This window comes from Culex pipiens, chromosome 2 (genome assembly GCF_016801865.2).
Source record: "Culex pipiens pallens isolate TS chromosome 2, TS_CPP_V2, whole genome shotgun sequence".
NCBI classification, from domain to species: Eukaryota; Metazoa; Arthropoda; class Insecta; order Diptera; family Culicidae; genus Culex; species Culex pipiens.
In genome coordinates, this window is record NC_068938.1 from 169275524 (window position 1) to 169347612 (window position 72089).

At 36.5% G+C, this 72089-nt stretch overlaps 1 protein-coding gene and 1 pseudogene across 1 annotated transcript; one reads left to right on the forward strand and one right to left on the reverse strand.

Annotated features, from left to right (window-relative positions):
• The first annotated feature begins 14877 nt into the window (after window positions 1-14877).
• Window positions 14878-33143, forward strand: LOC128092700 (40S ribosomal protein S14b-like; annotated as a pseudogene).
• Window positions 33144-40921: 7778 nt separating this feature from the next.
• Window positions 40922-41753, reverse strand: LOC120417225 (collagenase-like). The gene has a single exon (XM_039579185.1). The coding sequence runs from the start codon at window positions 41746-41748 to the stop codon at window positions 40960-40962; it is 789 nt and encodes a 262-aa protein (XP_039435119.1). The 5' UTR covers window positions 41749-41753; the 3' UTR covers window positions 40922-40959.
• Window positions 41754-72089: the final 30336 nt, after the last annotated feature.

Consider the following 72089-nt stretch of genomic DNA (forward strand, 5'->3'; position numbering starts at 1 on the left):
CTGAACAACACAACCCAACCCAGAAGAATGGAGTTGAAAATTTGAATATTCAATTAGATCGGTTTTTGTTTACGACCACCACCCTTTTCGAACATCAAGCGACAAAAGTAACAGTTGCATTTTATGACCCCAGTTTAAACAAAACACTGTTTTGTTGCATTTAACACTTTCCTTCCGGAAAGCGTTGACAAATTTTTAGAACTGCATAATTTTGCAATTACTCTGAAGTTAATCCTCTCATCCATGCCTTAATAGCGCCACCTCAATCAGAAAGGATAACACACACAATGCAGTGTGTTGTGGGAAAGAATGGGAGATTGCAAAAAAATAGGATCGAAAGGGTATTGGCAATCGGTGCTCGATGAAGTTCGGGTGGTTCATGATTTTTGCGGATTGTCATCGGAGAGGACGCCAAGGGGTAGTCGGATTTCAGTTTTTGAATAGTTGGAAATATTATGGTTTGCACACACTTAAATTGTTTTAACCTCATTTGAAATTTTTCAACTGCTGAACAGTTCGGTAAACAGAAAACTACCGTATTTAGTAAAATCTTTCCGAACTTCGGTAATGATGTTAATTCAATTCATCGTACTACCGATTTGCGGTAGTACGATGAACAATGATTTTGTTCATTTTAACAGATTGTATATGAATCTTCTTTTTTGCAATTCCGTCGTGAAACTACTTCCTTTTCCTGTCATTCTTGAACGACGAAATAGCCTACTTTTCTGTACCAAAAATAACAGAATCGAATAGCAACACTTTTCAAAATAAATGCTGAAAAGTTCTACTTTTCAGCACTCAAATGGATGCTGAAAAGTTGAACTTTTCAGCACTTGTTTCGAAAAGTAACACTTTTCAACATTTTTTTGATTTAAACGATATATTGACAAAATACATGAAAATTTGACATAAAATTTCACTCAGTGTGTGTGTTTTTGGAATTGCAAAAAACGTTGTATGGAACTCGTTGCAAAACTTGATTTTTTCAGCACTCTTCGTATTTATCTAACTCGGTGAACCACGTTGGATAAATGTACGACTCGTGCTGAAAAAATCCTTTTTTTGCAACTTGTTGCATAAACTACTATTACATTACCGATTTTTCAACTACCGTATTCGGTATAGAAACCTAAGTGTGTAAGACGAACATTTTGAATCTGCTATCATTTCCCTTTTCCCAACTGCACAAAAAAATCTAAGACACGTCATTAAAAAAAAAAGTTACTAAATCCATCCTTAGGTGGTTGGTGCCTTTTTCTCATTCAAAGGGTAATGCTATCCAAAATAGACACGCTCGTGGGAAGGTCTTTAAATTACCTATCCAAAGATAGGTCGCATGATATATTTGGAATACGTTTTCATCTAAATATCTGAGAACTAGCCTCCAAAAAGTGTATAAATAACTCTTAAGTGCTTATAACCTTTGATAGGGTTGTCAGATCTTCAAAGTTTTGGACGCGTTGGAAAGGTCTTTTGATTACCTGTTCAACGACGGGTTGCATGATAGATCCGGACAACGTTTTCATCGTGATATCTGAGATCCGGCTTCCAAAAAGTGCATAAATAACACTTAATTGCTAATAACTTTTGATAGGGTTGTCAGATCTTCAATGTATTGGTCGCGTTGGAAAGGTCTTTTAAATACCTTTCTAAAAATGTATAACATGCTGGGGTTTCTTACAAAAACCACCCTTTTTACAATCTTCCGGACTTTAGTCAAAGTCGTTTTTTTAGCATAACTTTTGAAGTACTTTACTAAACTTCATAATTTTCAATAGGGACTTATGGGACCCCAAAACGAATCAAATGAGACCAAAACGGTCCAAATCGGTTAAGCCAGTGCTGAGATAATCGAGTGCATATTTTTTGGTGCACAGACCCACATCCCTACACACACACACACACACACACACACACACACACACACACACACACACACACACACACACACACACACACACACACACACACACACACACACAGACATTTGCTCAGGATTCGATTCTGAGTCGATAGATAAACATGAAGGTGGGTCTAGGAGGTCTAATTGAGAAGTTCAGTTTTCGAGTGATTTTATAGCCTTTCCTCAGTAAGGTGAGGAAGGCAAAATAAAATGGTTTGTAAAACAATAACTTAGCATGTCGACGTTGTCGTGCTATCTTGTCACACCCGCCATTTCGATGTTCCGAGAAAAACGCATTTTAATGTTTGACATTGAATAAACAAAAACGAAAGCACGCAAAGTAAACAATAATAAACACTTTTTTTTTGCTGAACATTATGTGCATTTTTCCGAAGTTTGGTTGAAGTTGGTTGCTGGAGTCCCAAGTTATGATAACAAATGTTTACGGTAGTCTAACTTGTACGTGCGTCAAACGCGTTCTGACCTGAAATCCCTTTGGCCAGTTGTCGCACTCACATCAATTGTCAGCGTGTGGCAAGATAGCACGACGAGATTGAAACTACGGAGATTTTTTCGGATTTCGTTGAAAATCTCAGGATGTAAATCGAATTTTGGGGATCTGTAAAGGTCAAAAGGTGAGACATTGTGAGCTGCACAAAATAACGTCCTTAACTCAAATTGGTTCAAAATGCTCGTACGACAAGTTAGCACGAAGTCTCAAATATCTTTTTTTATTTTTTGGATTTATATAACGTCATGATTCGAAATCCGGACACTTAGTAGCATATCATTTTTGTTATAGCAGGCAAAAAATCATGTAATAAGTTGAAAATGTAGAAACATCATTTGGATGTAGTATAAACAGTCAGTTTCAAGAAAATGCATGCAAAATATGTCTTTTCTAACAATTTTTCATCAGAATTTTAAAATTAAAATGACTTGTTGTGCTTCAAATCCCGGACGCTGATTAAAGCTGATTCGAAATCCGGACACTTTTGCTTCGAATTCCGGACACTTGATTTTGCTTATGATTCGCACAAATTTAGACTGAAATGTTAGTCAATGGCATTCTTTAGGTCTCAAATAAGCTGTTTACATCAAAACAATCGATAGTTTATATAAAAATTTGCTTGAATTTAAGGAAATCGAACCCATAAATTTCTGCTTTGCCTTCCCGGTACTTCAAACGCCTATGAAATATTTCAAGTGAAATGTTTCGCATTTTTGGTAAAATTATAATTTTATTGTATTTAATTGTTTTGGCATTAACTACAGCGTTCAAACAAATTTTAAATGAAAGTTGATGTTGAAATTCATCAAATCACACAGTTTTGACATTCATAATGCGAACTTATATCAAAATAATTGATAAAAAAGATGAAGTTTCCGGGTTTCGAAGCGTCCGGGAATTCGAATCATGACGTTATATAGAACTGCCACATCAATAGAAGACAATATTTTCTCTTAAATTTCTTCAAAAAAATCATCATTGAAATGTAAAAGTATTCTAACAAAAAAGTTTAAATGTCAAAATTATGCTAGCAACATCAATTGTTAAATTTATCTTTCAAAATGAGTCCAAATTACCCCATAATAGTTGTCCAAATAACCTTAAAGAGTTGTCTCAATTATCTCCATAAAGTTTTGGTCTCCTTTTGATTTTTGTGATAGAAATATATTTTTAATCAAAATCAACCAAAATTAACACATCCTAAAGAAAATCAGAAAATAAACAATTTATAGAAAAAATACAAAAAGCGATAAACTTTTGCTAAAACTCCAGTTATTTTGAAGTCATTTTATTGTTTGAAGAACTGATTATTTCACAACAATGCTTAACTTCAAGAAAATATGCTTGAAAATTATTATTATTACTTTTTTTTTATTTAGAAAAAAACTTGGAGGAAACGTTCTTCAAACGCCAGTTGCGAATTTCAATTTCGAACATTTTTGTACACAAAAAAGTATGGCACAAATTTTCAAGTTATTGCAGTGTTATTGAAAAAAGTTGTTTTTTACGTTCTCCGTTAAACGCCAGTTCCCAAAATCCCAATTTTTTTAAATTCGTATCTCTGAATCCACCATTAACCATTTTTGGATTTATTATGTCTAACATCCTGAAAAATCAAAGAAACATAATTGGAACTGTTAGCTTTTTGTTTACGAGATTACACAGAAAAAAATATTGTAAATTTGGAAGCTGTAATTTTAGAAGGTTGAATATTACCTCTTTTATGATGTAATTTTACCTCAATTTAGACTGAAAAAGTGACATTACACCAGAAAAGTGGTAAAATTACTCATTTCCAGAGGTACAATTACACCTTTTTTCTGACATAAAAGATGTACCCCTTCCCAGATGTAATATTACCATGATTTTTTTTTCTGTTTATCAAATCAGCAAACAAAGTATTAAATTGTATTCAGCTATGTTTTAAAATGGTATTGGTATTTTTTTTAATAAAAAGCCAACATATCAACTTTCTTTTAAATGTGGTGAGCCAAAATTGGTTCAGCAATTCCGGAGATATGATCCTTTAAAAATATGGTTTTTAGCAAAAATCGTTAAAAAAAACCGCAAGTTTTACACCTCATTATTTCAAATATAATCACCCTAATCACCAAACAAAAAAAAACAGTTTGGGTCTAATTATTTTGGCCAAGGAACTCTTATGAAAAAAATTGGTAGTGTGAATTCTGCTGGTTTGACGCGAAATTGCTGATCTATCGTTAGCGAACTGAAATTTTGCGTCGATTGGAGCATCCCTCTATCTTTAGCATCGTTCTCTTTTTGACGATTTTCTTCACAAACAACTTTTATCTTCTTTTACTTACAATTTCGCAACTTTTAAACCAAAAGACATTTTTCTGTCGCATTCTGTAGGCCTCAAAAAACTATTATCTAAGCATTTTTTCAAATCAGTTTAGGCAAAAATTAAATTAATCTAAAACTTAATGAAACTAAAATAAAATTAAATTTTAAATTTTAACGTATTTAAATATGTATTCAAAGTTTATAAGTGATTTTTTATACTGAATTTGGGAAAAATAATTCTAAAAAGGTTAAGCATAAAGCGTAGAGCTTGTTTTCTATATACAGTCCAGATTCGATTATCCGAAGGTTCGAACATTTTTTTTTTCTTTTTCTCATTATAAACATTAAATTCGAGTTCTGCGACCCCATTTCAGTCAAACTTGAATAGCTGATTGCTTATTAAATAATGAAATGCATTTTAAGTAAATATTTCGTCACCACAATATTGACCGCCATCTTGGATTTAAATTTTAATCACTAAAGAGTAGTTTAGGGGTCATACTTAAGTAAAACAATCAAAAATAAGACAGCAAAAAAATTGTTTCCCCGTGATTCGATTATCCGAAGTTTTGATTATCCGAAGTGAATTTTTTTATGAGGCATTTGGATAATCGAGTCTATATAATTATTTATATTTGCAATAATAAAGTTTTAAAAAGCCATTTTTTTTTTATTTTAAATAGTAACTGTTAATTCATACTATTTCTATGAAACGTTTATATAAGCAGCCTCATTGTTTTGAGGAACTATATAAAACTTTGATTTTTTTCTAAATCAGCAAAAACAAAATCGTTTCTTGAGTTTTTTGGACTCAAAATTGTAGTTTAAAATATTAACGAATCTTAATTCACACTGAGTGATTTTTCAAAAGTTTCACAAACTTGTTATTAGATTTTTGTAAAAAAAATAACTAATATATGTAGCTTTTATATAATTTCCCATTATCGGGAATTCTGCAATATGATAAACAACGACCCAAAACAACAAATTATTTTTTTTTTTTGTTATGTTTTAGTTCAACATTATCAGGAAAACCCAAATGTTCACAAAAAACTAGAATCCAGCTATGCTCAAAAGAAGATATGGAAATTGAACTTAACTTGAAAAAGCTTTTCCCTTTTACAAAAAATTAGAAAAAATAATATTTGAAAATAAATCATTCGATTTCATATCTGGGGTGTAACTGCTATATATTTTTTTAGGTAAATTTTGGGGTCCACCTTTTTTTGGCTTCTCTAAATTATAGTTATTGGAATTTTTGACAAGTTAAAATTTACACTTCCTGAATAAGAAGATTAGAGAAACATTGGTTTATTCGAACTTGTATATCGAACATTGGACATTCAATGTTCTAAACAATTTTGAATTTTTCAAATGTTTTTCTGATTAGTTTACATAATTTTGTTTCTATATTTATAAGTTTAAATTTTCTGGGAATCGAGAGGTCCAAAAATGGTCAATTTCCCGGAAATTCCCGCTCGTCACCCACCCTCTACACACAAATAGGGGAAGGTGGGGCAAGACGACCATATGGGGCAAGAAGAACAATCGCTCGTACGGCCGTAATTTTTACAATTTTGATTATTTCCAGTATGAGGAATTGTTGCTAGCAATGCAATTAGCTGATTCTACTAACACATAACCGTCAAAACGACGTAATCGCCACGGGGCATGAGATTTAATGAAGTTTTTTTTCAAAACCTTTGTTTTCTTATAATATTAGGAAAGTACAAAATAAGGCTTAGGATTCGTTTTAAGGCTCATTTTATCAAAATGCTATTTTTCCTAGAGCAGTAGTGTCCCTACCAATGACATGCACCTATTCGAAGTATGATTTAACTTTTGGTTATTTTTGTTGAGAGTTTAAAAAAAATCTTGTTCAGGTGGGGCAAGTGTACCATATAGATTTTTAGTATGGAAAAAAATACGAATTGCTGCAACAACATATTTTATTGGGAAAGAAATGCTTAAAAGTACTTAAAAACTGATAAATAATTGTTAACAAAAAATTTCCAAACAAAATATAGTGATATCGTGAAAATTTAATATTTATCATCACAGTAATAATTCTTTTTTGTAAAAACGATCAATTTTTTAGTAAAATATTATTTTTTAATCTAAAACTGAAAGAAACGTTTCAAATAATTGTTCGTCTTGCCCCACTAGTTGAGTAGAACGCACGGAAAATCAAAAATTTTAAAATCAGTTTTTTACAGTCAAAAACAGGATTTTTTTAAAAACCTATTCTATCAAAGTCTTAGTCAAGACCTGGAATAAGATGATTATAAAAAATCCGACAAATTTTTCACGTTTTTAATGGGTTATAACGAGCATTTCCTTAGCTTGGTACACTTGCCCCACTTTCCCCTAACTTTTGTTTGTTAACTTTTGAATGTTAACTTATAGAATTTCATAAAAATGCGTGTAACTTAGACAAGATTCTTTAAATACACTTTAGCTTCAGCAAACTTTAATATTGATCCTCCCAATTCCATCAAAATCGTTGCACCCCTCGTCAAACAAATTTGCATACGAGTCTGCTTGCAACTTCCCATCTCCCCTGCATCTGCCCCTATTCGGAGCCACTTTGCAAAAATGCACTCAGGATCTCTTTCACTGATTGCCAAAATATTGACGTTAATTCCCGAGAGAGTACGAGCACAAACTTCCCAATCCCTAACCAACCCTAACCTACAAAAAAGAGTATTCGCGCGCACGAAAAGGATCGATGACAGGAGCGGCATAATGCAGCAAAAACGTGCAAGTGCCTTCGCTGTGTGCGGTTGTGGCATTCTGCATGCATTATTCCGCAACGGCATTGTTGCACTAAATGAGCCGCTTTGTTGTGAAGGTTTTTTTTTTGCGCGCCGGAAGAAGAACATAATACGGTTAATGGAGGTTTAATATGCTTGTGAGCGCTTTTCTGGGGGTTAGGGTAGTGCTTGAAAAATTGGCGGGAAATGCAAATGCAAAAATGTGCAACCTTTTTCTCCCTCCGACTTTTCAGTGGGTTCAAAACTTCTACCTGCGAATGCAAATTTGCAGTATGGGAAAAGTTTCTCCCTTTTCGAATCTCGGTTTTTGTTTGCCAATTTCACCTTTCAAAATAGGGTCGGTTCACCGGTTGTGCAACGTAGAGAGGTGGCTCTTTGTTCGGCAATATGTTTTAATGCACCCGATAATGGGTCCTTCTGTTTTGTTCGATGCTTGTGTGTTTGTATGCATTTTTCGCGAGTGTTGGTGCAGGGATTTGCAACAAGGACTTGCACTCTCCTGTGTCGGGAGTCAATCAGTCGGGCGGGTGCTTTTATTGTGTGGTTTTCGGGGGAAACAAGGTCGGTTCGATTGATCCGATCGAACAGGGGGGAGGAATGCAACTTTTTATTGGATTATTTTGATTGACTTTTGACAAAAGCGATTGGCCTGCAGAGTGCAGTAGGTAAAGTGCAGATTTTCTTTTTTATTCGCAGTTGGGGTGAAGGCGGAAGGACATGAAAGGATCAAAGAGACTTGCTGTTTGAGTGATTGTGTGAATATGTGGGTTTTATGGTTTTCTTTGTTGCGGTGTGCGATTAGTGTCATCGAGGTGGTGTAAGTGGGTTCAAGTGAGGCAATTGAACTGTTACAAAATATTTGCTGCATGTTTGATGTTTGCCGTGTTCGGATAAGTATTTCTCAACAATTTTCATACAATTTTGATCATGATGTGCAAATGAACTCTAGCTCTTATATGGAATAAACCCCCAAAGAACAATTTTACAAACGACCCACAAACATATTTCCGATATGTTGTGTCATGACCACTTATATTTATAAAAATATGTTTATTCTTTGGGGAAACAATTTAATAGCTACCTGAACTATATTCAATTGATCTTGAAGAAAATTTGGTAAGCAAAACCTTACGCCTTATTTTGTGTTTTTTTTTTAAATTACTTTTGTTTTACGCTTTAGTGGTTGAGGTAAATTGAGTTCTTCAATGATCGATCAATTATACTTTAATTAAGGAATGGGCTAAAAGTATTTCAAATAAAATCACTCGATTGTAAGATTTGGATTTAGTCATATGTTTAATAACCCTGGGTAATTCTCTACCAACTCACACGAAATCGGGAAAAGTTGCCCCGACCCCTCTTCGATTTGCGTCAAAAATCGTCCTAAGGGGTAACTTTTTCCTGATCACGAATCCGAGGTCCGTTTTTTGATATCTCGTGACGGAGGGGTGGTACGACCCCTTCCATTTTTGAACATGCAAAAAAAGAGGTTTTTTTCAATAATTTGCAGCCTGAAACGGTGATGAGATAGAAATTTGGTGTCAAAGGGACTTTAATGTAAAATTAGACGCCCGATTTGATGGCGTACTCATAATTCCGAAAAAACGTATTTTTCATCGAAAAAAAACACTAAAAAAGTTTTAAAAATTCTCCCATTATCCGTTATTTGACTGTTAAAAATTTTGGTACATGTCATTTTATGGGAAATTTAATGTACTTTTCGAATCTACATTGTCCCAGTATTTCATTCAGAACAAAATTTTTCATTTTAAAATTTCGTGTTTTTTCAAACTTTGCAGGGTTTTTTTTATAGTGTAACAATGTTCTACAAAGATGTAGAACAGACAATTACAAAAATTTTGATATATCGACATTTGGGGTTTGCTCATAAACATTACGAGTTATCGCGATCTTACGAAAAAAAAGTTTTGAATAAGTTGGTCGTCATCGATCATGGCCGTTCATGGTCATCACCCGCGACAGACATGGACGACGAAACAAAGAGAAACGCAAAAAGTAACTTTTTCAAAACTTTTTTTTCGTAAAATCACGATAACTCGTGATGTTTATAAGCAAACCCCTGATGTCTATATATAAAAATCTTTGTAATTGTCTGTTCTACAACTTTGTAGAACATTAATACACTCTTAAAAATAACCCTGCAAAGTCAGAAAAAAACACGAAATTTTAAAATGAAATTTTTGGTTCTAAATGAAAAAATGACCCTTCTGGGTCAATATAGATTCGAAAAGTACATTAAATTTCCCATAAAATGACATGTTCCAAAATTTTTTACAGTCAAGTAACGGATAATGGGAGAATTTTTAAAACTTTTTTAGTGTTTTTTTCGATGAAAAATACGTTTTATCGGAATTCTGAGCACGCCATCAAATTGGGCGTCTAATTATACATAAAAGTCCCTTTGACACCAAATTTCTATCTCATCACCGTTTCAGGCTGCAAATTATGGAAAAACACCTCTTTTTTCGCCTGTTCAAAAATGGAAGGGGTCGTACCGCCCCTCCGTCACGAGATATCGAAAAACGGACCTCGGATTCGTAATCAGGGACAAAAGTTACCCCTTAGGACAAAGTTTCACGCAAATCGAAGAGGGGTCGGGGCAACTGCTGTGTGAGTTGGCGGAGAATTACCCCCTTTCAATTTTATCAGCATTATTTTAAGATTTTTGAAACCTCAGCGAAGAAGATTCAAATTTTTTTTTAAGAAATAAAAAGATGTTAAGTAAAAATAAAAAAATAAAAAAACCCGTTGCGATAAACCTTAAGGCAAAAAAAGCAAAAGTTTTGCTTTGAACAGTCTCCATGAGCTATAAAATTTCTTGTGATTCTAGGAACTTTTCAAATACAACTCTAGAAATTGAAAATAGCATTATGTGAATTCCGAAATTCAATACAACAATTATAATTCTAAACGAAATTCACAAGCACAATAAAAAATAAAATAAAATTATGGTAAAAATCGTCAGGAAATGATGACAGATTTTGTGGCTAAAAAACTGTGTAATATTACATCAGGAATTGGTTAATTTTCATCAGTTTCTGATGCATATTCATCAGGTTCACATTTTAACACATTTTTTGGATAATATTACTTAATTAAATATTACTTTTCAACACTCCACAATTTATCTTTTTTTCTGTGTATATTAAAACAAATCAACCACAACATAAAAATTTTGTACAGCTGTCCATTCTAAAAAAGTATACAAATATCAGAAAAACTGTATCTTAGAAAAAGATTTTTGAGCGATATGATATCATTGGCAAAGTCGTAGGTAGAGAGGTGAACTTTTTGTTTAAAAAAAACTAACTTAATCCACCTATGTGGTTGGAGCCTTCCTCACTTATTATCAACAATGGCTGATATGACGGAATTGTACAAAAATTTCATTTATTTCCATTTTATCACAGACAACAGACGTTTGGGCTCGATTCTTCCCTTGTGTAAATCATCGCTACAGATTTTTTAGTTGTGGCAATCCGTTTGTGGCGCTGCAGTCGCTTTGCCCTGACACATTGCCCGCTGTCAAAATATCACTTACCGCCTACTGTTCGGACGAGAATGGTAAACTGAGTTTTACAGCGGCGCTTTTTCTTGCGGCTTAAAACTAAAAGAAATGATTTATTAGTTCATTGAATATTTGCTTATCATTCTTACTCACATCATTAGTTTCATTCTTAACCTCCTCCTCAACTTATGAATCGGATTCAAGTCCTGTGGTTCCTCTGCGAGCGTTCCTGATTGATACCAAATCTTTTAAATTGCTCATAATTGGTTTATAGTTTAACTTACGATACAAATTGCGATACGATCAATTTAATTGTGTTGCAAGCAGATCTTACGGGTTCACTTCTTCACGTGCTAATTTGTTTTTAACTTCTCGCTTCTTCCAATTCTTGACAAATGTCTATCTGACAAATTGCAAAGTGCTATGGTAAAGGTGCGACTCTTTTGCGTCTCAACAGCCTACTGTCATTTTACATTTTGTTGGTTTTCAACGTTTGTAATCGTTTGTTCTGGTTCTGGTGTTTGAGGATCGCTTGCACTAGAAATCCGGTGGGGGAATCTGACATGCCGGGGAGAACATTCAAGATTCAGGCCTTTGGTATGGCGACGAGGGTTCGCCGGAAGTGGCGGCACTTGAAGGTGGGGTGGGTTTCGAGGGCGTTGAAGAGGTTGATGTCTTGAAGGTGAGCGTTGAAATGATCGTGGTAGTTGGTTTGTCGGTTCCGGAGATAATCTTCGGAATGCGGTCGTTTGGGGCCAAAACGTTTACGGGGTTGGCCGTGATCATAGCTCTTGCTGACGGCGCCGATGACATCCAGACTTTACCGTGTCATACCTTGCTGTTTTTCCTTCTTCGACAGTTCCGGATTGTTTCGTTTCTGGTTACGGATCTTTTATCCTCCAAGAAACGCTTGCCCATCCTCCCGATTTCCACCGGGTCTTCCCTCCTTTTCACTCACCTCTGTTGGTTTTGTTTATAAACACAACCAGCAAGAATTTGACAGCCTCAAGCGCGGCCTTGGGTGCTGTGTTTAAAAAAGCATCAGACTAGACTATTTATTTAATATCGATAATTAAATGAAAAAAAACTTCCATGTGCTCGTGAATCGTGTTAATTAATAATTAAAGTAGATTTACTATAGCATAAAAACATAATCTTTACCTTTTTAATTTTTATTTCGAAAAATTGAAATAATATATTTTTTAAACATTTCTGGGTGATGCATTTTCAAACACACCTTCTCAGAAAACCATCAAGGCTGCTTTAGACAACCGTCCCCTAACATGACAGTTTTCGTGAGTTGCGCGTATCCACCGACAGATGGCAAGTGGGCCTCGTCGGAGTACGCTCATCAAATACGCAACTAAAAATTTGCATAGGAAACTTTTTTTTCGTGACGGCTTTTGTGACACGCTCACTTCAACAGTTCTAGACTAACATTTGAACGTGGCGTATCTCTAAACAAGTTTTTAAAGAAAATGATTCCATAATGCTTATTTTGTCGTTTTAAACCAAAACAAGGCAAAAACTATACTTAATTAAACTATTCGCCATTCTCAAAAATTTGGCTAGATAATATCGAAGGCCGCCATCTTAGGCCCACTGGGCCCACAAAACGGGGTACGCTCAGTTTGTATGGGAGCTATCAACATGCTCCCGGGCTGGCTTTAGAGAGTGGCAATAGGCTAACAGATGGCGCTAGTAGATTAGCAGGATGCGGCAGCCATGTTTTTACACACGATTTTCAAATTATTTTGTTCTAGCCGCTACGTCTGTTGTCTGTGATTTTATTATACCAGACAGGGTTGCCAGATCTTCAATGTTTTTGACTCGTTTTTTTTTTTTTTTTTTTTTTGTATGAGAACAAAAACAGTCAACATTCAATCTACAGATAAAAATGGCTGATTTTTTTTTAGTTTCAAAAAATTAATCATTTGCTTCAAATTGTTTTTCCATGTCATTCTTAATGGAAAACAAGAGATGCATTTTTCTACATAAAGCTCAAATTTAAAATAAGTTTTAAGATAAATAAGTAAGCGTCAGGTTGAAATATTAATTTAAAGAGTTTTAGAACAATGTTAAAGTTTATGTTAGCCAATGAAACTTTATTTTTCAATGAAAAAAAAATCAACGATTCAAACTTTTGGATTTAAAAGTTGCAAAATTAGAACATCGTTAATAATTAAAATTGTGGAAAATTACTTCTTCTGAGAGTTTTCCAACTAGCCAAAATTTCGCAACTGCCAACATCTCGGCAACTGTTTTTATTATTTTCAAATGACATTTTTCATTATTTTTAAAATACATATTTTCAAAATTGAAAAAAACAGCCAAGTTCAAAAGTGAACAAATTTTGGACCACATAAAAAAGTAAATGAAATAATTTCAAGTTTTTGTAAAGATTTGCTATTCTTTTATACTTAGCGCAAAAAATGCATTCAGTATTATTCTCAGACTCTTTAAAAATTGCTCAACCCGAGCATGGATAGATAACAAGGGAAATGCGTAATAATACCTTTCTCTGGTATCAATACCAAATTTTGGTATTCCTGGGCCTTTGAAATGATGTCTCGAAGCGAATGCTTTCATTGAAAACCGGAAATTTCAAACATGATTTTAAACATTTTTGATATATCCCCTAAAGAAATGACTTGAAATTGTGGAAAAATCTTAAGTCAGGATAGCACATTTTGGTATTATTTTGGTATTGAAAGATTCCATCATATTCCTCTGAAACCATATGATTTTTTTATAAATTTTGACGAGATAATAAATTTTGCGCTAAAATGACTTGAAACCCAAAAATGTGAAAGCCGATTTAATTTTTTTTATATACTCACAAAGATTTTTTTAAAACGTTGAAATTTATCTATGTTGGGATAACCAAATGTTTTGAAAAACGAGTTAATCGACAGATTATTGAATTTTGGTGAATGATTGTGTGCTGCGAGGAGAAGATTGCCCTTTGAAAATGCAGCGTCATCAGTGCATGATTGGCAAAGGGAGCGCGTGGTCGTAAATAATATTCGGAGTGAAAAGTAATTTCTTTTGTGATTTTCAAAGCCCTTTCTATATCATCTTTGATCGGAAGGCACGGCATCGGGTGGATTGTGTTTAAATTTTTCGAATAAGGTTTTATTTTTTTGCGGTGAAGAAGCCATTTCTATATAATGAACGAAAGACGCACTGACAATTTGGATCGTTGAGTTAATAGTGGAGCAAAATAACTGTGTGATTTTGTGTGTTAACCAGAAAGACCTTCCCATAGCATCGTTGCTCGGAAGGCTCGCCGACGGGTCTGTTATGAAAGTCCTCCCCATAGCATCGTAGCTCGGTAGGCATCGAAAAGCCAATACCTTATCCTACTAACCCAAAAAAATAATAATCACGTGATGCTTAAAGGAGATGCTGTGGATTCAACGGTCTCAAGCGGTATCAACAAGTATATAGCGAAAAACTATGTGCTTGATGAGTCTGCAACTTCAACTATCGGACTAACATTCCTCCCTTTCGTTGAACTGCAGGCTTCTTGGGAGGGCGCCGGTATTGACTAATAAAGTCGGGGTCTTCGGGGGTTAAACAGTGAACGGATGGTTGGCTCCCACTGATCATTTTTGATTCATTGTTTAACTTCAACTGATCTGTCAATAACGGAGTAGCAGCTCATTGGCAGTCAACCATGCTCATGCTCATGCTCAGATTATTGAATTTTGGTGAATTTTAATCCAGTTTCATTTTAATAACACTAATTTTTCAATCTTTTTATTTTTCAGAATCTTCAAGAACTTCAAGCACAGGCCGTTCATCAATGGCAAATGCATTCGATGTGGTGAAGAATATCGCTAAGCACAACATGGAATCATCAGGTGAGTGAATTTGGCAGTTGCATAACGTCATGATTCGAAATCCGGACACTTAGTAGCATATCATTTTTGTTATAGCTGACAAAAAACATGTAATAACTTGGAATTGAAGAAATATCATCAGGATGCAGTACTAACAGTCAGATTTAAGAGAACGCATCCGAATATGTCTTTTCAAACAATTTTCATCAGAATTTGAAAATTAAAATTAATTGTTGTGCTTTGAATCTCGAACTCTGATAGAAGCTGATTCGAAATCCGGACACTTTTGCTTTGAATTCCGGGCACTCGTTTTTGCTAAAATCGTACAAATTTAGACTGAAATTTTAGTCAATGGCATTATTTAGGTCTCAAATAAGCTGTTAACATCAAAACAATCGATATTTTATATAAAAATTTGCTTGATTTTCAGGAAATCAAAACCATAAATTTTTGCTTTGTCTTCCCGGTGCTTCGGACGCCTATGAAATATTTCACGTGAAATGTTTCGCATTTTTGGTAATCTCATAATTTTATTTTATTTAACTGTTTTGACATTAACTACAGCGTTCACACAAACTTTAAATGAAAGTTGATGTTAGAATTCATCAAATAACACAGTTTTGACATTCATAATGCGAACTTATATCCAAATAATTGATAAAACAAGATGAGCGTCCGGAAATTCGAATCATGACGTTATGTATCATTTCCGTTTTTTCACTAACTGCAACTGCTGCACTTAAAAATGGTTTGAAAATACTCATTTTTGGTACACCCAAAGTTAAAGAACGAGGGGATAGTCCTCACGAAAAGAAACGTGAGGAAAGTGCTATATTGCGAGAGTATAGTCCTCTCGCGCGTTCATTCGTTCATTGGAACAATTCATCCTATGAGTGGCTTATATGGACAAACAACCGCCACTTAGTCACCGAACCATGGTGGCCCATACGGCAAAGGCACGGTTCAATATGCCGAAGGTCTTGGGTTCGAGTCTCGGTACCGGTACTTTTTTTTTTTGATAGATGAACTTTTTTGGAAAATGAACCATGAGTAAAGTACTCTCGGTAATTTCGGGATTTATCCTCTCCGTCCGCACACAGTACCATTTTACTACCGAATCGTGCTCTTTATCCTCTCGTATGCCGATGCCCAGTTCTGGGTGTATAACTTGTGCAAAAACCAGCGACCAAAATGTGGAATACCAAAACCTGATTTTCCAAGGGCGCGGGAATACCGAAAAATAAAACCATGGCAATACCAAGTTTTGGTATTCAAGCAATGTTCAAAAATCCAGAAGACCTCAACTTGGTATTGAAATGGTTTCATTTTGAGGTATCATTTTACCCTTGGAATAACATGGTTTGGTATTGTTGTGCCCTTCCACATACAAGACTTTGGTATGTTTTTATTGTATTTAAACATTTTGGTCCCTGTTATTTGCCCAAGTAATACCAAAATTTGGTATTCTCGTGTTACTTACCCCTGCTCGGGAATAACAATCCCAGCCAAGGTCACTTATGCTGACAATGTAAAGAAATTCGAGTGATATGTTGATGCAAAGGAGAGTTTATTAGGCTCTATATTCTGTGAGAAAAGCAAACAAACAAAAAACAAAGAGTTGGAATTAGATTTCAAAAAACAAGCAAAGAAATTGGCAACAGAAATCTCCTACAACTTGAAATCGTTTTAGAAATTTATTAGGAAGACTTTTCTAAGCTTAATTATCAGGTTTACCACATTTTTCAAATAAAGTTTTATCTATACAACAAACCGTGCAATATTAAATTTCTATCTCAGTTTTCTAGGAAATAAAAATAGAGGGAATAATTAAATTTTAAAATTAAAATACGAAGCGCCAATCAACAACGCCATATTAACTCATTCCTCTGAAATTGCAAAATGAACCGAGACTTTCCCTCGCCCAAAGAGCATAAATTTAACTCAAAATGAAGCCCATCAAATTGACTTTCAATTGCGCAAAAACTTTGCATCTTTATTCCCACTTGAGCCTTCTCCTCTCATGCAGAAGCAGCAACGGCAGCCTTACAATCGTTCCCTGAACTCAATCCCACACCCAAAACTCACCCTTCGCTCATCGCAGAAAAGCATCAACATCAAGCAAGCAAAGTAATTTCCTCGCCCTCACCCTTCTGAACGGATGGCAGTCTTATGTAAAGTCTCTGTGTGTGAGTACGTGGAGTGGGTGTGTTGTGTGAGAGACTTTTTAATGAAATTAATAGCGAAACATCGCCTTCGGTTTCGTTCGAGTCCGGTTGCTTCCTTCAATGAATGTCGTCGTTCAACTCACCAGACTCCCGTCAACTCATCCCGTGTACCATTTCTAAGGCATGACTTATCCCCAGGACGATGATCCTAAGCGAGTTCATGGAATGTTGGGTTGGATTTTAAAACTTACATGTTCTGATTGAGAGTAATTTCTCAACTCATGAGGTCATTTAGATCTACTTTAAAGTAGAATAGTTGCTGAACTATCATATCATATCATTGAAACAGCAGATATTTCAAATTATAACACAACTCGACATTTTTGAAGTTGATATCAGTAAACGCTTCAGTTTCATTACGTTATGGTAGATTTGGGCTTCCTGCACTCACTACATTTGACAGAAGTGAATATTAGTGGATTACCTGCCAATAAATAAAATTGTAAAATTGGGTATAAATGCTTTATACCAAAATAAAACTTTACAAACATCTTTTAAAACAAAAAAATATATTTTCTGTATTGCAAAAAAAAAACTTCTCAAGAACCTCTTTCCTTCTACAGTGCAATCCCGGAATTAACCAACAAAGCTTGGGCGCCCATCCAGCCCGGGTGTAATTTATTAGCGAGCATCTTCCCACTTCCACCGACTCATCATCCGAGGACCACGGCAGAAGAAAACTCCACGCGAGGATGAGTTTAAGCATACAGACCGTCGCGGTAAGGGTAGAAAATATAAAATAAAGGACCCCACGAAGAGGACCTCGTCTGTGCTCAACGCGAAAGATGAATGGTGTGTATGTGTGTGTGTGTGAGTATTTAATGCTCGTGGAAAACTCCGTCGGTGCAAAAAAGGAGCCAAGTGTGTACACATCCTTCTTAGAGATGCTGGCGGAAGACTCCTCAGGATCGTCCTCTTTTCTCCGTTTTGGTTGGAAAAGATATGTTCCGAACGTTGGCTTGGTGAAATAAAGCATAAAAAGCGAGGTATGTTTATGACCGTCCATGAGTATTGCCATTTAAATTATGATAATTTCCAAGTTGGGAATTTTATTTGCCAAACAGGACGAAAGGGCGCCCTCCAACACCACACACCGTATATCGTCCCTATTTTCCTTTTTTTTTTTTGGAGTTTGAGAAAGGAGTGTTGGAGAAAATTTTGGGGTGTTTTTAACGTTTCTTAAAAAAGGGAGGTACGTTCTTGTGTGTGAGCAGATGAGTTAAATAAGGCACCAACCAACGAGTGTATACGTGTGTGGGTCTTTATGGTTGAGCAAAAAGAAAAAGAACAAGAACATCTTTCCCCACAAAGGTGGGGCAAAGGCTGGGTGAGAGAAATTTTTAAATTTATGATTGTATGGAAACTCTTGGGGGGACTATTAGCTTGCGTTCCTTGGAAGGAAGCTTCTATTCTGGTGACTGCAGATGAGTGCCTTTGAACGATCGTAAGAGTTCAAGACCGGAATAAACGTCATCAGCAGATGTAAAATTTACTGTCTTCACTAACCAGTGCAATTAATTACGGTGTGTTTTATACTCAGACTACAGATGCTTTTTAAACCATTGAAAAAATAATTGTTTTGAAATTTGTAGAATCCCATAACATGAAACGATTCGTCTTGGGGTCCCATAAGACCCTAGTTAATATTATGAAGTTTTATAAAGTACCTACTTCAAAAGTTGAGCAGTTCTCACAGATTTCAGTCAATAGATTTTTGTTTGTATTTTTAATCCGACTGAAACTTTTTTGGTGCCTTCGCTATGCCCAAAGAAGCCGTTTGGCATCATTAGTTTGTTCATATAATTTTCCATACAAATTCGGCAGCTTTCCATACAAAAATGATGTGTGAACATTCAAAAATCTGTATCTTTCGAAGGATTTTTTTTATCGATATGTTGTCTTCGGCAAAGTTATAGATATGGATACGGACTACACTGGAAAAATGATACACGGTAAAAAATGGTGATTTTTGCCTTCCTCACTTTACTGAGGAAAGGCTATAAAATCACTCAAAAAACGAACTTTTTAGTTAGACCTCCTAGACCTACCTTCATTTGTACATATCGACTCAGAATCACCAGCTGAGCAAATGTCTGTGTGTTTGGCTGTATGTAGACATGTGTACCAAATCAATGTCACTGGAATATCTTGTCACAGGCTCAACCGATTTTGGCTGGAATGGTTTTAATCGATCCGTCTTAACGTCCCCTAAGTTGCTATTTAAATTCATGCAGTTTTATAATGTATTTAAAAAGTTATGTAAAAAAAATGTTTCATATTAAATTAAAATTATGGTAAAAAGGGTGGTTTTTTCATGAAACCATCACATGTTACATATTATTAGAAAGCATATGAGAAGACCTTTCTTGTGGATTAAGACTTTTCAAAATCTGACTTACCTATCTAAAATTACAAGCAGTTTAAAAAATGGTCTGAATTTACATAACCTCAAATGGTCCCGTCTGATCGCCACGTAAAAAGTCTTGTAGAGGGATGCCACACCGAAAAAAAACAATTCTCGTAATCGTGAATTAAATTCACGAATGTCAGAACCACGAAGGAATTTATTCATGAGTATGGTGCATTTGCACCATGAACGTGAATATATTCCTTCGTGGTTCTCGCATTCGTGAATTTAATTCACGATTTCGAGAATTGGTTTTTTTTCAGTGCATTTTCCTGAAAGGCGGTGTCTGTGTAATCTTGACAAAAAGTCTGTAGGAAGTCTATTTTTTTTACTCGTCACTTTTTTTATTAGGACCTCTTAGGTGCTGCGATCACGTTAGGGGAGATCCATAAACCATGTGGACACTTTAGGGGATTGTAATCACTCTATAAATGATAGGAAGGCACCAACCACCGAAAGGTGGATTAAGTAACGTTTTTATTTAACTTTTTGTCACTAAAACTTGATTTGCAAAAAAAAACACTATTTTTTTCATTTTTTGATATGTTTTAAAGGACATCAAATGCCAACTTTTCAGAAATTTCCAGGTTGTGCAAAAAATCTTTGACCGAGTTATGAATTTTTAATCAATACTGATTTTTCAATAAATCAAAATATTGGTCGCAAAAACTTTTCAACTTTATTTTTCGTTGTAAAATCAAATATGCAATCAAAATGTACCTTAGTGAAATTTTGATAAAGTGCACCATTTTCAAGTTAAATCCATTTTAGGTGACTTTTTTGAAAATAGTCGCAGTTTTTCATTTTTTAAAACAAGTGCACATGCTTGCCCACTTTTGAAAAAAATATTTTTGAAAAGCTAAGAAAATTCTCTATATTTTGTTTTGTTTTTTTTTTTTTAACTTTGATGATACGACCCTTAGTTGCTGAGATATTGCCATGCAATGGTTTAAAAACAGGAAAATTGATATTTTCTAAGTCTCACCCAAACAACCCACCATTTTCTAATGTCGATATCTCAGCAACTAGTGTGGTCCGATTTACAATGTTAAAATATGAAACATTCATGAAATATCCCGATCTCTTCGAAAAAATATAAAAAAAAATTAAATCAAGACTAACATTTTAAAAGTGCGTAATATTGAATGTTTGACCCTTTTAAAATATTAGTCCTGATTAAAAAAGTTTTAAAATATTTTTTCGAAAAGATCGGAAAATTTCACAAACGTTTCATATTTAACATTGTAAATCGGACCATTAGTTGCTGAGATATCGAGATTAGCAAATGGTGGGTTGTTTGGGTGAGACTTAGAAAATATCAATTTTCCTGTTTTTAAACCTTTGCATGGCAATATCTCAGCAACTAAGGGTCGTATCAAAAAAGTTCAAAAATGCAAAATATAGAGAATTTTCTCAGCTTTTCAAAAATATTTTTTTAAGGTAGACAAACATGTGCACTAATTTAAAAAAATGAAAAACTGCGACTATTTTCAAAAAATCACCTAAAAATGGATTTAACTTGAAAACTGTGCACTTTATCCAAATTTCACTTCAGTACTTTTTGATTGCAAATTTGATTTTACATCAAAAAATAAAGTTGAAAAATTTTTGCGACCAATATTTCGATTTATTGAAAAAAAATCAGTATTGATTCAAAAATTCATAACTCGGTCAAAGATTTTTTGCACAACCTGGAAATTTCTGGAATGTTGGCATTTGATAATCTCTAAAACATTTCAAAAAATGAAAAAAAATAAAAATAGTGTTTTTTGCAAATCAAGCTGTAACATTTTTTTTTTCAGTGTAGTCCATATCCATATCTATAACTTTGCCGAAGATACTAAATCGATCAAAAAATTCCTTCGAAAGAATCTGTATCTTTGAATTTTCAAACATCATTTTTGTATGGACAGTTGACAAATTTTTATGGAAAATTATATAGACAGAGTCATGATGCAAAATGGCTTCTTTGGGCATACCGAAGGCACTTAAAAAGTTTCAGCCGGATTAAAAACACAAAAATTAAAATTGAAGAAAATAGACCGAAAATAAACGATTTTGACTAAATTCTGGCTGGAAGTAAAACGGGTGGTTTTTGTAAGAAAACCCGTTTTGTTATATATATTTTAGAAAGGTATTTGAAGGACCTATCTAACGCGTCCAAAAATTATGTTAACCCATCAAACGGTATGACCACTGATGAGTGTTATTTAAAAACTTTTTTGAAGTTGGATCTCGAAAATTTTGATGAAAATCTGTCACCATTCTCTGATGAATATTACCATCATATTATTTTCTGTGAACCGAAAGATATACGAATGTTTAGTAACGTAAGTTTTACATTTAATGTAAAAATACATCACTTTAGTTGAAAGGTACCGTTCCTTCTGCCCGTGTGTCTGTGTTTTTAAGTCTCAATTGTATTATCTTTTTGGGTACAAAATGGTACTTTCCCAAAACAGAAAATGTCCTATCCTCGATCCATAATGCCGAGACACTAACGCTAATGACAACTCCCGGCTGGCTTTTAGCAGCTAAGAGTAAAACCGTCCCCAAGAAACCCGTCTCAGTACACAAAGGCTCGTGAGTAACCTCCCTCATGCACATTAAGCCCCCATTTCCCACGGCGGAGGAAAAGCCTTTCCCTAATGAGTTGACTCTGCCCGTACTCACAACATGAAATTACGCGAGAAAAGCTTTCTCCTTCGTCGTCATCTTCGTTGCTCGCGAAAAATTAGGTGGCAAAACAAGTGTGTGAGGCGTCGATCTCTCTCCCACATACTAGCAAACAGAGTGTGCAAGAAGACAAAAACCATTCAAGTTTTCCCGACGTGGCTGGCATGCCAAAAAGCTGGAAGGCAGAATAAAAATATGGCGCCGAGAGTGACTTTGGCATGTGGCCTTTCGCAAGAGGAACACACAGCATAGAAAAGGGGTTGGGAAAGAGCATAAAATAAGACTTTATTGCACACATTAGAGAGCAGCAGGGAAGGGTGGAAGAGGGTGGTAGAGTTTTCCTCCTCCTGTCTGTATGTGTATGTGTTTTTCCACAAAACCGATATGTGTGCGGAGAAGGAAAAACAGAAAAGGGAGAGGGAGTCTTTTGCCAATTGTGTGCATGATTTTACTGCAGCTAAGGTTTGAAAAACGGTTGCTTGCGAGAGGCACAATTTATGCGCGATGAGGGTGTCTCGAGGGTGGTGGATGCTGCCTGCCATCATGATATTATATGCTGAGGAAGAAGTGGGTGAAATGAGAAGTAGCATGTGTGCTCGCGAATTAAGTGCAGGGAAATAAAGAGAATTTATGATGCGGAACGGGATCGTGTCGGGGTTGGGAAAACAGAATAGCGGCCATGTTTTGCGGAAAGTATGACTCAAGATGGTTTCTTGATTTTTGGGAAAAATATTTTGCTGAGTCAAGATGATTATCATCCATTTTCTAAAAATTTATGTGTATACAAAAGCGTGATTAACATTCACAATATTTCATAACGTGATTAATGAATTTTAGTGCCCTCAGGACAAACATGAATTGAATGATAATTTTGATATTTCTATCGAAAATTGAAAAATCATCGGTGTGGGTGAAACAATTTTATTTCAACGCTCCATATATTTCTGAACATTAAAAGATTGACTTTTGTCGTTGATTATCATTTGAATTGAACAAATTTTAATATTTGAAGCTTCTTGCGACAAACACAGAAAGACTCTAATTGAAAACGTTGTTACATTACACATTGGTCTAGATCGTAAAATTAAGTGGAAAAAGGATTTTACAAAAACAAAAGTTGTTTAGAGCTTTGGTGTCTTAGGAAAAGTTGTTGCAAGGGAGAACTTTTGGATTGATTGAAAATTGAGGCAAGGGTGTAATGAGGGTGTTTTATAAAATGTAACTTTCAAAGAATATTTTTGGACTTAAATTTCTAAATTTCTTGTGGGAATTGTGATCAGTGAGACAAGTTGAGACATCATATTTTTGCAAAATTTCTTGATATTTTTGTTAAAGTTGATATTTAAAATATTGTAGTGCTGAGAATGCTCCAAACTTTTTCTTAATTGTAGTTTACAATGAGTAAATTAAACTGGAATTGAACATGTGAACAACTCTTCCCTATTTTCATTTGACTTAAGAGCGAGTCCACGAACAGAGCATACTCAACGGTGTAATTTTTCGAGACCTCAAAGATAAAAAAATTCGGTATGTCTGATATTTGGCACCGTGAAAGAAGGGCTTTTTCCCGACATTTTGCGTGGTCTACCGAAATATTTCGTCGAGGGGTCTAGAGCAACGTTTTTTTGAAGATTTTTTTTTTCGATTTTATGGGATATTTGTTCAAAAAAGTCACAAAAAATCGATGCATTCATGTTGATATCACTCAAACTTGTTATGAATATGCCTTGGGACTCTAACCAACTATATTTGATTAAATTTACTAGATTTCTAGCATTCTTTGAAATAACCCCAAAATCCAAGCTGGAAACCCCGATACGACCGGAAGTAAATCTTTTCTTTGTACATTTTGACATGAAATTACAGCAACACATTGTCTGGATACAAATTTGAGTATAAAACAATGCAAAACATAGATTATTTATTTAATAAGGAGCAATTCCAGCCCAAAACAGGATTTTTTTAGGTACTTTTTTCTCGACCCTCTCCGATTTCAATGAAACTTTGTAGACATGTTATCCTTGGCATATATAAACCATTTTTGTGTATATGGAGCCAGTAGCACTCGATAATGACATTTGAGAAGGGCGTACGTGTTTTCAATATTTTTGTATTTCGTAGTTTAAATATTGCTGTATCTCGAAGCCGTTGCATCGTATCAAAAATTGGTCAAAGACAAACTTGTAGGAAATTTGACGGGCTTTCCAAAAAAAGTACACTGAAAGAAAAAAACACTCTACTTTTATTAGATTTTTTGATTTTTGAGTTTATTAGTTAAATTTGAAGGTGAGCCCACGATTTTTTTTCGCTCAAAATTTTTGTGAAAATAGCCTATGATGTTACAAAAAGACTCACAAAAAATGCAGGATGAAGCAACTCACCTAAAAAAATACAAAAATCATTTACTGAAACTGTTTTTTTTTTTTTAAAAGTTCTCTAAACGTCAAAATACGGGAATCGATTCTCCAGACAATTTTACATAAAAGTCTCCATATTGACCATTGTCCTAAGTCTAATCCTTGTGAAATTACAGCGGTTTTAAAAATAAAAATGTTGAAATAATAGGTTTTTTGATGGTTTTTTGCAATTTCTATGTGATGGACTTGATTTTTCAGTTTCGAAAATATTTTTACCGAAAAGCTCGTCCAATTTCCCATAAGTTTGTCTTTGACCACATTTCAATTGGATGTATGGGCTTACAGATATAAGCTAATTTATTATCCAGGTTACTTTACTTCACTGAAAAAATGTTTTGTTTGAATTATGAGCAATGCAGTGAATTGATTTTTTAAATTGGTTTCACGTATGTTTGAAAATATTTTATTCGAATAGCTGGAAAATTGGCAACAATTTACACTTTTAGGAATTTATAATTGTTCAATTCTTTATCTCATGAATCCATGCTCAAATTTTTTTTGGAAGAAGTACATTCATAAAAAATTTGTGGTTCTTTTTGATCAAAATTTCTAAAAATCAAGAATGTAATTTGAAATTTAGTTTTTAAATTGATGGAATACTTTTAAAAAGATTTTTTCAGTAACTTTAAACACAGTAAAGGAATCTGGCATTATTCCAAATCAAGCAGAACTCTGATTTCAACTCCGTATTGGATATTGAATATTTACCCGACAAAGAATAATTCAAAATATAAAATTTAATTAACAATTGAATCCCAGAACGCCTTATTTAAACACTATAAACACTTTCAAAATTACTTTAGCAAAACATCTGTTTTCGAATATTTTGATAAAAATTGGTTTGTTTTTACTCATTCCCGCATTCAAGTCAGCCTGAGTTCAATAAAATTTCAATTTCAATAAAAGTTCATTGTAACTACATCCAGGCTAGATAATCCAAAGGGCTTGGAAAAAAATCTCTCCAAATAATCAAGTCTTGACTTTACTTTAAAATACCAACTTAAATTTTGAATTATATTCAAATAATTGAGATTGCTTATACTTGCCTATATATTTTCAACAATGTTTTCCAATTAGACCGTTGCGAATATTAAAAAAAAACGTAATTATACAATGGATTTTTTCGAAAATCAAAATATGTTTGATCGAATTAAAGACTTATCGTTCAAAAAACTGTTTTTTTTAGAGTTTGCCACGGTTGTCTACATGAAGGAAGAAGGGACGGGGTCTATTTTTAAGGAAATGGTGTCAACGTAGTTTCTGAATGGCTCCTTACCTGACTTTTTTTTAATCTTTGAAAATATATATAATTGGAAAAAATAAACGATAAAACATTTAAACCCATTCTGCCATCCAGCAAACCTCACTCTCAACTCTCATACAGAACGATTCCCGCATATTCCACTACTACTTTCACCAATCCAACCTCCTTCACCACTTCCGAGAAGTTCTAAATCGAGGCAAATATTTACCGAGCGGAATTTTAAATTATTGTTCAAAAACTTTCATTCATTACTTACATCTGCATTTTACACAACTTGATTCCTTGCTGGGGCCATTGTTCTTCTTGCTCTGCTTCTTGCCCTTCTTAATCATGGTCCAAATTCCTCCGTGGATCTACCGCATTTGCTGGCCAAGAAATCCACCCAAGCCGCCCAAAAGGGGCATCATTGTGCGCCGAGAGTTGAAGAAACTTTTTCTGCTCAGTTGTAATTTTCCACAGTGATTTTTCCGCAAAACTTGCCCCTGTCCTCCGTTGCCTTGGGTGGTGCTGCTGGCCTCACGAAACGCCAGTCCAAACGCATGTTCCACGTCAAGTCAACATCTCATCTGTCTCTCTACGGTGAAGGTGTAAGGGATGGTTGGTGGGAAATCTGGACGTTTGACGCGAAATTGATGAAATTTATAAATTTTATTTCTTTTTAACTGGTTTTAAATTATGATCAAATAAAAAAAAAGCAAAATATTAATAGATCGAAACAAATAAAAAAAATCTTCCCAAATTTTCCTCCGACCAAGCCCCCACTTCGGAGTGGCGACGAACCCAAGCCACGGAGGTCCTTCGTCGTCCTTTCGCGTGTATTCCCAATCTCATTTCGCATTACTCGTACTCCTTTCCATGGTTTCGTACCATTGCTGGATGCTGAGGCTCGGTTGATGGTCTGCGCTGGAGTTACTCCTCTCGCGTGCCTCCTCAACCATTCTCCTGGAGGGATTTAATTTCTCATTCGCCAAGGATCTTAGTTTTGCGTCGGAACAAAAAGCAAAGCAAGAAGAAAACGACGAAGAAGACACGCAAAGCCTCCACTTTTCCTCGTACATTTTCCGCACCGGAAAAGCTCCTGTCATCCACCTCTCGCAGTCTGGGTGTACACAGGAAGGAAAAATCTTAATTTCATTTCTCGAATAATTGTGTGTTCCACCTTCTTCTCCCCCCTCCCAAGATCTTCGTCTTCGTATCTGTGATTGTGTGTGAGGCACACGCGAGAGGCTTTCCTCGCGAGCGTACTATTTCGTCCTTTCATCATGCGAAATGAAAATCCTCATTTTCACATGGCAAAGCACAAACACCACCAGCAGCGTTGGGAAATGAAACTTTTGACTGCTCCGCCTCTGATGGCCGTGATCCGTGGTGGACTACACTTTTCGAAAAAATAAATGTGCATTTGGAGGAGAAAGATAAAGTTATGAGATTGCAGGGTTAACATTTCCAGATTTAGATTTTTTTAACATGAAATTCATCGTTCTGATAATTTTTGCAATTTATTCAGTTAAAACCACACCAAAAACAGATAAGAAAAGATTGGTCTATTTTCTATTAGGTATAGTGTGTTTAATTTTAAGTTTAATTTTTTAATGGAATAGTAATTTTTCTTTTTTTTCTAATTTTTTTTTTATTTTGCGGAAGCCACATAATCCGTGAAATTTTCCCCTGGCCTTTAAATATGATGAATACCGTAAAATGTAGTAAAATTTGAAATAATCGATTGATCGCTTCTCAGTGCATTTAAGCATTGATTTTTAAATTCATGCTGCATGTCACATTGAGAACTATTTTTGCCTTTCTTACTGAAAAAAGGTATAGGTTTTACTTTATGGCTGGACATCATTTTCATCTTCGTAAATAGACGATTCAGCATGAATTTTAATCGGAAAAATCGCTAAAAAATCACACTGCATCGATTTTCGACGCATCGTCGCCAAGTCGACAAGTTGTCAAGTTGAGCTTCGAATACTGGCGCGAGAATGCTGGCGCATATACTTTGTGGCTCGAGATTCACTCGTTTGTACTAACTTGTCTACCGATGTTTCCTACAATATGTAAGATATAGGCTTTTCCTCCACAGATTTAGACCAAACTTGGAAGGAACGTTAATCTGTCGAAAGTTAACAAAAATCCCAAGTTTGGTGCTGATCTGACCATCCCTCTATTTTTGGCACCACCCTCTTTTTTAACGATTTTCTAAAAAACTTTTTTTCTTTTAATCATAACTTTGAAAATACTTGAGCAAAAGTCTTTCTACAGAATGCATTTTATAGAAAATTGTCCAAGGAATTCGATAAAAATAAAATTTTAACCCTTAAATGCTCACTCATATTATATTTTAACGTTTTAAGTTTAAAAATTCAGATTTGAATTATTCCTTTCATTTTTATTTGATTTATTTTATCACCATCGTATTTGCCGGACAATTTTACATTATAATCAATGTAGACCTCAAACTAAAATGAACTATTGGCGAGATACAGCAATTTTACTGAAAAAAGTATGATGTGATCAAAAAAAAAATCAAATTATTCGCTCTACAGCATTGCCTTGGCGTTCTCGATTGCGAGATTCCTACTCGAAACTAGGTGTCCGAAGGATTGGTTGTTGAGGCAACTGCCAACCTCTTTTTACACCTTAGCTTCCATCCACCCCGGGATTCGAACTGACTGAATGTGATATATAAGCATAATATTCAATGTTTGGCCCTTTTCAAATGTTAGTCTTGATTTAAAAAAAATAAAATATTTTTTTTCGAAAAGATTGGAAAATTTCACGAATATTTCATGTTTTAACTATGAAAATCGGACCATTAGTTGCTGAGATATCGACATTAGAAAATGGTGGGTTGTTTTGGTGAGATTCAGAAAACTTCAATTTTCATGTTTCTTTTTTTTAAAGCGGCTCTATCTTAGCAACCCGAGGTCCAATCTTCAATGTCTCTCAGACAATTTTATAGCACATTTTCTGAACTTTTCAAAAACAAAATTTTTAGAAATGGTCACTCATGGTCACTATTTTTAAAAATCGAAAAACTCCAAATATTTCGTTAAAATCAAACATTCGGTGGCTATATCTTGAACACGGAGCCCTTTATCAAAAAATCTGTAAAATACTTTTCGATTGCAAATTCAATTTTGCATTAAAAAATAAAGTCAAATTTGTTTTTGCATGAAACTTCGATTTTTTCCAAAAATCACTATTTTAGGCAGCAGATTTTTTGACCATGTTTTGACTATGGCTCAAAAGTTGCGGATTTTTATCTCCAAAAAAATATCAAAAAATCTCGAAAATCAAAAAATACATAGGGGAGTTTGGGGTAATATGGACAGTGGGGGTAATTTGGACACCCCTTTAAAAATCACGTTTTCTTCGGATATAAAGTGAAAACGGCAATTTAAGTGATAAGGCTAGTACTAGTAATGGCCTAGGAGTATGGACAAACCAAAAAAGTTGGAATAGGTTAAGTAGTTTTGGTATAATGTGTAAAAGTTTCCAAAGGCCGGTTGGCACTGCCTTAAATTCTAATATTTGAAGGTTAGGAAATAAGGTTTTGCAGGGGTTATATGGCAAAAAAGTGGACATTTTTTGTTTAAGGGGGTTGCTTGGACGATGCCTGAGATATGTACGCATAAAAATTGTGCATTTTATCCATTTTTATCATCAAAAATCGCAATTTATGATAGAATATGCTATGGGGGTAATTTGGACATGGCTTGTGGGGTAATTTGGACATACCTGCAAGTCTACCTGTCAGGCAACAAAAAGTAACTTTCATGGTTGGATGAGTTTTTAAAGAGATTTAGATAAATTTAGTGGGATTTAATATGTCAAAACAATCAAAAATGAATGTGAGCAATGAGAACTTTCACAAAACCCCTATTTTTTTATTTAGATAAATTTATTCCAATATTCGAATTGATGAAAATCTGATTACTGTACATTTGGCGTTCAACAAGATTCTAATGTTGATTGCTTTTAATTAACTTCTTTGACATTTCTAATTTCTATGCTGGTTTACAATAATATTTAAATTTGAAGGGCTACAGAATTTAAAAATTAAAAACATTATATTTTCAGGCTAATAAATTCTATATAAAGATTGATTTATATAAACATAAATGATACCTTAAGAGGCAGTATTTGTAAATATTGCTCGGTTTGTTCTAGAGGTCGTATCGAGGTGCTCCGATTTGGATGAAACTTTCAGCGTTTGTTTGTCTATACATGAGATGAACTCATGCCAAATATGAGCCCTCTACGACAAAGGGAAGTGGGGTAAAACGGGCTTCGAAGTTTGAGGTCGAAAAAACACAAAAAATCTTAAAATTGCTCGCATTTCCGTAAAACTTTATCAATTCCAACTCTCTTAGATGCATTCGAATGGTCTTCTGAAGCCCTTCAAAATGTGCTATAGACATCCTGTATTGGTTTGACTTTTTCTCATAGCTTTTGCGAATTACTGTTAAAAATGGATTTTTTTAAAACCTTAATATCTTTTTGCAACAGCCTCCAACACCCATACTCCCATAGATCAAAAGATAGGTAATTACATGGACTATAAGCCTACGGTGTTAACTTTTTGGCCAATCGCAATTTTTCTCATAGTTTTTTGATTTTTCTAGAACAAACATTTTACAACGTTAGTGTTTGCCCTGCAGGCCAAGAAGACGGCACTTTTTGGTCTCAATTTTGTCATATTCGGCATCCTCGGACAATTTCACGTAAGTTAGATGTATTGGAGTTGTTATTTAGATTAAAAAAATAATTTAATAAAACATTTTTTAAAAAAGAAATAGATCTTATTTACCCTGTGATCAATACGTCAAATGCTGTATCAAGTAGGCGAAAACCTGTTTTACCCCTAATCCAACTAATTGTTAAAAAATATTTTAATTCATTCTAAATGACAATTTTTCCAATCAAATTTAAAACTCCAATACTTCTAACTTACGTGTAATTGTCCGAGGATGCCGAATATGACATAATTGAGACCAAAAAGTGCTGCTATGGCGGCCAACAGGGCAAAAACTAACGTTGTAAAATGTTTGTTCTAGAAAAATCGAAAAAATATGAGAAAAACTGCGATTGGCCAAAAAATTAACACCGTAGGCTTATAGTCCATGTAATTACCTATCCTTTGACCTATGGGAGTATGGGTGTTGGAGGCTGTTGCAAAAAGATATTAAGGTTTTAAAAAAATCCATTTTTGACAGTAATTTGCAAAAGCTAAGAGAAAAAATCGAACCAATCCTGGATGTCTATAGCACATTTTGAAGTGCTTCAAAAGACCTTTCGAATGCATCTAAGAGAGTTGGAATTGATGAAGTTTTACGGAAATGCGAGCAATTTTAATATTTTTTGTGTTTTTTCGACCTCAAACTTCGAAGCCCGTTTTACCCCACTTCCCTTTGTCGTAGAGGGCTCATATTTGACATGAGTTCATCTCATGTATAGACAAACAAACGCTGAAAGTTTCATCCAAATCGGAGCACCTCGATACGACCTGTTACACATTGGTGAAAAACTCGCTCTTAATCACTAAAAACTATACTTGTGCCTAATCCAGAATCAATGTTTAAATCATTTCAGTATTAATGATTAAATTATGTATACTACACTGAACTTTTTGTTATCTTCATATTGAATTATAGTTCTATCACAAAATCATTATTTAAACCATTGATGAAATATTGTGAGCAACACTTCAAAACATAAAGCAATTACAAAACCAGGTTGAAGGATAAAAAACATGCTCAAAAAATCAAATGTTGAACTTATTCTTCAACATGTGTCCAAATTACCCCACAAAAGGTGTTCATATTACCCCACAAGGTATGTCCATATTACCCCACAAGGCATGTCCAAATTACCCCACAAGGCATGTCCAAATTACCCCATAGGGGTGTTCATATTACCCCCACACAAAAATGTGGGGGTAATTTGGACACCTTTTAACTTTTGCGATAAAAATGGGTTTTTCATCAAAATTTATCGAAATGAATGACATTTTTCCATCAAATATGGTCTCTATTATCCTCTGTTGTCATCCACATTCCTTTAAAATATCCATACAGCCCGTAACAGAGCAATTTCCTTAGGGTGTCCAAATTACCCCACACTCCCCTATTTAGGGAAATTGTGTTTTAGTGAAAAAAAAGTTGATTAAAAAATCTGCAATTTTTTTACGTGTGCCTATTTTTTCTGAAAAGTGATCAACAATACCTATAACTTTGCCGAAGACACCAAATTGATCAGATAGTTCACTCAATTAGGGGGATTGCGCAGAAATGGAGCAGCTATTCCGAGCTAACGAAACGCGGAAGTTTTACGTGAAGGTGAACCGGTCCCGCAAAGGCTTCGTGCCGCGAGCCGACGTGTGCAGGGACAACGAGGGAAACCTGATCGTAAACAAGAGCGAGGTGTTGGACAGGTGGAAGCAGTACTTCAACGAGCACCTCAACGGCGATGAAGCGAACGGAGACGGCGATGGAGTCAACCTTGGAGCGCCCGCAGCTGATGAACAGTTCCCAGCACCTGATCTGGAGACGGTGAAGAGGGAGATCACCCAAGTAACCAGAAGCACTAAATCAAAACTCTAAATCCACTCTAAATAAACTTTCCCGATGCAATGACACTTTAAATAGTCTTTACAAATGTTTCGAAACATTTAAAGCTTGAAACATTATTACCTACTGTATAATGACATATATATAGAACAGCCAATTAAAGTTTCAAAGCATTTACCTCAATAATGTTTCGAAGCATTAATGGTAAGCTTTATATATCAATGTAAAGTAAGCTTTTAAAGTTACATCACACTTTGACATTTCTTCAAATGTTTCAAAACACTAACTCAACATTAGTGAGGGGCAAAGAAAGTTTGGCAGTATTTGGTGGTGTTTTTGTTGATGCAGGAAAAATCGTCTGGAGGAGGTTCAGGTTTTGCTCGGACGAGATCGTATTCGGAGTGGCATACGTCTACGCCAGCTGCAACGATACCTTCGTCCACGTTACGGATCTTTTGGGCAAGCAACTTTTGGCGGTGCATCGGCGGCATGAAGGTCAAGGCTGATTGTGACGAGGCTCGCCCTACGCTGCTATGTGGCCGCTTTGTACGTCGGCGGAAAGTGCACCACCGGCGAAAATCACCGCGCTGCACATGAAGCTGCGTGCCGCTGGTGGAAACTGCACCAAGATCTCGGGACCGGGTGCGCAATCAGCGCTCCGTGCCCTAGCCCGTTCGTCGATGAATATTTTGAAGATTGTCAATATTTTGTAAAGGTTTGAAGTGTATTGATTAATAAATACTTTGCTTCAACCTGGCTAGTGTATTCTTTTTTCATGCAACTAACTGAAGGAAGACTCTATCGACAAAAATCATACGTGTAAACATATTTCAGGACGGACGAGACGGTTGGCGCAGGGCATCTAGGTGAAACATCTCAGAACATCAAATCAACAAGCAGTTTAGAATCTCGAATGAAGCACAACACAGCAATAAAAACACAAACAAGCTTTCAAAAACCGTCATCCCGTGAAAAGCACTCTCCCAAGGGAGAGAGAGAGCTGCGCGCAAAGTTTTTTTTTCTATTTCAAATACTGTCGGTAAGGTAGTATTTTGACGTTTTACCGCGGTATAACTTTATATCAACTCTACCCGTCGCCACTCAATTTTACCTCCATGCGTATAAAGTGAATATAAAGTTTTGATACTCTGTATGCATACTTTATATGTTGATATAGAGGGTATTTAAAGCTACCATATACAGTCTCACGGTTACTTGGGCAGGAAGCTGAAGAACAACAGAGCTGCCGGCAAGGATCGGTTACCCGGTGAGCTCTTCAAATATGGAGGAGAGAAACTGGCGAGGGCGCTTCACTGTGTGATCTCCAAGATCTGGGAGGAGGAAAAGCTACCGGAGGAATGGATGGATGGTGTCGTGTGCCCCATCTACAAAAAGGGCGATAAGCTGGACTGCGGCAACTACCGCGGCATCACGCTTATCAACGCGGCCTACAAAATCCTCTCCCAGATCCTCTGCCGTCAGCTGTCACCCCACGCAAGGAGGATCGTTGGGCCCTACCAAGCGGGCTTTACTGGCGCGCGCGCCACCACGGACCAAATATTTTGTCTCCGACAGATCCTCGAGAAATGTCGTGAGTACAACGTGCCCACACATCACATCTTCATCGACTTCAAGGCGGCCTATGATACAGTCGACCGCGAGCAGCTATGGCAGATTATGCACGAGAACGGATTCCCGGATAAACTGACTCGGCTGATCAAGGCTACCTTGGATGGTGTGATGTGTCACGTGCGTGTTTCGGGGGAATTAGCGGAACCCTTTGGATCACGCCGAGAGCTGCGGCAAGGTGATGGCTTATCCTGTGCGCTGTTCAACATCGTTCTTGAGGGCATTATTCGAAGGGCGGGCATCGAAACGAGTGGCACGATTATGAACAAGTCCTACCAGTTGCTTGCTTTTGCCGATGACATCGACATTGTGGCAAGAAACCTGGAGATGGTGAAGGACGTCTACACCCGACTGAAGGTACAAGCAAGGCGTGTAGGACTTGGCATGAATACGACGAAGACGAAGTACATGAGAGGAAGGGGTTCGAAGGATGTCGGCCCCCCAGGTCTCACCCCTCTAACTGTGGATGGTGATGAGTTGGAGGAGGTGAGCGAGTTCGTGTACTTGGGATCGCTGGTAACCGCCGACAACGACACCAGCAAAGAGATCCGGACTCGTATTTTTGCTGGGAATCGTACATACTTCGGATTACGGAAAACCCTCACTTCGGATCGAGTGCAACGCCGCACGAAGTTGACGATGTACAGAACACTGATCAGACCGGTAGTCCTCTATGGCCACGAGACCTGGACGATGCGGCAGGAGGACGAACGTGCCCTTGGAGTTTTCGAACGGAAGGTGCTACGAACGATCTACGGTGGAGTGCAAGTGTCTGACGGAGTGTGGCGACGACGCATGAACCACGAACTGCACGCGTTTCTTGAAGAACCGACCATCGCCACCCAGGCGAAGATCGGGAGGCTCAGGTGGGCCGGCCATGTCGCCCGAATGGACGAGAGCCAGCCTGTCAGACTGCTTTTTGACCGCGCTGAACCAGCTGGCGAAACAGGCAGAAGAGCAGGGAAACCGCGCGCACGGTGGGGAGATCAAGTGAATGGTGATATCCGGAAGATCTGTAACCTAGGAAATTGGAGAGTAGCAGCACAAGACCGAGAAAGATGGAAGCGTCTTCTTGCTACAGCACGCGTACCTGGTGCGCTATGCTGATTGGTATGGTATGTATGTTCACTCAATAGTTACAGCTGTTTGAATATTTATGTATCATTTTTGTTTGGAGAGCTGCCAGAACTGTATGGAGACCAATGACGCAAAATAGATTATTTGGTCATAGGGAAGGCCCCCACAAAGTTTAAGCCAAAAAATAAAAATGGTCGAAATCGGCCGATTTCGTAGAGAGTTGCTCAGGATTTTGGATTTTGGAGTTATGTTAAGTAAGTTATATTTCTCGGGTGAGTTTTCAAAATGCCGTAAGAGCCACTGTGACACTAATTTTCGTTTTTCTCGAAAATGAAACAAAATTTCATTTGATTTAAGTATGGGGCACTTGAAGGAAGTGCAGATGAACAATCTCGAGAATTTTTGATATTGGTTTTTCGTAAGTAGCTCGAATACCGATGCAAAAAGAACTTTGTTTACCAATGGCTCTTACGGCTTTTCGAAAACTAATCCAAGATTTGTAGAATCTCAATAAAACTGAATCAAAAATTTAAGTTACGGAAAATCTTCAACATTTTCCAAAATGAATCCAGTGCATTTTTTTAAAATGATTTTTGTTAGGGTATTTCCTTTTTTCTGTATGCTATGCTAGATTAACACATTTTCACGTTTATTTTGAGCAGTTTTTTATAGTTTCGTTATTGGATTGCCGCGAAAGTTGTTGTTCTTTGTTGTGAAAAATCACTAGCCATAATTATATATCTCTATTATTATTGAGTTTATTTGCTATCAGAATATAGCGTAAAGCTAAATTATCGAAGTCTAAATAAAAAAATCAGTTTTTCCTCCTTTCTACAAGTAGCGCGTTGGAAAACCTAGATCTTATTTTCAAAAAAATAATTTAATTAATCAATTGTTAATTAAACTTCACATTTTCATAAAAAAAACAAGCTAAACTTGACGAACTTTTGACGTTATGAGATTTTTTGATAATTCAGCCTCCTGTGATCAAAATTTGGTTTTGCGAAATCGGTTCTAGAGTGGCCAAAGTTGTTACTTTTTGGCGTAAGAACCTTCCTTGGACTTACATGTTACGCGTTCGAACAAAACCGTCAAAATTTATTATTCATAATGATATAGAAGATAGAAAAGATGTGATAGGCTTTTTTCCTAAGAGTGTGTTATCAGATTAACATTCCTTCCGAAAATTATTTAAATTTTATGCCTAAATATGAAAGGTATTTCATAAAAGAAAGAAGGTTCAACTCTTTTCATTTCAATATTCTCTCTTACACAAACTCTTATAATGTAAAACCATAAACATGAAACATATTGGGCCGGAACAAATTTGCTTTTTTTTTCTCAGCTTGGGATGGACTAGATTCGAATAGCAGCATTGGTTTGTTTTAATCTATATTTTTTTTTTGTTTAAATGCATCATCATTTGTTCGACTAATTCAAATTCCCCTAAATCTCTATACTCCTTCCTTGAACACAAGCTCTCAACGGCCCGTGCCCACCGGAGATAGCGGGCGGCCAGCAAACCCCGAACCAGTGTCAGTGGCAAACACCGCGCCGAAAAGACGTAAATACATTTAAGACGCGAATCAAATTATTTCTACTTCTGTGGATTTTTATTATACGTACTTTATTTTCACTCCTCTCAGCCTTCTCCCTTTTCCACGTTTGAAGAAGATTTCAAGCACATCACACACCACACAGCATCCAACTTTCGTACGGAACCGAACGTATCCTTGGCTCATCTGCGAGGATTCTTCTTCCGACGAGGAGTATGGCCAAAAGGGATATTCTGGTTGTCGTCTCGCAGCGAGGGTCGACGCGAGGACGTTAACGTTAAAAAAATTAATTCCAGCCACCCCGAGTTTTTTTATTTTAAAATATTCAAATTAATACAACACACACTCGCATACGCTTGGAATGGGGAACGCACTTTTTCTGTGCTTGTATGTGTGCTGGAACACATGCGTACTGCGTTAGTGCGTGTGCGCCGTTCGATGGGTAATGAGTTTTTGGTTAATGAGATTTTGCTGTTGTTGGAATTTTGAAGAGGTGAAAATTTGGTTACTTTTGAAATTTGGATCAGATTTCAGCGTTACTTGTATCATATAAAATCAAAATTATTTGTTTATATACAAGACGAGCAAGTGAAATCAGCAAATGAGCAGATGAGAAGATGAGATGATGGAAGATGAGAAGATGAGAAGATGAGAAGATGATAAGATGAGAAGATGAGAAGATGAGAAGATGAGAAGATGAGAAGATGAGAAGATGAGAAGATGAGAAGATGAGAAGATGAGAAGATGAGAAGATGAGAAGATGAGAAGATGAGAAGATGAGAAGATGAGAAGATGAGAAGATGAGAAGATGAGAAGATGAGAAGATGAGAAGATGAGAAGATGAGAAGATGAGAAGATGAGAAGATGAGAAGATGAGAATATGAGAAGATGAGAAGATGAGAAGATGAGACAATGAGAAGATGAGAAGATGAGAAGATGAGAAGATGAAAATATGAGAAGATAAGAAGATGAGAAGATGCGTAGATGAGAAGACAATTAAAAGGGCAGATTGTATAAGTATGAAAACATAACTCAACATCCTACTAGGTGAATCAATCCTCAGCATCCCAAGATCACATGCGTATGCGCGGCATCTTGCGTTTCCAATCAAGGATGCTGGCAGTCGCCTCCAAAATAAAAGTTACCCCTTTTTTCAAATACAACTTTGGCGTTCCTTACTTCGCTGGGTGTTTCTGTGTGCGAGTGCGCCGCACCAAATTTCCCAATTTATATTTAACCCTTTTCACAAGAAGACGCAACGGAACCCCCCTCGAGGCGCTTGATCCTGGCCCAAGAAGAAGAAGAAGCGTCCTTTGAATACATAAAACAAACGTACGATTCGGGCTGCGTCGACTTCACCTGCCGTTGCCTTGCCGGCGGCACCTCGTCCTTTCCGCATCATTCTGGGGCCAAAGGGATGCTGCTTAGAGATGAAAAATAAAAGTTAAAATGAGCGTAGCGAAGGAGTTACGCGAGAGCTGCTGCCCAACTTGGCCAAAGACAAATAGACTCCCGCACGCTTCGTGTCTGGGGAAGAGTTTTTAGTTTGTTTGCACTCCCCCTAAACCACCTTCACAGCCCGCAAGTTGGGACTTGGGAAAATGGGTTTGGGACTGGGAGTACGAATTTTCGGCCATGATGGTGCCGAGCAACCTCCTCAAGTCATACGTTTTCCGGTGTAGATCTTGTCCTGGAGAAGGCGGATTGGGGTGGCGGAGAAGATGGATTGGGGCGGCGTTAGGGGAAACAGTTTCATTTGGGACTCGAAAATGAACGGTGGAAGTTTCTTGGAAGATTAATCAAAAAATGATCTGCTCAACTTCACAACTGTTAAACTGCTTAACTGATAAACTACTCTACCATACTGCTCATATTCTTATCTGTTCAACACTTCAAATATTCATCTACTCAACTGCTCAACAGCTCAACTACTCAATTGCTGAACAGCTTAAGTGCTTCATTGTTCAACCACTCAATTGCTCCAGCGACTGCCAATTGCTCATCTTTTCAACTGCGTATTAACTGCTCAACAAGTTATCTACACTGCTGCCTATGTACTTAAATACTAAACTGTTCATCTGCTCAAATGTTCATCTGCTGTTTAACTGCTTAACTGCTGAACTGCTCAAAAGCAGAACTGCTCAACTGTTCAACTACTAAAATGCACAACTGTTTACCTGTTGAACTGACCAACTGCTTAACAACTTAACTTTTGTTCAACCATTCAACTGCTCAAATGCCTAACTACTGAACTGCAAAATTGCCAACTGCTCTACTGCAAATTAACTGTTCAACTGCTCAACAAGTCATCTACTCTGCTGCTTATATACTTAACTGCTCAACTGTTCAACTGCTCAACTACTCACCTGCTCATCTACTCAATTGCTCATCTGCTCATCTGCTCAACTGCCACTGCTTACCTGCTGAACTGCTCAAAATCATAACTGCTCAACTGTTCAACTACACAACTGCACAACTGTACAACTGTTTGACTGAACTACAATGACAAACCAAACAACGATCAACAATTTATCGTTTCATCGCTTACCTGTTCATCTGTTGAACTGCTCAACTGCCTGACTGCTTAACTATTTACTGCTCAACCGCTCAATTGCCGTCAGCTAACTGCTCAGTAACCGAACTGAAAAAAAACTGCCTACTGCTCAATTCCTCAACAAATCATCTACTATTTTGCTCATATTCTGCCCAACTGCTCAACTGCTTAACTTTTGAACAGCTTAACTGCTCTATTGTTCAACTACTCAACTGCACAACTGTCAAACTGTTGAACTACAATGACAAATCAAACAACGATCAACAATTTATCTTCTCATCGCTTCCCTGTTCATCTGCTGAACTGCTCAACTGCCTAACTGCTTAACTATTTACTGCTCAACCGCTCAATTGCCGTCAGCTAACTGCTCAGTAACCGGACTGCAAAAACTGCCTACTACTCAATTCCTCAAAAAACCATCTAGTTGTGCAGTTGAGTAGTTGAACAATAGAGCAGTTAAGCTGTTTAAAAGTTAAGCAGTTGAGCAGTTGGGCAGAATAGCAGCAGAATATGAGCAAAATAATTCTGCTGCTAATCTGCCCAACTGCTTAAATGTTTAACTTTTAAACAGCTTAATTGCTCTATTGTTCAACTACTCAACTGCACAACTGTCAAACTGTTGAACTACTGAACTGCTCAAATACTTAACTGCGCTACTGCTTGCTGCCAACTGCTCAACTGAACAACTTATCAACTGCTCAGTAAATCATCTACTCTGCTGCTCAAATAATTAACTGCTCAACTGTTCAACAGCAAACGATGTAATAATGTTTTTTTTTTTCAATTCACTAACTTGTCCAACTCAACAACTCAACTGCTCTTTTTTGTGTTTTTCTTTAAATGGTATATTTATGTTTTCGGTTAATTTTTCGTTTCAAGAAAATCCCTCAATTTTCAACTAAAATCACTTTTCAAACACCGTTTCCCGCCGTCTTCAGCGCCGAGGTCCTTGAAACTCGCGCAAAAGGATGTAAATGAGATAAAATTTCGCCGCTACTCTCCCGAGTTGTTTAATTTTTAATATTATTTCGTATATCTCTGTCTTCATCTCCGGCTAAGACAGCATCTCCTGTCTTGAGGGTTCACCGTGGCGTTCTTCCTGATGAGTAGAGGCACACACACTCATACACAGCTTTGTTTCCAATGACAGCATCATCAACGTTTTGCGAGCTTGGAAGTCTTGGCCGGGGAAATCTCCTCGCCTCCACAACCCATTATTAATATATTTAAGAAGTGCTCGTCTTGCTCTTTATCAATATTTCGCCCGTTTTTATATCATATCACCATGGCGAAGGTTCTTCGGGCCCCAAGAACACGGCGAGGCAGCAGAGGAGGTATCGTTTAATCAGCAATGGGACTCCGCTCGGACGACGACGACGACGACGACAATGATGGCCGGAGGGAGTTCCGCGAAAGGATGCTGCGCTGATAACGAACGCTGAATGGGGACATTAATTTCGAGCAGAGTTCTCTCGGGGAAGGGAGGGGAAGATTTTTAACGATTATTTTACGTTTCTTGGACGCACGTTTCGAGGCGCAACATTTTATGATTCATTTGAGGGTATTTATAATGATCGTTGGCAGCAGTCAGCAAAAGCAAGAAGCGATTTGAGGTAACGAAGTTAAGGGGGAAGATTTGAGGGAAAGGGGTTCAGCAAAATTACTGTTCTACAACTTTTGTCTGTATCGTATCTTCAAATTTTTATTACCTCTTTAGTTCAAACTTCCTGTTTTATCCTCAATCCAATCTACAAATTCGGAAACACGAGCAAAAACACTTGGAAATCCTACAGCGCAACCATGTTTACTTCCAAAATTGACCACACCAACCAGCAGCGGATTCTGTCCTGAAACCACCAACGGACCTCCGGAATCACCTTGACACCCCGATCGTCCATCCTTTCCAATGGCACAGATCGTCGAATGTTTAATGACCTCCTCGAAGTAAGTCTTCACACACAGCTTATTACTGATCACATTCATGCGAACGTACTGCAAAAACGGCGAATACTCCAGCGGTCCATCAGTCGTCTTGCCCCAACCGCTCACGACAACCCCCTGGTTCAAAAAGTCTTCATCGGTTCTTGCCAACGCGATCGCTTGAACGTAATAGTTGAACTCCAACACGTAGGGAAGCTTCACCAACCCAACGTCGTTTATCGTTTTGCCATCGATTGTTTGATAATTTTCGTGCACCACAAACTCACTGCTCAAACAGATCAGACACCGCGAACAGTTGAACTCGACGCTGCCCAAATGCACCAACGCAGATTCAGCGTCCTCCAGGCAGTGGGCTGCCGTTAGGATCCAGCGATCACTTATGAGGCTTCCACCGCAGGAGCTGGGATGCGGCGGAACTTCTGGCTTGAAGATCATGCTTAGGCGCGCCTGGTACGGAAACTGGCCGGGAGAGGCCTGTTGGCCGTTGATGATCCGGAGCTGACTGAAGCAAGTCGCAGCTGCTACTGAAAGCGCAGAGATGATGATCACTTTGTGCCACATGGTGAGAGAATAAGTTCTTTTCAGAAAAGATACAGCTTTTATACTTAACACTAAAGCCATAAAGATAGATGTTAAAGTAGTTAATGTGTTTTGCCATAAAGTGAGATGCCTACATGCATAAAAAAGTTAGATCCGCACATTTCTTGTGAAATTGATTTGTTCACTTTGTTACAAGTTTTTCAGGTTCATCGACAAGTACATTGACACTGGAACGCCCAACGCATGTCCAACTTACACCGACGCCCAAGCCTCCCAAAAAAGGTAGAACGATACACGCCATGTTTTCTAGAACAACCTTATCAGGAAAAAATAGTCATCGCCACTTTCAAATGTGTCTTATAGGAAATTTTCTCAGCTTTCCAATGCTTCTAAAAGCGAAATGTTTCATCGGGAAATTTCTGAGATATCTCTATTTTAAGTTTTTTGGTTTTAAATTCCTTTATTATTTATTGGAAACTTTATACTAACAGTTCAGAAAACTTATCAAATGATGTGTCATGAGTCATTTACTCATCAAAATGTTTGCACATTTTGATGAGTAAGACAAGAAACAACTTTGTACAAGGTTGCAAACCGCTAAACATTTTGAAAATTATGTTTTGTCTAAGTTTTTGAATATATGGGAGTTATTCAGAACTCAAAATCATAAAACAGTGTAAAAATGTATTTTTTACAAGAATTATTTGATAATTACATATTTTTTGTGTATAAATATCACGTGTCTACTCTAATTTAGCTTGTTCAACCGAAATTTTGGCAGGTTTGTGATTTTAATGAATAAATTTGATAATTTCTTAAGCAAACATTAACCAGAAACATAAATACAAATATGATTCGAAATCGAAAATGTACTACATATTTCTGTAGCAAGCATCAAAAGTCATATTTTCATGAGTATAAAATAAAGATAAAATTTTATAAAATGTTTTCTGTAGAAAATGCACTTAAAAGTAACAATAAAACTCGAGTCACCCAATTCAGAATTCTGAAAACGCCGTCACAAACATTTGTTTTTGTTTGAACAAAAATTAAATAGTATTTTAACAAATAAAAAATCTAACAGAAACTTTCTTTCTAAACTATTTGAACAAAAATCAAGAAATATATATTTTTTTTAATATGAGTTTGAAGATGAGAGTCTTATAAACTTCTAAAATATTGCTAATTCCTTGATCATTTAATACAAAAAAAACTGAAACAATCATTTCATACTAATGAAAAGTATTTCTCTTTTAGCTAGCAACAGTAATTTGCAGTATAATTTCGAGTATAAAACATGTTTTGTATCCATGCAACTAGTTAGTGTTTGATTAAGGAAATATGATAATTATTCATAAAAATCTTGTAATACCCTATCAATCTCAAACCTGTAGAAATTTCGGCTGAATCAGAGCAGACCGGTGTTATTTGTACACAACAATTATGTAATAATCTATTTGTTCTTGTAAAAATAATATTTCAATACGGTTTTATTATTTTATTATTTGAATAAATCCCACATATTCAAAAATTCCGTTCAATCTTAATTTTCAAAATTTTTAGTGGTTTACAACCTTCTACAAAGTTGTTTCTTGTCTTATTTTGCACATTTTGGTCAGTAAAATACACATGAAACACATCATTTGACAAGTTTCCTGGACTGTTATTTAAAAAATTCCAATAAATGATCTAGGATTTTAAAAGAAAAAACATAAAATAAAGATATCTCAGAAATTTCCCGAAGAAACATTTCTCTCTTAGAAGCATTCGAAAGCTGAGAAAATTTCCTATAAGACACTTTTGAAAGTAGTGATGACTATTTTTTCTTCTTAAGGTTGCCCAGAAAACACGCCGTGATACCCTTGTTCAACTACTAATATAAGGATAGTGAATTTTGACGATTTTGCGGACGGTGTGCAATTCTTGAAATTTATCAATTTTCTCCAATCATTTTTTTCAAATATCATCATAAGAAATATTTTAACCATAAAGACTATGTAAGTAAATTTTATTAGTTTTGAATTGAAAAGCTTGACATGAACCATTTGAAAAATTGTTTAGATATTTTAAGTTTTTTTTAAACTAACTCAATTAAGTATTATTTTCATTCGTTGGAGTAAAAAATTAACTACTATTTTATTTGAAAGGAATAATTTCAATTTTGTTTTTTTAAGAATCACGCTTTGTTTTATTCTAAATAAAATGAAGAGCATTTTTTTCAGAGTCCTGTTAAATTTTAACGATAATTGATTATGTGGGTGGATGTTTCCCGTGAAAGTTAAAAAAATACCACCATTTTTTGATTTCTGTTATCATTTTGAATACAAATTTCGATTCCGTTACAAATTATAGTATTTTTCCTATTGATTTTAAATTTAGTTTTAGAAAAGAGAGATGAAAACCTTAAAAACTATTTAGAATAGGCTTAATGTCGCAGAAAATTCAATTTATTTCACTCATTTTGGCTGGAAAGGATTGTTAAATCTTGCTTTGATATGAAATTCAATAAAATGTAATGTGATAAAACAGAAGCAAATCAGCGAAACCTTTTTAGCTTAATTAGTCGAATACTAAAAAAACAGTTCAATAAATGAGAATACGCATTTTGTTCCAAAATATAAATAGAGCCCATGCATAAACCAGATGAAAACTTTTTTTGAAAATTAGGATTTTTTTTGTGTTACGTTCAAATTTAGTGAAGTTTTTTTTGTTTATTGATGAATAATATATAATGAAGCATAAAAAGTAGTTTCTGTGATTTAAACAAAAGATTTTCAGAGTTATTTTAACATTTTTCACGTTCGGCGAAATTTACGTGAAATTTGGTGTTTTGAAATGAAGGTCCCCGTGAAATTTGCTATTTTCGAGCGTGAAAAATCACTAAGCCTACTAATCACCTTTATTTTGCGTCTATGACAGCTAAAATCGGATGAAATGACGCGGAGTTACGATTCTTTTAAAAAGTTAATTTATGCAAAAAATGACGAAAATTGCCATTTTTCGAACCACCCTAGCACAAAGCAGGTCTCCCTAATGGGCAAACAAACAAATACGAATTTAATTTTTTTGGCCAAGGAACCCCCAGAAAAAATTTTGAGCCCGATCGAAGAACTTGTTTTCGGTTTAGGCTCCTTTCAACTGGAATTGCTGAATTAGTAGTTTTCAACTGACGATATCACGGAAACTATTAATACGGTTGTCAATGTTGACGAATGAAACTATTGTGAAATTGTCTGATCTTTAAAAAATATATTTAAAAAAAACATACAAGCAGATAATTTTCTTAATTTCAAGGTGCTTTAAAACGTAAGCTGTTCTAGAAAAAAAAATAAAAAAAGCTTATGGAAGATTTTTCATTCAGTCTTTCACAAAAATGTAGATTTTTCAAAATTTGATTAATATTAGGGTAATTCTCTACCAACTCACAAGATATCGAGAAAAGTTGCTCCAACCCCTCTTCGATTTGCGTGAAACATTGTCTTAAGGGTTACCCCTTTACGAGTTATCGCAATTTTCCGAAAAGAAAGTTCTGACGAAAAAAAAAACAAAAAAAAGGTACCCTTTAAAAAAAATCTCATAGACATGATAATGTTTTTAAATCAAATAACTTGAAATTGTCTGCTCTAAAACTTTGTTGAACATTGTTTCACTCTAAAAAATAGCCATGCAAAGTTAGAAAAAACACGAAATTTTTTAAATGAAAAATGTTGCTCTAAATGAAAAATATGACCCTTCTGAGTTTTTGCGAATTCGAAAAGTACAATAAATTTTTCATAAATCGTCCCAAAAAATTTACAGTCGAATAAAGAAAATTGGCAGATTTTCAGATTTCGTGTGAGTTGGCAGAGAATTAACCATGAGTAAATCTTAATTTTTCAGTATCGAAAAAAATACCAAAATACAATAATTTTCCAAAAGCTTCTATTCCAATGAAGATAAGCTTTTGAAGTGCAATACACAGAACAAAAGAAGTAATCCAGCTGGGTAATTCTCCGCCAACTCACACAGCAGTTGCCCCGACCCCTGTTCGATTTGCGTGAAACTTTGTTCTAAGGGGTAACTTTTGTCCCTGATCACGAATCCGACGACCGTTTTTTGATATCTCGTGACGGAGGGGCGGTACATCCCCTTCTATTTTTGAACATGCGAAAAAAGAGGTGTTTTTCAATAATTTGCAGCCTGAAACGGTGATGAGATAGAAATTTGGTGTCAAAGGGACTTTTATGTAAAATTAGACGCCCGATTTGATGGCGTACTCAGAATTCCGAAAAAAACATATTTTTCATCGAAAAAAAACACTAAAAAAGTTTAAAAAATTCTCCCATTTTCCGTTACTCGACTGTAAAAGTTTTTGGAACATGTCATTTTATGGGAAATTTAATGTGCTTTTCGAATCTACATAGACCCAGAAGTGTCATTTTTTCATTTAGAACAAAAATTTTCATTTTAAAATTTCGTGTTTTTTCTAACTTTGTAGGGTTATTCTTTAGAGTTCTAGTTCTACAAAGTTGTAGAGCAGACAATTACAAAAAAAATTATATATAGACATAAGGAATTTGCTTATAAACATCACGAGTTATTGCGATTTTACGAAAAAAAAAGTTTTGAAAATGTTGGTCGTCGTTGATCATGGCCGTTCATGGTCACCCGCGACAGACACGGACGACGAAACAAAGAGAAACGCAAAATGTAACTTTTTCAAAACTTTTTTTTTCGTAAAATCGCGATAACTCGTGATGTTTATAAGCAAACCTCTTATGTCTATATATTAAAATTTATGTAATTGTCTGCTCTACAACTTTGTAGAACATTTATATACTCTAAAAAATAACCCTGCAAAGTTAGAAAAAACATGAAATTTTAAAATGAAAAATTTTGTTCTAAATGAAAAAATGACCCTTCTGGGTCAATGTAGATTCGAAAATTACATTAAATTTCTCATAAAATGCTTACTTTTTTACTTACTTTTACTGCTCGTACAACCTCCGGGTCATGAGCTGTCTCCAGATGCGTTGCCATCTAACTCGGTCCTGGGCTGCTACTCTCCAATTCCGCTGCGGAACTCCCACACTTTCCAGATCTTCCTCCACCTGGTTCAACCACCGTGCACGTTGCGCCCCCCTCCGCCGCGTTCCAACCGGCTCCGAATTGAACACCAACTTCACCGGATTGATAGTCTGGTTCGGTTGGCGCGCATCCAGCGCGTCCGGCATTCTTGCGACGTGTCCGGCCCACCGGATTCGGCCAGCCTTGGCGACTTTCCGAATGCTTGGTTTGCCGTAGAGTTGCGCCAGCTCGTGGTTCATCCTTCTCCGCCACACATTGTTCTCCCGTACGCCGCCAAAGATCGTCCTAAGCACTCGCCGTTCGAAAACTTCAAGCGCTTGCAGGTCCTCTTCGAGCATCGTCCACGTCTCGTGCCCGTAGAGGACGACGGGTCTTATCAGCGTTTCGTACATGGTGCACTTTGTACGCCGGGAAAGATGACCAGACCGTAGGGTCTTGTGGAGTCCATAGTAGGCACGACTACCGGTGATGATGCGCCTCCGAATTTCTCTGCTGCAGTTGTTGTCCGACGTTACCAACGAACCGAGGTACACAAACTCCTCCACGACCTCGAACTCGTCGCCGTCGATCGTCACGCTCGGTCCTATGCGAGCCCTAAGGGACTCGGTTCCTCCTGCCAGCAGATACTTCGTCTTCGCCACATTCACCTTCAATCCAACCTTATCCGCTTCCCGCTTCAATTCGGTGTACCGCCTGGCCACATCCTCGAACGTTCTGCCGACAATGTCCATGTCGTCGGCATAGCAGATGAACTGGTTGGACCGGTTGATGATCGTGCCCCGCATGTTGAAGCCCGCCCGCCTCATCACACCTTCAAGCCCAATGTTGAAACAGAGGCCGGAGATACCGTCGCCTTGTCGCAGTCCCTTGCGCGATTCGATCGGGTCGGACATCGCCCCCGAAATCTTCACGCTGCACCGTGCCCCGTCCATCGTTGATTTCACCAGTCTGATCAGCTTCCCGGGAAAGCCGTTCTCGTACATGATCTTCCATAGCTCTTCGCGATCGACCGAGTCGTACGCGGCTTTGAAATCGATGAACAGGTGGTGCGTCGGGATCTGGTACTCGCGACATTTTTGGAGGATTTGGCGTAGCAAAAAGATTTGGTCCGTCGTCGATTTCCCCTCCACAAAACCGGCTTGGTACGGCCCAACGAAATCCTTTGCTCGCTCTGACAGACGACAGAAGATGATCTGAGACAGCACTTTGTAGGCCGCGTTGAGAATAGTGATGGCTCGATAGTTCTCACATTCCAACTTGTCCCCCTTCTTGTAGATCGGGCATATTACTCCCTCTTTCCACTCCTCCGGTAGCTGTTCTGTGTCCCAGACCTTGACTATCAGCTGGTGTAGACAGGCCGCCAGCTTGTCCGGGCCCATCTTGATGAGTTCAGCACCGATACCATCCTTACCCGCTGCTTTGTTGTTCTTCAGCTTCTTGATGGCATCCTTAACTTCCCTCATCGTGGGTGCTGGCTCGTCCTCGCCGTCCACCATACCGCTGACGTCGTTTCCCCCGTCGCCCTGGTACTCCGCCTCTGGGCTGTTCAGGTGCTCGTCGAAATGCTGCTTCCACCTTTCGATCACCTCACGCTCGTCCGTCAAGATGCCTCCGTCCTTATCCCGGCACATTTCGGCCCGCGGCATGAAGCCTTTCCGGGATTGACTGAGTTTCTTGTAGAACTTGCGCGTTTCGTTGGAGCGATACAGCTGTTCCATGTCCTGGCACTCCAACTCTTCCAGGCGGCGCTTCTTATCCCGGAAGAGATGGGTTTGCTGTCTTCGCAACTGTTTGTACGACTCCTTGTTCCCACGGGTGTTGTGCAGCAGCCACTTGTCCCGCGCTGCTTTCTTCTCGTCCCAAATCGCCTGACATTCCTCGTCGAACCAGCCGTTCCGTCGAACTCGGTCCACGTACCCGATGGCGCTCGATGCCGCTGCGTTGATGGCTGCTTCCATGTGGCTCCAGCAGGCCTCCAGAGGGGCTTCGGCGAGCTCACCCTCGTCAGGCAACGCAGCTTCGAGGTCCCGCGCGTACTGGGTAGCGACCTCAGGATCCTTGAGTCGCTCCAGGTTATACCGCTGCGGGCGACGGTACCGGATCTTGTTGACCTCGGACAGGCGTTGGCGCAGCTTTGCCACCACCAGGTAGTGGTCCGAGTCGATGTCCGCGCCACGGTAGGTTCTGACGTCGATTATGTCCGAGAAGTGCCGACCATCGATGAGAACATGGTCGATTTGCGTCTCCGTGTCGTTTGGTGATCTCCAGGTGTACTTGTATAGGGAGGTGTGCTGGAAGAAGGTACTACGTATGGCCATGTTTCGGGAGGTAGCGAAATCGATGAGTCGTAGGCCGTTCTCGTTCGTCTGCTGGTGAGCGCTGAACCTCCCAATAACCGGTCTAAACTCCTCCTCCTGGCCAACTTGAGCGTTCAAGTCGCCGATGACAATCTTGACGTCGTGTTTTGGACACTTCCTGTACTCGCGGTCAAGAAGCTCGTAGAAAGCGTCCTTGTCATCGGCGTCGCTTCCCATGTGCGGGCTGTGCACGTTGATGATGCTCAGATTGAAGAATCGGCCCTTGATTCTCAACCGGCACATTCTGTCGTTGACTGGCCACCACCCAATCACGCGCTTCGCCATTTCGCCCAGCCTCTTCAGAGCCGCCCCTAACCTGGGAACAGCCGCTCACGGAGAAAGGGAGTCGAAACCCCACGTTGTTTTGGGCCGCCCCTAACCCCATAAAATGACATGTTCCAAAAAATTTTACAGCCGAGTAACGGAAAATGACAGAATTTTTAAAACTTTTTTAGTGTTTTTTTCGATGAAAAATACGTTTTTTTCGGAATTCTGAGTACGCCATCAAATCGGGCGTCTGATTTTACATAAAAATCCTCAGGCTGCAAATTATTGAAAAACACCTCTTTTTTCGCATGTTCAAAAATGGAAGGGGCCGTAGCGCCCCTCCGTTACGAGATATTAAAAAACGGACCTCGGTTTCATGATCAGGGACAAAAGTTAGCCCTTAGGATAAAGTTTCACGCAAATCGAAGAGGGGTCGGGCAACTTTTCCCGATTTCGTGTGAGTTGGTAGAGAATTACCCAGCTGCGTGTAAAAACCCTGGGTGTAAATTTTGCATTTTTTCAGCTAAACCCTATGTAATATTACACCATGAAACATGTAGCCCACCATTATAGGAAACCTACTTGACTGAAATGTCAAGCTCATATGTGCGTTTATCCTTTTTATTCTCAATCGGTCTGATGGCCGAGCGGGCTGAAGTGCTAGCCTTTACTGTTGGTGCTGGGTTTGAATCCCGGTGCTTTTGTATGCGATTTTACCATCGGATTGTTTGCTGTGTAAGTTATTTGCATTTCTTTTTTATTTATTTGTGGAGACTTTTATCTAATTTAAGCATTAATTTCAATTTATTTGTACATTTTAAGATCTTAACTACCCGGTAAAAAAATGTGTGTTTGTGGTTGTCCCACTAAATATTAAAATGTTGGTTGATACTTAATTTTAGAACAAATTTTACATTAGACCGTTTTTTTCAGCGTTTTGGCTGTAGTGGCAAAATAAAAGAAGAAACCCCCCAATGTTATTACATATTTGGAAAGATAATTGATTTTCCTACAAAGAAATATCATGCAGAATGAACCATATAGTAACTGTGCTTCCCCTGAAATAAAAATGTAGCGTGACGGGACAACATCGTAAAACTGGACTTATAAAAGGCACACTACAAAAATCGCTACAGTTTTGCCAGTTTTATTTTTCAAAACTTTTGCTCTCTACACATTATCACAAATTAAAAAACGAATCTTTTGCTCCTTGAACTGAAAGAATTGGATGAAATTTGAGTTTTTGCCATCCATTTCTTTTCGTGACGGGACAACGAAAGGAGTAGATTTATGAAATAACTCCTCTCCCGTACAATGGCTTGCAGACCACTTTTGGTCAATGTTCTTGGCTTTTAAGGTAAGAAAGCGCATTTAAAACACATTGCAATTATTGCATCATAATAAAAATGATTTTTTTCATATTAAAAATCATATTGAAAATTGAAAAATGTGGCATTTTGGTGTAGCTTCGCTAAGAATCGGTCATTAGTGTTTTCTGGAAGAATTATATGAAACTTCATACCCCTTTAGCAGTCGCGTACGTGTACTTTGTACACTCTTTGCAAAGACTTTTGAAAGAAACGTCAAACTCGCGACTGCCGAAGTGATAATTTATTGCTGAACTGACAAAATGTCACGAAAATGTGACATTTTCCACAAATACTCACGCTTGCTCTGCCCAACCATCCAAAGCATTGTAAATATCATCACACCCACGTTCATCGTCCAACACTCGAGCTAATTTATGTTTCTCGCTGGCATGCCATCAAAAACTGACATGCACTGAAATAGGTAAAGAAAGAAAAAAAAAGTCCTACCAAAACAACCTTAATACCACCCTCCAAACGTCTACCTCTTGAGAGTCTAGAAAAAAATCGATCACACGCATTCATCGAAGCTTCCCTGTTTCCTGGGCCGACCCCCTCAACCTTCGAGGACGTTATTTCCGGCCCGTAACTTTGCTCGGAAACTCATATTCATTAGCAGACCACCCCCCTTCCTCAAAGTCCTGAACCCAAACTCATTTTCTTCTTTTTCGTCTTGTTTCGGCCCCGTCATCTTCCCGCACGAGAAAAAGTTCGATTTTCCTCCCCCACCCACTTTGCTCCCAAAAAAGCAGGCCTCATCATCACCCCCAACCCGACAACACACACGCAACGCCCGCTGCTGGTCCACGTGGCCTGTGATCCTTGCAGCGGGTGGATGCTGTGACCAAGAGGAAAAAGAAGAAGCAGGAAAGAAGAAAAAATAACACCGAACCCAAAAACGAAAGTAAAATAAATTAAAATCCTAAAATGTGCGTCATTAATTCCAAAGTCAAACAAAGATGAAGCAATAAAGTTTTTCATCCGTGTATGGACGCGATGGCGCAAATACACACGTACAGCGAGTGGCACACATACACTCGAGAAGGAAAAAAAGGACGACGCGTAAGTGTGAGTAAGAAAATGAAGAAGAAGCCCACACAAAAAAACGTCTAGGATTTTAATTCAACTCACTCTCCCTTTCGCGCGAGTTGTGTATATGTAAATGTGTGTTAAATTAAAAAAAAAACTTTTTATTTTTCCGTTCCTCGACCTTAAGAAAAAGATTCATCGTCATCATCGTCAGACTCATTTTCGCTTGTGCTGTTTTTTTTTTCCTCTTCGGATTCCACATCCTTGCAAGACGTTTGGGACTTTTTTTATTCTGCGTAGTTGCTGTAATGGTCTGCGTAGACGACGACCGTCCCCTCCCGAACTCATCAAGGAGCAAATCTACGCCGGCCGGGGATCGACCGTCATCCTAGGTTTATTTTATTCGTTTTTGCATTCATTCTGTGTTTTTTTTTGGTCCTAGCTCGCGCGTCACGTTCTGCTGCTCTACATATTGATTTTATTAATAAGTGGTCCCCGAGCTCGTCATTGGCAGCATTCGGTTGATGCGGATGATGGGTGGGCGATCTTTGAGGAGAAGGGAACTGGTATTGAGATTTGAATGATTTTGATTAGCTTGTTCGGAGAAGCTGTTGAAATTATTTCCTTGAATGGATTCTTTGCTCATTGAAATTTATAATCAAAAAGTCTATAATTGTAATTCAGTCATATATAAATGTAAGTCGTGATCATAAGCATTTTAGACTTGTTTACCATAAAATGCTATTTACACAAAGCATTTCTCCCAATTATGAGTATTGTTCGGATATTGAATGTGATTAAATGGCTTACTGACAATATGATTAATTTAAAAAAAATAAAATTATTATGTTTGTTCATAAATGTCTCGATAAAATATTGGCAGCTGTTCATACAATGACATAAACAAATATTCGAAAATTGAAAGTACAAAAAGTTGATATCCCAAGTAACATTTTTTCCCAGGAGTTCTATAAGAGCTTTTCAAGATAGCTACAGCATAGCAGTTTGGACCGCGGTAGGATAAAACTCTCTTCAAGTACTCTTCCAAATTCCTGAAGAAGTTTTGAAGAGAATTTTATCCTACCGCGGTCCAAACTGCTGTGCTGTAGCTATCTTGAAGAGCTCTTGTAGAACTCCTGGAAAAAAATGTTACTTGGGATGGGACCATCCATAAACCACTTAGACACTTTGGGGGGGGGGGGGGTATGGCGATTGTCCACGCTCCATTTTGATTTGTTTTAGGGACTTAAAAAGAATATCTGTGAACTCGATGGAATCAACAAAACAAATCAAGAAAAAAAAATTGTTTTTTAATGCACAGTACCAATATTAGAGGTGACATTGTATCTGGTGGTAAAATTCGGTCATACAAAAAGGCTGAAATTTGTTTGACCCAGTCTAACCCCCGGAGCTAATGTTAACTCTGATGACTTTACTGAAAAAAAAGTTTCCATTTAAATCAATTTCTGAAAACACAAATTTAGGCGTTTTATAAATTGTTTTTTTATTGTCTGAATTAGACGATTGAAGTCGATTAACATTTTATCATTTTTTTCTTTTTCAGAATTAATCTTCATATTTTGACATTGGATATCGGAACAATAGTTGTTGTTCTTTGGAACAATGGATAGATTTTCAGCATCCACCATAAAATGCTTGAAAACGGTGCAACATTGTATCGAAAAAATAAATTTTCACTTAAATTTGCAAATTTGAGTCTTCTTTTAAAATGAATATTTTAATTTGTGGCCAAAAAAACAACAATTTTTTGTCTTCTTTTGTCATGGAGAAGTTCCCTAAAACGTTTCAGTCAAAAGAATAAAATACAAATGAAAACTTTTTCCGAAAATTTTGGAATAAAACAGTCACAACAAAAAGAGAACTTTTTTTTGAAAAGAGTACTCAGTTTTCACTTTTAAAATGAAGAATTTTTTAACGTTTTGAAGGTTTTTCTAGATTCATGTTTTTTTTTCATGTTAGTGTAATTCTATTTCGTAAATGGAAAAGAGAAAAAAAGTGATTTTTCAAATAGAGTAACTTTTCCCTTCCCTTGTATTTTTATTAGAATTTAGCAGTTCTGTTCCAAGATGTAACATTTGCAATTCAGAGATTTGGGGAACCTTTCAACTGAGATCAATTCATAAGCCTTTGCAGGGAGGGTACATATTTCTACGTATAGATTTTGCTAGCTGATTGCTCTTTTAGAGAAAATAAATTTTGAGGAAAAAAAACCCTAGATCTATGTTTGGCTTAAAAACTAATATCACAGTTGTTGACGGAGGAGTGCTTCGATGAGCGGATTTGTTGACATCCCACAGGAAGTCCTGAAGGTTTTCGTTGCCTTTTCGATGCTTGCGTCGATGGTGTCGACGCCGGCCAGCTTGTGTAGATCGTCGGTCGGGTACCACGGGTCCTGGTTGTGCACCATCTTTAGCAGCTTGCTCCCTGACTTTTTCTTACCAGCGATTTTGTCGAAGATACCAAATTGTTTGTAACAAAAATTCACACAAAGGTTTATCCAACTTAAAAACATAAAAGTTAAATTTCTCACAACTGCACGTTCTTTAAAGAAAGGCAATTTTTTCATATAATGTTAGCTTTTGATAGAAAAACCAACGACACCTCACATAATTCGACATTTTGGAAAAAAAATACAGCAGGTGAAATGGATAAACTTAAGAATATATTTTTTCTCAAAAATGCCTTTTCTTGGTAGTTATTCTAGCGGTCACCAGTATTAAAAAAGAGCCTTAATTCTAATAAAACTAGATTTTTTTAATACTTAACAAATCCACAATGTTGTCGTCCCGTAACTTTAATTATAGAACAGCTAATTAACTCATTTTTCTTGCTTCCCTGGCCCTATTCCAGGCAGATCATTTATCTGATTTACTACATCTCGTTGATATTTGCTTGCCCGGGAAGGACTCTTCGACCCTTTCTCCCTTCCGGAACTCCAACTGGGACTCGCCAACAAATAATGAAAAACATTAAAACACGAATGGACATCACTCATTCACTTCCCTTTACCTGGTTGAAGCCAGAGCTCGTAAAACAATGACATCTCTTCGTTCTTCATTTTACAAATAGCATGCAACCCGAAAGGGTTCTTGTTTGAACAGTCCTACGACGAGTCGTCCTGGACGTTCGTAATACCAGCTAATTTAATATCCTTCGTATTTAATTCAAACATTTTTTTCTCTCGTGCGTGTGCCCGGCACGAGGTTGCATTCCACGTCAAGCAAACAACACCCCACCTCGGTCCACCTGGTGGTGTCCTGAAGTTCCTGAATCGAGGGGATTCAAAAAAGGGTTGCGTTGAATGCATACACGTGAGGAAAACAATAAAAAACCGGACCTTACCTTGTTTGTTCCATTATCCATCCCTAAGATATTTGAAAAAGGGGTTGCATCCTGGACGTGTACTGGACATTACTTGATTCCTCGTCGAGGAAGAACCGGTTTTTCTTGGACACGAGCCCTTACTCTCCGCGGCTAATAACCGAGAGTATGGTTTAGTAATTGAAAGCAATTATCGGCGGTGTTTTGCGCCTGAGGGGCGGAAAGGGATCCTAATAACTTGGCTTTACAACTTTGAATCCTTCAGGTTCGGGATTTGCTGACCAATTGACCGCTATTGTCCCCGCGTGGTCAGTGAAGTGGTTTCCGCTTGTTTGTTTTTTTTTTTTCTTTATGAGAGCCAAGAACCGGTTCTTGGCGTCCACGTGTCATAATATTTTGTTTGCTTTTGAGTGCGACTTTGGAGGTCCCTATACCGGGAGGACTTTATGAACTCGTTCTCGTGGAAAGGGGTTCGTTCCGTGGGCATTGTCCAGTCGTGTGAAACTGGACAGGGGCTAATAATGTCATATTTATAGTGCAATTAGCCTTTATTTGATTCGTTTTTATTACGGTTTATCACACAGGGAAAAGGGAGTTACACGTGTCAAAGGTGGCGCCTAGTGTCCACACCATATTGTATCGAGGGAGAAAGGGTTGCCTGTAGTGGACAAAGTGGTGGTCAATTCATATGATAATGATGGTCAATTTGTTAAGTGATGTTTGCAGTGGGTTGTTTGTTTCGTTTTGTTTTTCTATTAAAAGGTTTTCCTATTATGATGGGATGGGTGTGAGAGATAATTGGGGTTTTTCAGTGATACGTGATGGTCAGTAGTGGCAAATTAATTGGACAGGATGTGTTGCGTGATCGGGGCTAATGCAGTTCTTGCGTTACGATGACGGAGAGAGGGGTGATGTGTTGACCTGGATGATACATCAGTTTGGTATTTGAAAGTAAAATTAATCGATGCTATCGTGCAACTTAAAGCATTATTAAGTTGTCATTTGAAGAAAATCGTACCATTTCAGAATTAAAACACTCAGTATTAGGACAGCTTGTTCAATCCAAAAGATTTAAGAAAGACCTCAGAGTTTTAAATTATGGAGAAAGCATGTAATTCCATCGGCCACCTAATGTTTGCAGACTCGATAAGGTTCTGAAAATCGTTTTCAGGTTATGCAAAATATTTTAGTTAAATAAAGATAATCTGCAAATTTGATGGAATTAGGACCAAATCCTTAACCTGCCCAAATAAAATTTCTCCTTTAATCACAATTTGACAAGATTGTTTTCACTGAGACCGTAGTATGTGAGTAGAGATTTGCCCTTTGTGGTCCCAATTTTGAACTACGCCCTATTAAATTATTTGTATTTTCAAAATAGAGTAATGTTTGAAAATCTGCCATTTATATATGAATAATATTGAAACGAAACTATTGGCACTACGCCCCCCGGGGCATGGCCTTCCTCTAACGTGGGATTTTTGCTCCAGCGCGAGACAGGAGAAACCGGGACCGACGTTTTACTTCACCATCCGATAGAAGCTCAGTGGATAAGGCGGGAATCGAACCCGCGTCTCATAGCATCATCGGGATCGGCAGCCGAAGCCGCTACCCCTGCGCCACGAGACCCACCCGAATAATATTAAAAAGTGTTATACTTTTGGCACCTCTTAAGCAGTGACGTTTGTTCAAGAAGAAATCGTTTTCTCTCAGGTGAATCACAAAAAACTAAACGAAATTCTGAAATTGAACTAAAATTTCAAAATAATTACCCTTGATATTCTACATGGTTTGTGAATGGCCCCTTTTTCCAAAGAATCCATTTCAAAAATGCACCAAAATATTTGCTAAGCTCTGTTTTTTGCCTTCCTCACTGAGGTAAGGCTATAATCCTGCTCTAAAAATGAACTTCGTATAAAAACGTCGTAGACCCACCTTCATGTATACATAGCGACTCAGAATCGAAAACTGAACAAATGTCTGTGTGTATGTGTGTGTGTATGTGTGTGTGTATGTGTGTGTATGTAAGTATGTATGTGACCAACAAACTAGCTCATGTTTCTCAGCACTGGCTGAACCGATGATCCGAACTTGTTGCATTCGACTTGGTTTAGGGTCCCATAGATCGAGTTTTATACAGATTGAAGTTTTGATAAGTAGTTCAAAAATTATGTATAAAAATGTGTTTTCACATATATCCGGATCTCACTTAAATGTATGTAAACTATGTCCGGGTCCATCATCCGACCCATTGTTGGTTAGGTTACCAAAAGACCTTTCCAACGAGTGCAAAACATCGAAGATCTGGCAACCCTGTCTCGAGACATGGCCACTTAAGTGATATCGATGTACTTTTTGGAAGCCGGATATGAAAAATATATGAAACTTGTGTACAGCCATTGTTGTGAGGAAGGCTCCAACCACATAGGTGAATAAGAAATGTGTAAAAATGAGAACCTGATGAATATTCATCAAAAACTGTTGAAAATTCATCATTTTCTGGGGTAAAATTCATCATTTTTTTAGCCACAAAATCTGTCACCATTTCCTGATGAATATTACCATCATTTTTTTCTGTGTGGGAAACAAAACAATTTCCCATATTTTGTGAATTTTAAAAGAACTTTATTATCGAGATCAATTTCTTAAATTTATTATCGACAGTCAACAATGATATTCTTTTCAAAACCAACTTGTCTGCTTTCATGGCATGTAATTATTGAATAATTTAATTTATTTGAGTTATTTTTGTGATCAAAAATTAAAATTGTATTAAAAGTTATTAATCAAAACATAAATCAATTTAATATTGGCCAAGGAAATTGTAGTAGAATACTATCAAACAATCATTTTGTTTCATTGAGATTTTCATACACCAAAAGTTAAATACCGTGCGGATAGTCCTCCCGAAAAGAAACGTGAGGAAGGATCTATTTTGCGAGAGTATAAGCCTCTCGCTTGTTTATTCGTTCATTGAAACAATTCATCCCATTGAGTGGCTTATATGGACAAATGACCACCACTTAGTCACCGAACCATGGTGGCCCATACGGCAAAGGTACGGTTCACTATGCCGAAGGGTTTGGGTTCGAGTCTCGGTACCGGCACTTTTTTTTTGATAGATGAACTTTTTTGAAAAATGAACCTATGAGTAAAGTACTCTCGGTATTATCGGGATTTATCCTCTCCGTCCGCACACAGTACCATTTTACTACCGAATTGTGCTCTTTATCTTCTCGTATGCCGATGCCCAGTTCTGGGTGCAGATACATTTAATGAAAATTTAAGGATTGTTAAAATAATTATACTTTTCAATTAGGTAAACACTGTTTCAAATAATGTTGAAGGCTCCCAAAATTTCCATCACACTTGATTGAATGTTGATGGTACATCCTGTATTTTTTTCAATTATTTTTTTTCTTATACCTCCTTGCCCTGATATACAGTGTAAACTAACAGGATATCGTTTCAATAAAATTACAATTACAATTACAATTACAATCTTATATAAATTTGGAGTCTATGGTAACTTTAGGACTATTAAGAGAATAACTTACACTTAAAAAACAAGCTTTTCATTTTTTTTTAAAGTTGAACTTCCGAAACACGTATTTTTGACTTCTCGATACTTTTTAAGTATTTCAAGGGACGGAAATTGCCGTGGACCGATTTCTGGATATTTTTATTTCAATATGTTGTTTGATTTACTATTAATATGCAGGACTTTTGTTTTTAAATATTTTTTCGTGATTTTATTATTGGGCTTTTTTCAATATTTCAAAATATAAATTTCAAAATTATCCTAAATGCATAAGGCGTAATAACTAATATGCTACATTCAAAAGATGATAAGTATAACAGAATTCAATGAAATATTATTTCCTAAAAATAAAATAAAATGCTTGTATTGGGTAATGCGTAACCTTTTTTTGTTATAATAAAGTTAAACAAATCAAACCATCCACATTAACGACACCGGGTCTTTTGTGGTCTCTATTGCAAGTTTCTGCTCGAACCTAGGAGTCCGAAGGCTTGAATGGGGAGAGCACCCAAACCTCTTTCTGCTCCAAGGAACCTTCCACCCCAGTTTTGAACTAACGACCTTTGGATTGTGAGTCCAACCGCCGCCAGCGACTCCACCGGAGTAGGCTTGGTTTGGTGTGTTGTTTGTACATGTGGCATGGAGACAACTCCTACACCTGGAATGACTTAACGGCCTAACAACCAAGGCCGGGACCGACATTTTACTTCCTCATCCGATGGAAGGTTGCAGCAGATGGGAATCGAACCCAGAATCATCCGCGCGTATTGGCCAAATTAAAAAACCGATTGTTTAGATATGATCACCTAATTAATAAATCAATTTTCCAAACCTATCAAATGATCATTTTTAAAATGATGAATTTGCAATGTGAAAAAATAATTATTTTGTTTTATTTTTCAAATTTTAACCGGATAGCATTTATGGCATTCGAAATTCGTAAAACTCATCCTCTCCTTGTTTTGTTAACTATTTGGACATCATTTCGCGTACAAATTTTCAAAACTGTGTTATTTGATGAAATTTTACTAAAACTTTAGTTTCAAATTTATTTGGAGGTTATTTGGACATTTTCAAACGAAAATCATGGAAAGTACAATATTTCAGGAACCAGAGATGTTCCGTATTTGGCGGGTAGGTTCCATACACCGGGAGAATCGGTCAGAGCCGGCAGGAAATAAACCTATTTCTGTCATGACAATATGGGAGCCAAAGTTCAGCATTTTCAAACCCCTATACCCAGGCCTATACGGGACTATAGAACATCTTGATATTGTTTGCTCATTTCAAACTTATCACAAGATTTTTTACCAGCTATAACAAAATTAATATGCTATAAGGTGTCCGGATTTCGAATTATGTAAAACGCTATTTATGGATTTAAAAATGATTTGCGAAAATCTAACAAAAATACGCATTACACATACATTAAAGATTGATTTGAAAGAATTATTTGCTTAAATCACCCATAGGGTTGCGTGTTAAGATTCTACGGAAAAGTGGTTGTTTTATCAAGTTTCTGCAGAGCAATTTGCTTACAATCAGAGACAATTGAAAGATCAAACTATCAATTTTAAACAAGATAATGAAATTACATGTACGTTAAACTGTAAATGTCCCGCTTCCGTGGATCAATCCGACCGCGCTTTGGACTCGTTATCCAGTGGCCGCCGGATCGAATCCCGCGATGAGCACCCTAAAATTCTTTGTTTTTTCAACTTGGTTGAATCAAGGTTCATTTACATGTTTAAAAAACTTACCTTTGCTTGATTTGTTTGTCGTCGTACCTGAAATGAGAAAAGTTTACGTATGAAATTCGTGCATGCCAATAATTAGGAATACGCTTATTATGCTAGCTCACGACATTTCCAGAGTTTTTGTATCACCCTGTACCGTTTATGTACAAAAATCCGAATCATGTACATACAATCCCAAAATCGCCCTTTTATTGTTCCTCACATCGCGCATACACATACAATTTCCCGCCACCCTGAACGAGAAACCCTTCCGTATGTCCCTAATTTCCATACACCCCGTATCTACTGCGTGCACGCTAAACACATTACACACATCGCGCGCGCGTTTCTTGCCGACGACCCTCTCCCGGAAAACAATACCTCGTCCTTTTTTTATCCCCGATTCCGATAACTCAACGGAATCCCTGCAACACACGTAATGTCCTACCGAACCAAAGCCGCATGCAGATGTTGCCACCCCCTTCCACGTACGCAGTCAACAACCCCTGTTTGGATGGGGTATGCAAATGAGGATCCGATCCGACATACATGGCAGCAGGCTCTTCGGAACATCGTCGTCGTCGTCGTCGTCGGCACTTGAGGGACCTCATCCCTTAACAAAGCCGTTGTAGCGCACAGCCATATATTAGCATTTACCGTGTGCCACTGGAAAAAGGGGGAAGAAATCTCCCGGAAGAATTCGAAGGAAGCTGCGTAGGGAACTAAGGATTTCGGAAGAATGAAAGGAAATACAACAAGATTCTTCATTGGGAACTGTCAAAGTCAAAGTGTTAATATCATTCCTTCGTAAAGGTTCCTTACAAGCTTCAACGACAAAGTTATGCTCCCGGAGAAGGCTTCTTGTTACGGCGGAAGATCAACGGCCCTTTGTAGCAGCTTCATGGATGACGTATACGACTATCTTGAGCCTTGAGAAGGCCTATAAAAATCATTTTTATAAGACGGTGCACACGGCGTGTTATGGCGAGAAGGAGAAAGTTAAGGGGGAAAGTATAAGATACCTCTATCTTGCCTAGAAAACACGGTTGCGATGTGTCTCCTGAGGACTTTTGAGCCGAAGAACATGTTTTATTGGGTATTTGGACTGATGAGAAGCTTGTTGCGTTAGGGGCGCGTGTGCTCCAGAGAGAAGTTCAGGTAAGGTCCAGGAAGATGGAAATGGGGGTGGATCTTAGGTAAGGGAGAAGGGGCGTAATGAAAGATCTGCTGAACGTTCCAACTTCCGTTGGGATTTGATATGTAATCAGTGGAAACGATGTGGGGAGCTTAGAAAATTTGAAATATTTGCATGTTTGAGTGAGTTATTGCAGAAACCTTTAATGTTTTATTTATTAATTTGCAAATGTATTAGGAAAGAATTCAATCAAGCAATCAAACATTAAACATCACTTAACATTACAAATACAGTTTGAACTCAATTACCTTAAGCTTCAACTATCTCGATTATCCGAAGGTTTGTGTTGGACTTTAATCGAATCATGAACAAAAAAAAATTCCCTCCTTTAAACCTCAAATTTCAAATCTGGAAATGCCACCATGTTGGATTTACTTAAGTTTTTTAATGATTCAATTACAAAGTGTGTGTTTTCCAAGTAAAAAGTAAAAAAAAAGTAAATCTTTCCCTGTTCCTGAGGGGAACACCCTTGAAGAGTATCGGGGCCGGCATTTACAAAGCGGATTCAGTGGCAATTTAATTCTCAACTTAATGTTAACATGTTAAGGTTTTATGTTAACATTCCATAGGTCGCCTCCCTAAGGTGTCGTGATAAGGTCCAGTTTGTGACGATACACTACCTTCCCTTTACTAAGCAATCGAATCCAGAAGAGAAACGATCACCAGTCGTGTTGGTCCGAGCCGGGATTTGAACCCCGATCTGCCGCTTACTAGGCGGGAGCGTTACCACTAGGCTACGTGGCTCGGTCTTTTTTCCAAGACCTTAGAATAATCGAATCTGGACTGTGAATAATCTAGATTAAATATAAAATATGACATAAAACACATTTTTTGATACTTCCGAAACCAAAAATATCGTCGAACATTTTGAAACTCAATCAGGACAATGAGTTAATTCAAAAACTCTAATGAAGAAATGAATGAAATGAATGAAATGAATGAAATGAATGAAATGAATGAAATGAATGAAATGAATGAAATGAATGAAATGAATGAAATGAATGAAATGAATGAAATGAATGAAATGAATGAAATGAATGAAATGAATGAAATGAATGAAATGAATGAAATGAATGAAATGAATGAAATGAATGAAATGAATGAAATGAATGAAATGAATGAAATGAATGAAATGAATGAAATGAATGAAATGAATGAAATGAATGAAATGAATGAAATGAATGAAATGAATGAAATGAATGAAATGAATGAAATGAATGAAATGAATGAAATGAATGAAATGAATGAAATGAATGAAATGAATGAAATGAATGAAATGAATGAAATGAATGAAATGAATGAAATGAATGAAATGAATGAAATGAATGAAATGAATGAAATGAATGAAATGAATGAAATGAATGAAATGAATGAAATGAATGAAATGAATGAAATGAATGAAATGAATGAAATGAATGAAATGAATGAAATGAATGAAATGAATGAAATGAATGAAATGAATGAAATGAATGAAATGAATGAAATGAATGAAATGAATGAAATGAATGAAATGAATGAAATGAATGAAATGAATGAAATGAATGAAATTCATGAAATGAAATGAATGAAATGAATGAAATGAATGAAATGAATGAAATGAATGAAATGAATGAAATGAATGAAATGAATGAAATGAATGAAATGAATGAAATGAATGAAATGAATGAAATGAATGAAATGAATGAAATGAATGAAATGAATGAAATGAATGAAATGAATGAAATGAATGAAATGAATGAAATGAATGAAATGAATGAAATGAATGAAATGAATGAAATGAATGAAATGAATGAAATGAATGAAATGAATGAAATGAATGAAATGAATGAAATGAATGAAATGAATGAAATGAATGAAATGAATGAAATGAATGAAATGAATGAAATGAATGAAATGAATGAAATGAATGCAATGAATGAAATGAATGAAATGAATGAAATGAATGCAATGAATGAAATGAATGAAATGAATGAAATGAATGAAATGAATGAAATGAATGAAATGAATGAAATGAATGAAATGAATGAAATGAATGAAATGAATGAAATGAATGAAATGAATGAAATGAATGAAATGAATGAAATGAATGAAATGAATGAAATGAATGAAATGAATGAAATGAATGAAATGAATGAAATGAATGAAATGAATGAAATGAATGAAATGAATGAAATGAATGAAATGAATGAAATGAATGAAATGAATGAAATGAATGAAATGAATGAAATGAATGAAATGAATGAAATGAATGAAATGAATGAAATGAATGAAATGAATGAAATGAATGAAATGAATGAAATGAATGAAATGAATGAAATGAATGAAATGAATGAAATGAATGAAATGAATGAAATGAATGAAATGAATGAAATGAATGAAATGAATGAAATGAATGAAATGAATGAAATGAATGAAATGAATGAAATGAATGAAATGAATGAAATGAATGAAATGAATGAAATGAATGAAATGAATGAAATGAATGAAATGAATGAAATGAATGAAATGAATGAAATGAATGAAATGAATGAAATGAATGAAATGAATGAAATGAATGAAATGAATGAAATGAATGAAATGAATGAAATGAATGAAATGAATGAAATGAATGAAATGAATGAAATGAATGAAATGAATGAAATGAATGAAATGAATGAAATGAATGAAATGAATGAAATGAATGAAATGAATGAAATGAATGAAATGAATGAAATGAATGAAATGAATGAAATGAATGAAATGAAATGAATGAAATGAATGAAATGAATGAAATGAATGAAATGAATGAAATGAATGAAATGAATAAAATGAATGAAATGAATGAAATGAATGAAATGCTTGACGAATAGTTTTTATATTTTTTTCCAGAATATGAAACATTTAATACTTTCTCCCAATACTTTCTGCCATAACTGGATTGCTCCATTCTAAAACCAAATCCCAAAGATTCAGTGACAACGACGCCACCAAAGACGACATCGCTAATGCTAATGCCATTTTCCGGGGACCACCAACACCAAATTTCAACCCTTGCCGGGCTATAAAGACACCCGAAAAAGGGTTGTTTATGTACAAAGACACCACGTCGTGATGTTACCAATCGCGCGTCGGAGTTGGGTGCTTCTATGTATTCCCTCCCACACACAAACACATACCCAAGGCAGAAGACACACGCACCACAAGTCCAGGCTCTCACACGTATCCTTTTTATCCTTTTCTCCCACTCCTTATTGCTCGCGCCTCATACAAAGAGCGCGGTGGCATCTTGCTTCTTCTTGTTTTTATCTCTTCTTTGTGCTCTTATCAGCATTTTCCCGCCACGGGCTTGCCATAACACATAACAAACACTGTCACACACATACACACGTGCACACGCACAAGCAAATGGGTTTCGTTTTTTGGTGGTTGGTGGGTTGGAATTTTCTTAAATCTCCGCGTCTTACTTTTTATCTGTTTGGAGGAGTTTTTCGCTTAGATCCACCGCGTTTTCTTCCCTCGTTTTTCCTCTGGAGGTTTCCTCGAGATGGAAAGGGTCTTTCGAAAGATTGTGGGTATTAGAATTCAACTGTTCCTTGCCTCTGGACAGACGACTTTTGGACGGTTTTGAGAGCTAATATGGCACAATGAGGTGTTTTCGAAACGAAATGGACAGTATAAAAACTTCACTTTTTAGTTCCTTTGGAAATAAACTTGACCTTAAGCTTTTTTCCACACTGCTTAATAAATAAAAATGGAAAAAATCACTTCTTTTGTTTAAATTACCCGTGATTCTAGGGAAAAGTCGATAGTGGATTGCGAAAAGTAGAAGTTTATTTGAGTCAATTTTACACAAAAATATAATTGACTCGAATTTAAAACCCAAAGCCTGCAACATCCTACAAGTTCTATGCTTACTTTTCATTAGCAGCGCCTGATTGATTGCTGATCTTTGTTTATCTAGTTGCTTGTTCACGTTCATGAGATATCCGATACCCAAAATCAAAATCACCTCCAAATTAATGTTGACGTTTAATCAGACACATTGTTCTATACGAAGGCGGCCGCGTTCTGAAAGACGTTGTTTTTAAAACCAAACCATCCCCCCCCTAAAACCACCCTCACTAAGCCGTGGTGGAGCTCCCTCACAGGAGGGAGTAATACATAAATTTTCATCAGTCAAGACAACAACAGCACCACCCACCCAACCCAAAATCGCCCTGCCCGTCCAAAGAAGACGTCGTCGTTGATGGCCGCCGATGTGTTGTACGCACTTCGTCCTTCCTCCTTGGACCATCTCTCGGCATCAGCTCCGGCTCATATATTTACATAGAGAGCATAAAGCTGCCACCACCCTGCGAGGAGGAAGGGTGGTCAACCCCTTTTCAACCCCCTCTCCCTGTCTCATTTGGGGGGTGGCTCAAGAAAAGGCGCTTTAATTTTTCTCAACTTATTTTGCTTTTAATTCCTTACCATCTTCTTCCTCTTGTTGTTTGTTGTACGCCCACCAAACTGGCTGCCAAGAAGATAGGACAGATTGTGTGTATGTGTGCCTGTACGTGTGCTTGGAGCGAGCAAAATTTCCATCTCGCGATACCTTGCATGATGTGCTACCTATTTGAAGGCAGTTAAGGCCGAGTTTTAAATACTTTTATTTCAAATCTAAAATGGTGCGTGATACAACTAAATTAATGTTTGACAATTTATAAAACTGGGTTTCAATGAAAAAAAAAAGTGAGACTCCACTCTCCCCTAAACCAGTACGTTCTGCTCATATTCGCATAACAAACAACGCATTCTGAGAAGTTCCACGGCAATGCAAAGCAGAGTGAGGGAGTGAACCACTCGAGACTTTGACTTGGAGCCATGACCACCGTCCCCGCCAAAAGCCCTCTCCTCTGCGCCCCTTTCCCCATCATGCAAATGATTTCTTAAGCCGCTCTCCATTCGTCTTTTCCACTCTTGGATACTCCTCGCGCGTTACACATTTTGTTTTTCTTGAAAAAGTTTTTCCTTTCTCCCTCTCTCACTCTGACTCCTCTGCCAAGTCCACTTTCTTGACTGCGATGCTCTCTCATTAGACTACTCGTACCACACGCGAAACTGCCTCGGAAAATCCTTGCTAGTTTAGGGTGGTTCATAGACTTAAAAAAAAACAATGTAGCCATTGAGCGCATGATGACATGAAAGGGGCAGAGCACAAACATATTCTTCTTTCTGACCATTTGCTAGAGAACGAGTCAGAAGATATGAGTTTTGGGCAATATTGATATACGAGATTGCTGCAAATCTATTGCAAAATGTTTAATTTATTGAAGCAAATCCACTATGACAGATTTTGATACATATTTTCTTCTCCTGTGGTTGTCAACAAGTTTTTGTGTTTATTATTTGTTTATGTTATTGCAAATTTATGGTCAACTACAATATTGAGATGATTGGTTTGACATTTTTTTTTTCATTTTCGTTTAGGACGTTGCAAATATTACTTGAAGTTTATGTCCCTCGACTCTGGCCAAAATCTAGGGAGAGGGGCGGCAAAACTATAAAAAAATATAACAATCTTAATAAAAACCTAGATATCAAAATTTGAATAAAAAAAGTGTTTTAAAATGTATTTTACACCTCCCAGTTGTTTTTCAATCATTAGTTTTCAAAATATCAATGTACCGTCATCAGGAGTGACATTGGATCTGGGGGGTGATATTGGGTCATATAAAAATGCTGAAGTTTGTATGACCCAATTTCACCCCCCAGACCCAATGTCACCCCTGATGACAGTACAATGGAAAACAATTGTTCGACGAAAAAAAACGAAAAAAACGAAAATATTTCTTTTGAAAAAAAATCAACATTAACGGTGCACATCAACCAGAGCTTTTGCACCCAGATTTTTGTTACAGACATTTTAGTATCTTCAACACTACGGGTACTATCGACAATTTTTTTTATTTATTCCCTAAAGTACTGTCCACAAAGCAATTTACAACAAAGTCTGACTAATTTTACAATCCGGTTGTTGCAGGATTGGGTCCGTAAGTTTGACAATTTTGGAATAAGAAGACAACAACTTCCTCGTTGCTAAATCAAAAATCATATCGATATTTTTTTAAGTTTTCGAGATATGCCAGTTTCAGAAAAAAAAAATCGAGGACGGGTTTCCGGCTGATGTGCCTCGTTAAGAGTGCATAGCAATCAAGGAAGATGTCGTCTTCTTATTCCAAAATTTTCAAACTTATAGACGAACTTAGAATCCTACCATAACCTAATTGCATAAATGGTCGAACTTTGTTGTGAATGTTTTCGTAGACAATACTTTAGGGAATGAATAAAAAAAATGATATCAATAGTTCCTGTATTTTTGAAGATACTAAAATGCCTGTAACAAAAATCTTGGCTCAACAAATCTTGTCGATGTGCACCGTTAAGGGGGCGACATATCCATATTATTTTTTTACGAAACTTGTTAGTTGATGTGCTATTTTGCGAGAGTATAGTCCTCTCAGGTGTTCATTCGTTCATTGGAACAGTTCATCCTATTGAGTGGCTTATATGGAAAAATGACCGCCACTTAGTCACCGAACCATGGTGGCCCATACGACAAAGGCACGGTTCAATATGTCGAAGGTCTTGGGTTCGAGTCTCTGTACCGGTACTCTTTTTTTTTTTTTTTTTTGATAGATGAACTTTTATTGAAGATGAACCCATGAGTAAAGTACTCTCGGTAATTTCAGGATTTATCCTCTCAGTCCGCACACAGAACCATTTCACTACCGAATCGTGCTATTTATCCTCTCGTATGCCGATGTCCAGTTCTGGGTGTACAGCTCAGCCATGAAGAAAAGGATTTACAACTTAGTTAGACTTTTTCAGCATCAAATTTTTACATATATGGGTCTGATAATGTTAAAATTTAGAAAGCAAAAGAAAATAAAAACTTCAAATATAAATGTGGTGAATGAAAATAAAATCTTTTGTATTTAATATAATTTAATACTATGAAATAAAACAAGCTGCAACAATGTTTTGAGGGAATAATATAAAAAAATAATGAAGTGAGAATTTCAATAAAAAGTTTAAATAGAAAAAAAATCAAGGTATCGTTATGCCACACTTCAAACACCAAAGTTGCAAATTATTTTAAAGTACCTTAAATTATTTTGTAGAACTCTCAAATATATAAATATAGAAATAAGAATCAAACGAATCAGTTTTTGTTTCGATAACAATTTGAAGAACATCATAAAACATTTAAAAAATTGTTGAGAAATCATTGAAAAAGTACTGATCTTCCTAATTATTTTATTAGGCTTTTTAAACAATTTAAATAATGTTATTATTATCCCACAACCTCAGCAAATTATTTTAAGATGTTGTTTAATAATTTGATGCTTTATTTCAACAGATCACTATTAAGCTTAAAAGATGAAATTATATAAGATAAGAGTTACTGCAATTAGATTAGATTTAATTTGATTGAGATTAAATTAGTTAATATAAGATATGATTAAGATCAGGTTAGATCATATAAGATTAGATTAAGAATAGGTTGAAATGGATGAGAATAGATTAGAAAATATTCGAATAAATTATAATGGATGAGAATAGACTAGAATTAATTTGAATAGGTATATGAAAATAGATTAATAAGAATGGATTAGAATAGATTAGAATAGATAAGAATAGATAAGAAAAGATTAGAATAGATTAGAATAGATTAGAATAGATTAGAATAGATTAGAATAAATTAGAATAAATCAGAATAGATTAGAATAGATTAGAATAGATTAGAATAGATTAGAATAGATTAGAATAGATTAGAATAGATTAGAATAGATTAGAATAGATTAGAATAGATTAGAATAGATTAGAATAGATTAGAATAGATTAGAATAGATTAGAATAGATTAGAATAGATTAGAATAGATTAGAATAGATTAGAATAGATTAGAATAGATTAGAATAGATTAGAATAGATTAGAATAGATTAGAATAGATTAGAATAGATTAGAATAGATTAGAATAGATTAGAATAGATTAGAATAGATTAGAATAGATTAGAATAGGTAAGAATAAATTAGAATAAATTAAAATAAATTTGAATCGATAAGAACAGACTAAAATAGAATAGAATAGATTAGAATAGATAAAAAAAACAGATTAGAAAAGATTAGAATAGATTAGAATGGTTTAGAATAGATTAGAATAGATTAGAATAGATTAGAATAGATTAGAATAGATTAGAATAGATAAGAATAGATAAGAAAAGATTAGAATAGATTAGAATAGATTCGAATAGATTAGAATAGATTAGAATAAATCAGAATAGATTAGAATAGATTAGAATAGATTAGAATAGATTAGAATAGATAAGAATAGATTAGAATAGATTAGAATAGATTAGAATAGATTATATTAGATAATAATATATTAAAACAGATTAGAATAGATTAGAATAGATTAGAATAGATTAGAATAGATTAGAATAGATTAGAATAGATTAGAATGGTTTAGAATAGATTAGAATAGATTAGAATAGATTAGAATAGATTAGAATAGATTAGAATAGATAAGAATAGATAAGAAAAGATTAGAATAGATTAGAATAGATTCGAATAGATTAGAATAGATTAGAATAAATCAGAATAGATTAGAATAGATTCGAATAGATTAGAATAGATTAGAATATATAAGAATAGATTAGAATAGATTAGAATAGATTAGAATAGATTAGAATAGATAAGAATATATAAGAATAGATATAAATAGATTAGAATAGATTAGAATAGATTAGAATAGATTAGAATAGATTAGAATAGATTAGAATAGATTAGAATAGATTAGAATAGTTTAGAATCGATTAGAATTGATTAAAATAGGTTAAAATAGGTTAAAATAGATTAGAATAGATTAGAATAGATTAGAATAGATTAAAATAGATTAGAATAGATTAGAATAGATTAGAATAGATTAGAATAGATTAGAATAGATTAGAATAGATTAGAATAGATAATAATATATTAAAACAGATTAGTATAAATTAAATTAAATTGGCATAAGCTTTTTTCGAGATAAACATTTTAAACCGATCAAAATTCAAATTTGGTGACATTTGTTTACAAAGTTGTTAAGGGGATAAAGATATCAAGGGGATTGTCCACGATCCATACAAAAAAGATTTTTTTTGTAAGAAAATTGTCCACGAAGAGAGGGGGGAGTGTTAAAAGCTTCCCAAAAGAAGTGTCCACGTGGTTTATGGATAGTCCCTCAGAAAAAAAGCATTATAGATGAGTTTATTTAAGGACCCAACCTCCAGTCAAGTGAGACAACATTCATGATTTATTTTTTGGTTATTTTTTGAGCCATGACTCATTGAGAAAATCTAGCAAAAATCGAAAGAAATGCAGCATTGGAATTATCGAAAATAATTAAAACATCACCCTAACTCCCCCACATCAACGCATGCTTTCCACCCAGACTCCAAACCGGTCGAGCGCGCGTGGGTGGTGGAAGGAGTAATGAAGGCAAAGAGGAAAACACATCGCGCGCAAACAGCACCAGAAAAAAAGAAAATTAAAAGTATTTCTGTGTTCGTGTGCGCTCTCGTGTCTTCTTCTTGTGCTGGTTCGCGTGTGTCTGCCACGCGTAAATGAGAAAAAGCCAAGACCAAGTTCTTAATAAGATGTAGACAACTCTGAGAGGGTACGAGCAATGGCACAGGAAGGGGGATGCTGGGCGCCGTCATAGCAACCAGGACTCATATAAGAAACAACGTGGTCTGTTGGTTTGGGAGGACGAAAAAAGCCAAGACGGTGGAGTTTTCTGGGGTGGTGCGGTTACAGAGGAAGGAACCGGGAGGAGGTTTCTTTTGATTTTTCGAGGAAATTAATGGACAGGGTGCACCAGTTTGGGGGTGAATTTGACAGGAGGTGGAAAAATTCTTTACTAAAAAGGGCTGATAGTATCGAAGGTCGGGGGATGCTAATGAAGAAGTTGGCGTGCGATCAAAAGGGATCAAAATTAGGCATAGTAGGGTTTTTTATAAGAATATTCATTTAAATTAAGAAAAACAAGTTATTTTAAATAGAGATAAGCAAAGCATTCAGTTCAATATTTGTGACATGTATGGACAAAAGCTCAGAATAGTAATTTTTACCAAGAACATCACAGTCCATTATACAATTTCGTTTCAAGTTAATTAGGCCAATCAAAGTTTTCTAGAATTCCACTTTTGATTGCTTATTACTTACCAAAAACGAAAAATTATTCAATATTATTATTGATCAACTTATAATAATTTGATGTGATTTGAAGTAAACTAAACTGTTTAACAATACAATCTATTTGAAGCGAACCTTACAAACTCTGTTAAAAAAGTTTATTTTTTCATTTCATTCTTTTGTTAAATTACACAGGTAATAGAGATCGTAATAAGACACAGTTTTTTGAGACAATGTTGTGTTTGAGATGTCACCAATTCTAGTT

Bases quoted from the DNA above. Each gene is read 5' to 3' on its own strand.
- LOC120417225 (XM_039579185.1), bottom strand. From the start codon at position 41,748: ATGTGGCACAAAGTGATCATCATCTCTGCGCTTTCAGTAGCAGCTGCG.